Below are 72089 nucleotides of genomic sequence, written 5' to 3'. Positions count from 1 at the left end.
ATGGCATAAGGGGACAACAAGCGGATAAGAGGCAATCTGTCATTTTGATTAAGACATTAATGAGCGAGCTAGGATGGACATAGTCAATATAACTATTTGTTTAGCACTTTTGAAATGTACAGCGACATCATTCTGAACATGGGCCATTCTTACAATATTCTCCCTGTGCACCAAGTCAGAACCGTAGGATAAATAAAGGGGGCTTATAAGTGTAGTATCTGGGATCTACATCTGTTTATATTAGTTACTGTGCTGTTACTAAGCAGTAATGCATTACGGCAGTGTTACGTTACTACACCTAATTGGAAATGTACATGCGCACTGGGGTGCCGGGAACTGTAGAGCACGAGGGGTTTTGACTAAACGAAAACTAACTGTACTCCCGTCTCCTGCCTGGTAATTTCTCCACAACACAAATATTACAATAAGCAGACAATGAAAGCTCTTACAATATTCAATGATTACATTTCTCTAAAACAAGTTATAGGCTACATGTACACACAGTCAGAACAGTAGGCAAAATTAAAATGGGTAAATAGACCAAATTATTAGAGTGAGGCACATGGGCTACGAAGATCTTACTACACAACATACACTAAGTATTGCTTTCTTATCTACAGTATACATATCTCCCTGGCATACACAATTTATGCAGCATTTATGCAGAAGCAAACAATACATTATTGAACAAGAAGGTCTTTCATGAGCAAATTTTGTCGTCAAAGTCTGGCATTCTCAGGATTTATGGTGCAAAACAACTGGGAACTTGGAAAAAACAAGGTTGAATCATGATGACGTCATTGATATTCAGGTTGTCGCTCTAGAAAAAGGCCGGATTTACAATTCCGAGTTGGATGACCGTTCAAAATGTATTTTGCCAGTCAGAGCTTGTTTATTCCCAACTTCCCAGTCTTGAACTCACCGAAGTCAAGTTTTCGCAGTTACGAGTTAAGTTGTTTTCAACATTGACAGCATGGCCAATGTTGAATGTCTATAATTTTAGACCTGGAAAAGAGCCCTTTAATCCCAGATTTGGGACCACACAGCCACTCCACTGAATAGCATGCTAGTGATTGCTTCGCAATGATAGCAGTTAGCCACTGTCAGTGATTCATTCCAAACCACTCTTTGTTGAATTTGATTTAATGTAATGTTTAGGTCCAATGGCCAATGAGCACCAATATGTTTTATCTAGAATTTCGCTTCATTATTTCTCTTCATATGACAAGGATTCAAAAGTATTTGCCAGTAGATTGTCAACTTGATTCATGATGATGACTGCTAGCTACTGTACATATAACGTGATTTGCCGTCATTTTATCTGTGCCCAATGACCTTGAGCCTTTTTGGATGGGCACTTCTAATGTAACTCTATGGCAGCACCCAAGGGGCTAGAATTTTCTAGCTCTACCCTTGGACTTGGCGATGACGTAATGTCCGCATGAGTGACAGATCATTGAGCCAATCACGGCGCAACGCTCCATTTTTTCTGCTGGCTTGCCCCACCACCACAGAAAGCACTGAGCTAGGCTGAAACACCTGCATTTTGGAGCTGCCTTACACAAGAAAACAAGAAAGAGACCATGTTTGTATGCAGCTTTATTAACTCAATGATATATATATATATATATATATATATATATATATATATATATATTTTTTTTTTTTACGATGTTTGTAAACTGATATGTGACATGTATTAATGCCAAAATAACATGCAAAACAGGCTCTGCCCCACCTGCCCTGAATGACGGGTTGTCACTGTATTGGAGGCATGGCTTGTTGGGGGTGTGGCTTTCAATATGTTATTTTTGGCACCCTGTGAATGGAAGTGTTGTACCAGTTTAAGTGATATACTTACATACGGGCATGTGGCAATAAAGACTTTTATTGTATTGTCCTTAACCCAACACTGAGTGAGTGACCTTGTCAAGAGATATGTACCTTTTGGTGTCATGGTTAAAAATAATATATGAAGTGTTATTGCATAACACCATTGGTGTTAACTACAGTGCCTTGCGAAAGTATTCGGCCCCCTTGAACTTTGCGACCTTTTGCCACATTTCAGGCTTCAAACATAAAGATATAAAACTGTATTTTTTTGTGAAGAATCAACAACAAGTGGGACACAATCATGAAGTGGAACGACATTTATTGGATATTTCAAACTTTTTTAACAAATCAAAAACTGAAAAATTGGGCGTGCAAAATTATTCAGCCCCCTTAAGTTAATACTTTGTAGCGCCACCTTTTGCTGCGATTACAGTTGTAAGTCGCTTGGGGTATGTCTCTATCAGTTTTGCACATATTTGTACTAATTTCTCAAAGTTGGGTTTTATTCGGAATTGCAGAAAAGGTCTGTCCCAGGATGCCTGACCCTAACTGAGCTCTGATTTAGTTAACTCCAATTCCCTTTTTGAGTTTTCCTTCATTAAACAGTCCAAACTCACATTGTAAAATTGTGTTAACAGTAACATACTCACTCATTCATCTTATACAACAATTAGATGTAAACCTCATATCTGAGGCTATTATATAAACAGCGTTATCGTAATGTGGCCACACCGTCTCCCATGAGCTTCCCCAAGTCGTAACAAACGGACCAGTTCGTAGCTGGATTCTTCACCGATCTTTTATACTTTCTCTGGAACATAAAATGTGTTCGTACCTCAAGTTCTGTGAGGTGGAAGAAATTCCTTTGTTCTCTAGGAAAATGTACTCTGTCTCTTATACTGTGTGGCCATGCGGCAGGGTCTTCTCCTCGGGAATTTACGACCTCTCTCTGACCACAGCAGCCTAGTTGAAGGAGGCGAGGGGGAGGCAGGGAGAGGGAGATGGGGCTTGCTATACCCAAAGAGGGCAACATCATGACAAGGTGTTATTCATAAAACTGAAAGTGTTAGTTCTGTAACTGACTAAGTGTAACTGTGTCTGCACTAAGCACAGTGTTCATTTAACACTCAAAAGTGTGGACCCATATGGACACTGGAGAATTTGCTCTGTGTTGTCTTGCCAACTCCTACTGTATATGGTCATCGATGGTCGTTGGGACCAGGCTACCTCTGCTCCACTCACAGGCACTCCACTCCCCCACTGTTCATCTGGATGGAGCTGAACCCCAGGGCAGCCCTTTTCTTTATTATAATAGTGCCTGAATACAGTCCCATACACTACAGGCATTTGCATATGAGACCCTGCATGGGTTGGGTAGTGGCTATTAATTTGGTTGTCTTGAATGAGGCGTTTTCCTCATTTACACATAGATTTCCACAGAGACCTTTGTCTCGGCTCAGGCTGATGCTTTGCTGGCAAACCAGCCTGGTGGGAATGGAGATTGTCTATGAGTATATCAGATCTATACAATAGGACTATATTTCCCCTGGGTAGCAAGACTTTAATGGTGGTGTAGGCTTTACAGACTGCTGCTAAAGAGCAGTATGGTGTCGTTGCTCTAACACCAATTAAGGTGGGGACAGTCATTCTCAGTGGAGACAGAGCAGCGAGCCAGTAATCCACAGTCCAATCCCACCCTCAGCATGTGTAGCCTCTCTGGGACACATCATTTCTGCCAAGGATCCTGAATCCACTGGGGGAAACCTTACAGTTGGAGGACCATGCCTTTGACCTAGCACAAGAAGGACTGTCCCAATGTTCAATGTCTCAGGCTGTACATTGACTACTAACCTTATAGTAAGTAGTCAATAACTTGGTACACAAGGTCTCAGGCTTACAGTCTTATCGTTGACTATATATGCTGACTACTGTAATAAAGAACATCTTGCTAAAAAAAAGAATGTCCTTCCAGGAATCTAAACATTCACAGCTGTCTCTTGTAATAAGGGAGTAGTAGTCTGAAAAATAGTGTGAATAATAAAAATCCATATGCAGGCATCGTTTTGTGTCTGCACTTTCCATTGACATTGAGGATTTGAATTAAAACCAATATCAATGGCTGGTCTTGGATTTGTATATAGTGGAATACTTTTCTGTGGATAATTCTACCTCTTATAGACAATGTTGTATTACAGAGAGTATAGCAGGTTTGTTGACTCGCGACTGCTAGATGGTTTAGTCATTGTCACTCTATCATACTTGAGACAAAGTAGAGAAATGTGTTTCTCTCATCACTATAATTTTTCTCAGAGCTTGTCCTAAGATGAGCATCCCAAACAGCAACCTATGCACTACTTTTGACCAGAGCCCATAGCATTGTAAACACACTAAGAAAAGAAGGTTCCTTTAAGGGTTGTTTTGGAAGGGTGATTTTTCTATGTGGAACCATAATGATTCAAAGAACACTGAACCCTTCAATGTTTTTTTGCAGTTCAAAAAAACTTTCTTTCCTCTATTAGAATATTTAGGTGTTTTTTTTCGCACAGCTCATTTTGTGCAACCATGAGTGAGTGTTGTTCCAGTTTATCTAATCTGTTGTGTTATGCCATTACATGTTACAGTGGGGCAAAAAAGTATTTAGTCAGCCACCAATTGTGCAAGTTCTCCCACTTAAAAAGATGAGAGAGGCCTGTAATTTTCATCGTAGGTACACTTCAACTATGACAGACAAAATGAGAATTTTTTTTTCAGAAATTAACATTGTAGGATTTTTAATGAATTTATTTGCAAATTATGGTGGAAAATAAGTATTTGGTCAATAACAAAAGTTTATCTCAATACTTTGTTATATACCCTTTGTTGGCAATAACAGAGGTCAAACGATTTCTGTAAGTCTTCACAAGGTTTTCACACACTGTTGCTGGTATTTTGGCCCATTCCTCCATGCAGATCTCCTCTAGAGCAGTGATGTTTTGGGGCTGTTGCTGGGCAACACGGACTTTCAACTCCCTCCAAAGATTTTCTATGGGGTTGAGATCTGGAGACTGGCTAGGCCACTCCAGGACATTGAAATGCTTCTTACGAAGCCACTCCTTCGTTGCCCGGGCGGTGTGTTTGGGATCATTGTCATGCTGAAAGACCCAGCCACATTTCACCTTCAATGCCCTTGCTGATGGAAGGAGGTTTTCATTCAAAATATCATGATACATGGCCCCATTCATTCTTTCCTTTACACGGATCAGTCGTCCTGGTCCCTTTGCAGAAAAACAGCCCCAAAGCATGATGTTTCCACCCCCATGCTTCACAGTAGGTATGGTGTTCTTTGGATGCAACTCAGCATTCTTTGTTCTCCAAACACGACGAGTTGAGTTTTTACCAAAAAGTTATATTTTGGTTTCATCTGACCATATGACATTCTCCCAATCTTCTTCTGGATCATCCAAATGCTCTCTAGCAAACTTCAGACGGGCCTGGACATGTACTGGCTTAAGCAGGGGGACACGTCTGGCACTGCAGGATTTGAGTCCCTGGCGGCGTAGTGTGTTACTGATGGTAGGCTTTGTTACTTTGGTCCCAGCTCTCTGCAGGTCATTCACTAGGTCCTGCCGTGTGGTTCTGGGATTTTTGCTCACCGTTCTTGTGATCTTGCGTGGAGCCCCAGATCGAGGGAGATTATCAGTGGTCTTGTATGTCTTCCATTTCCTAATAATTGCTCCCACAGTTGATTTCTTCAAACCAAGCTGCTTACCTATTGCAGATTCAGTCTTCCCAGCCTGGTGCAGGTCTACAATTTTGTTTCTGGTGTCCTTTGACAGCTCTTTGGTCTTGGCCATAGTGGAGTTTGGAGTGTGACTGTTTGAGGTTGTGGACAGGTGTCTTTTATACTGATAACAAGTTCAAACAGGTGCCATTAATACAGATAATGAGTGGAGGACAGAGGAGCCTCTTAAATAAGAAGTTACAGGTCTGTGAGAGCCAGAAATCTTGTTTGTTTGTAGGTGACCAAATACTTATTTTCCACCATAATTTGCAAATAAATTCATAAAAAATCCTACAATGTGATTTTCTGGATTTCTTTTTCTCATTTTGTCTGTCATAGTTGAAGTGTACTGAGTGATGAAAATTACAGGCCTCTCTCATCTTTTTAAGTGGGAGAACTTGCACAATTGGTGGCTGACTAAATACTTTTTTGCCCCACTGTATATATATATATATATATATATATATATTAACTGCATTGTTGGTTAGGGGCTCGTAAGTAAGCATTTCACAGTGCCGAATACCTGTTGTTTTCGGCACATGTGACTTATCAAATTGTATTTTATTTTATTTGATTCACCTGGTCAGTCAATGGCTGCATTCCAAACACTTAACCGACACACCCTCTCTTCTCTCAGCCCTCAAATTCAGTGAGCACTTCTGATGACGTATCATGACATCTGATGAGTTTATATATATGTATATGCAGTACCAGTAAAAAGTTTGGAAACACCTACTCATTCAAGGGTTTTTCTTAATTTTTTACTATTTTCTACATTGGAGAATGATAGTGAAGACATCAACACTATTATTCTACAATGAAGAAAAACCCTTGAATGAGTAGGTGTGTCCAAACCTTTGACTGGTACTGTATACTGAGTGTGATCTTCACGGATGAATCCCGTTTTCAACTGTAGATGGCAGGCAGTGTGTATGGTGTCATGTGGGCGAGCGGTTTGCTGATGTCAACGTTGTGAACAGATGAATCCCCATGGTGGGATTATAGTATGGCAGTCATAAACTACAGACAACAACCACAAATCAATTTTATTGATGGCAATTGAAAATGCATAGAGATACCATGACGAGATCCTGAGGCCTATTGTCTTGAGGCCATTCATCCGCGCCATCACCTCATATTCACCTCATATTTCAGCATTATAATGCACAGCCCCATGTCACTAGGATCTGTACACAATTCCTGGAAGCTGAAAATGTCCCAGTTCTTCCATGGCCTGCATACTCACCATACATGTCACCACCCATTGAGCATGTTTGGAATACGCTAGATCAACGTGTACGACAGAGTTTTGCAGTTCCCGCCAATATCCAGCAACTTTGCAGATGCATATCTGTATTCCCAGTCATGTGAAATCCATAGATTATTGCCTAATGAATTCATTTCAGTTGATTGATTTCCTTATATGTAACTCAGTAAAATTGTAGAAATTGTTGCATGTTGCATTTATATTTTTGTTCAGTGTCATTTTATAGTTATTTTATAGTTATAGTTTTATGGTTATTTTATAGTTATAGTTACAGTGCCTTGCGAAAGTATTCGGCCCCCTTGAACTTTGCGACCTTTTGCCACATTTCAGGCTTCAAACATAAAGATATAAAACTGTATTTTTGTGAAGAATCAACAACAAGTGGGACACAATCATGAAGTGGAACGACATTTATTGGATATTTCAAACTTTTTTAACAAATCAAAAACTGAAAAATTGGGCGTGCAAAATTATTCAGCCCCTTTACTTTCAGTGCAGCAAACTCTCTCAAGAAGTTCAGTGAGGATCTCTGAATGATCCAATGTTGACCTAAATGACTAATGATGATAAATACAATCCACCTGTGTGTAATCAAGTCTCCGTATAAATGCACCTGCACTGTGATAGTCTCAGAGGTCCGTTAAAAGCGCAGAGAGCATCAGAGAACACGGAACACACCAGGCAGGTCCGAGATACTGTTGTGAAGAAGTTTAAAGCCAGATTTGGATACAAAAAGATTTCCCAAGCTTTAAACATCCCAAGGAGCACTGTGCAAGCGATAATATTGAAATGGAAGGAGTATCAGACCACTGCAAATCTACCAAGACCTGGCCGTCCCTCTAAACTTTCAGCTCATACAAGGAGAAGACTGATCAGAGATGCAGCCAAGAGGCCCATGATCACTCTGGATGAACTGCAGAGATCTACAGCTGAGGTGGGAGACTCTGTCCATAGGACAACAATCAGTCGTATATTGCACAAATCTGGCCTTTATGGAAGAGTGGCAAGAAGAAAGCCATTTCTTAAAGATATCCATAAAAAGTGTCGTTTAAAGTTTGCCACAAGCCACCTGGGAGACACACCAAACATGTGGAAGAAGGTGCTCTGGTCAGATGAAACCAAAATTGAACTTTTTGGCAACAATGCAAAACGTTATGTTTGGCGTAAAAGCAACACAGCTGAACACACCATCCCCACTGTCAAACATGGTGGTGGCAGCATCATGGTTTGGGCCTGCTTTCCTTCAGCAGGGACAGGGAAGATGGTTAAAATTGATGGGAAGATGGATGGAGCCAAATACAGGACCATTCTGGAAGAAAACCTGATGGAGTCTGCAAAAGACCTGAGACTGGGACGGAGATTTGTCTTCCAACAAGACAATGATCCAAAACATAAAGCAAAATCTACAATGGAATGGTTCAAAAATAAACATATCCAGGTGTTAGAATGGCCAAGTCAAAGTCCAGACCTGAATCCAATCGAGAATCTGTGGAAAGAACTGAAAACTGCTGTTCACAAATGCTCTCCATCCAACCTCACTGAGCTCGAGCTGTTTTGCAAGGAGGAATGGGAAAAAATGTCAGTCTCTCGATGTGCAAAACTGATAGAGACATACCCCAAGCGACTTACAGCTGTAATCGCAGCAAAAGGTGGCGCTACAAAGTATTAACTTAAGGGGGCTGAATAATTTTGCACGCCCAATTTTTCAGTTTTTGATTTGTTAAACAAGTTTGAAATATCCAATAAATGTCGTTCCACTTCATGATTGTGTCCCACTTGTTGTTGATTCTTCACAAAAAAATACAGTTTTATATCTTTATGTTTGAAGCTTGAAATGTGGCAAAAGGTCGCAAAGTTCAAGGGGGCCGAATACTTTCGGAAGGCACTGTATATCTCCCTCCCTCCCTCCCTCCCTCCATCTCTTTGTCTCTCCATCTCCCTTCCTCCCTCTCCTCCCATTTCCCACCCTCCCTTCAAATCTTTCCCTCTCTCTTCCAGGAGAACGACCAAGGTCATGTTTGATTGGCCCAACATAACAGTGCCCAGCTCTTCAGAGCAGGGCCTGAAACCAGGAGACGGGGATCTGCAGAGGTCTACATGTGTCCTGGGCTTCTTCCCTGTCATCTATTATAGCTCCCTCCTCTGTGTGGGAGTACCAGGTACATGCACGCATACAGTACACACACACACATGCAGTCTCCAAAATGAACACTCCAACGTTCCTGAGCAACAAGACAAAATAACAGTCACATTAATGGATTGTGTTCAGTTCAAGTAAACTGTGTTGTCATTGTCAGTGTTGTTGTGGGGCTACAACATTGGCAGACTGTGATGTGCTATTGATTCAACATAGGCAGAGATGGTTGTAGGGAGGGAGGGGAAGCAGGAGACTAGAGGGCTCATCTGAGATCAGCCGCCTGCATTCCCTCACTCTGAATCCTCCAGCTGACCTTTTGGCACAGTGAACTAATTACTCCCAGTGGGGATTGAGAGGTCTGTGGGTTGGAGCGGAGGGCTGAAGACAGATGTGCACCAATTGTTTTTAGTGGGAATATTGTGCTATTGACAAGTCGCCGAAAAGAAACCCAGACAATGATAGCTGATTACATATAAATACAGCTGAAATCTATGCAGCTACTGTATGTCACACTACTGGAAAAACACACACATACACATACACAGACACAGACATATATACACAGACACTGCAGCCAGGCTATAAAAAAAGGGACTCTTGGAAATACTATCTGCTTCCTGAGAACAAATATCTCCCTCCTCCATAGAAAATCTTCCGGTAATACCTCATGAGCCAAGTAGACTATATGTATAAATGTATGTGGACACCCCTTGAAATTTGTAGATTCAGCTATTTCAGCCACACCCATTGCTGACAGGTGTATAATATCGAGCACACGGCCATGCAATCTCCATAGACAAACATTGGCAGTAAAATGACCTTACTGAAGAGCTCAGTGACTTTCAACGTGGCACCGTCATAGGATGCCACCTTTCCAACAAATCTGTTCGTCAAATTTCTGACCTGCTAGAGCTGCCCCGGTCAACCTCAAGTGCTGTTATTTTTAAGTGGAAATGGCTAGGAGCAGCACTAGCTCAGCCGCGAAGTGACAGACCACATAAGCTCACAGAACTGGACCGTCGAGTGTTGAAGCACATTGTGCGTAAAAATCGTTTGTCCTTGGTTGCAGCAGTCACTACCGAGTTCCAAACTGCCTCTGGAAGCAACATCAGCACAATAACTGTTTGTAGGGAGCTCCATGAAATGGGTTTCCAAGGTCAAGCAGCCGCATACAACACTAAGATCACCATGTGAAATGCGAGTTGGCTGGAGTGGTGTAAAGCTTGCCGCCATTGGACAGGGGCTGTTTTTCATGTTTCGGTGTAGGCCTCTTAGTTTCAGTCAAGGGAAATCTTAATGCTTCAGCATTCAATAAGACGATTCTGTGCTTCCAACTTTGTGGCAACAGTTTGGAGGCCCTTTCCTGTTTCAGCATGACAATGTGGTCATGCACAAAGCGCGGCCCACGCAGGAATGGTTTGTCGAAATCAGTGTGGAAGAACTTGAGTGGCCTGCACAGAGCCCTGACCTCAAACTTCGGGATTAATTATATTAATGCCCATGATTTTGGAAGGAGATGTTTGATAAGCAGGTGTCCACATACTTTTGGTCATGTAGTGTATAATGGACTTCAAATGGTGTTTAAATAAATGTTCTCTCTCTATCACTCTCTTACTCACTCTCCCTCCCCTCTCTCCCTCTTCCCCCTCTCCTTCTCCACTCTGCCCTCTCTCTATCCCCCAACCTCTCTCTGCCTCCCGTCTCTCCCTCCTCCCTCTCTCTGCCTCCCCACTCCCTCCCTGCCTCTCTCCACTCCCTCCCCCTTCAATCTATTAGTAAACATACTGACTGCAGTGGCTCTATCCCGGCTGGCAGCCCGTACTAAGAAGGCTATGCATGTGTACCTGCTGGCTCTGACAGGCTCTGACATCCTCTCCCAACTCTTCATTATCTTCGTGGGCTTTCTGCTAGAAACAGCTGTGTTCCACCGTGAAGTAGGTACAGTAGTCCAGTGGTTAAGGAGGTGGACGTATAGCTAAAGGATTGCCAGCTCAAAACCCTGACAGTGCACTGAAAAAAAGTGGGCACAATTAGGTTGAGAAATGAGCAAAGGACAACATTTTATTGTTTGTTGTAATGAATGGACGATAAAGGTGTAGTGATCTGTTTTGGGAGAAAGTTTGAATTCTAATCGACCTGCCTACATGTTGTTTAAAGTACAGTAGATCAACGTTATCGTTTTGCTGTTATTGTGAATTTCCTTTCTCTTTGTCCTGACTTCTCACATAAAATTACATTTTTGTGTTTAATTGTATTCTAGGTCCCTACCCTCCTCCTGCGCTCGGTTAGCATGGCAGAGTTTGCTGCCAACCACGCCTCTATCTGGGCCACCGTACCCCTAACCGTGGACCGCTACGTGGCACTGTGCCATCCGCTCCTCCACCGCCAGATCAGCTACCCAGCACGAGCACGGCGGATTATCACCGTCGTCTTTTTCCTGGCGCTGTTGTCGGGCATACCATTCTTCTGGTGGTCTGACATGTGGCGCGTCGCCCGCCCGCCCACCTCACTGGACTCTGCCCTCATATGGACACACGTGATGATAATCTACTTCCTGCCGTGTAGCATCTTCCTGGTTCTGAACTTGCTGATCATTCACCGGCTGCAGGCGCGGCAGAGACAGGTCCCGTGCCAGGAGGAGCGTGGTGGTAGCGGGGCCCGGTTGGCCCCACAGCGGCGCCTGGGTAAGAGCACCGCCATGCTGCTCGCCATTACCTCCGCGTTCGCCATCCTTTGGGCCCCCAGGACTATAGTGGTCATCTATCATCTATACGTGTCCTCGGTCCACAAGGACTGGCGGGTCCACCTTGCCTATGACCTGTCTAACATGCTGGCCATGCTCAACACTGCAGTCAACTTCTTCCTCTACTGTTTCGTCAGTAAGCCATTCAGAGCATCTGTGAGGGATGTTCTGTTGCTCAGGGGGGGGTCCGTTGTACCACCGAAGGATAATCCACAACCAGCAGGCCCAAGACAAAGCCTCTACGTCCTTGCTGTCTAGCGGGACAAATGCTCACACCGAGACTACCAACCGCACCCCCCTAACACCCTGCAGGGCTAACGAGACCATGTGACCCTGACCTTGATCCTTAATCCTGAGATGAGACCCCTCTAATTGAGACCAACCCCCTCGTCCACCCCATCTCTCCATCCCCTCTATTATGCCATTCCTCCAGCCCATGAACAGTATGACTTTGACCTTAACTATGGGTCCTCCCTAATTCAGACAAACCCTGTACCCTCTTCCCTCATTCTCCTATTCCATGCCTCTATCCGTCCCCTCCATCCCCCCATTCCACTGTCCCCCCAACACCCCATCCCACAGACCAAGTGACCTTGAAGTTTAGACACCCCCTTAATTGAGACCAAACCCTCCACTCACCCCATCCCCTCATCCCACGAACCATGTGACCTTCACCCTGAGACCCCAGATCAACCCCCTTTACCCATCCTCTTATTGCCCCATCTCTCTATCCCTCCATCCCACCATCCATCCCCCTATCCCACGGTTGCCCTAGGCACTTATGACCTCTGAACCACAGAGAACCACAGAGTGCATTCCAGCCATGTTCCGTGGACAGCTGCCAATCACCCTTTGAGGTGAACATTCTCAAAGGGCCTTTTCCTGAACTGTTGTTGGACTCAAAACAAGCAGAATGTTTTCTGATTCAACATGTTATTTATTATGTCCAGCGGGAATCAGTTTAAAATTGCACAAAGTATTTATTTTTAGTTAGGGGGAAGATTTGGCTTGTGACATTACGAGTGCTTGGCTTGACTTTATGTTACTTTCCATATATGGAAGCTTGTTGTAATTATGTAACATGCTATTGTTTATATTGGTAAAAAAATAATGCCATATGGACATTATTTGGTCTTGTTGGCTGCAGATGAACATGGTGCTTTAGTTAACACATAGAGAGAAGAGACGCTGTCAAAAGAGATGATGCTTTCATCATGTGCATGCTACTTAAAGTGAATGGCTCATCTATCTATTTACACATTGAGCATAGCCTCACCATTTCCTCTCAGTTGTCTACAGGGGGACAGTTTAGTTCTATGTGAATCACTTTACAATAGAAGGAAATGCAAAATGCTCTTCCTTTACAGAACATAAGTTAAGGAATAGTAAGAGTGTATTTTCATATAGTGCATTATTCTTTACTATGGAGAGACCACTCCACATGCCTATTTGCCCAAATGACAGTGTGACAGGCTTGCTGAGCAGCACAACTGAACCAATCAAGCAAACAAATAGCATTAAGTACTTAATTTCAACAGTGAGAGCGAGGAGCAAACCACAGCTGTGGTTATTTTTCATGAAAACGCAAGTGGGTGGAGGTTAAAATGAATGCTTGCTGTAAGTGCCTAAAAGCCGCAGCAGGGGAAGAAGACCCTGTTCTACAAACACACTCCCCCTGTGGGCTTCAGCTCAGCTAGCTAAACAAATCTCACATCAGACTGACGGACGACACACAGAAAGTACATTTTCCATCTGCTCCTGTGCAAGCCCCTAGAAACATCAATAAGGTGATAAGGACACATTTAAATGACAATTTTTAATATGAGATATTTCATCAATAAGGCATGAGAAGAGGTGTCCTCTTGAAACATCCACACTTACTGACAAATTTGCATTATCATGTGTAAATGGCATCAACAAGCACTTTGTGACATCAGTATTTATTTGGAGCTGAGTGTTCTCTTCTCTATATATGCATCTAATTAATGACTGATTTAACAGTTGGCAAGTGCAATCTGTTGGTGTATTACTTTTTAATGCAATTAATTAATTTAGCCCCAAGAGTTGATGAACAATGTTTAGACTTTGATCTTGAAATAACCATTTAATCACGCACCTCTGGCTCATCGATAAGTCCTCAGTGAAAGGCTTTTAAATAAGGACATACTTTTCTGTCCTCCTCATAGCCATTGTATAACTGGTTTGAGAAGACGTGTCAACTACATAAGATAGTTCATTTGTTTGCACTAATAGGAACAGGCAGTAAGAGAGAAGGACACATTTTGTTGATTACATCTCCTGTGTTCCTCTGTAGCTCAGTTGGTAGAGCATAGTGCTTGTAATGTCAGAGTAGTGGGTTCAATTTCTGCAACCACCCATACGTGAAATGTATGCACTTGCAAGTTATTTTGGATAAAACTGACTGCTAAATGGCATATATTTTGTCTCAGTTGAATAGAGAGTAAGCTAATTGCCTACTTTATACACTTTTTTTGTGACATCCAATTGCGACCTTGTCTCATCGCTGCAACTCCCCAACGGGCTTGGGAGAGGCAAGGTCAAGTCAAGAAAAATATGACCCACCAAACTGCGCTCCTTAAAACCTGCCCGCTTAATCCAAAAGCAAACTGCACCAATATCAGAGGAAATGCCATTCAACTGACAAGTGAGGTCAGCCTGCAGTTGCCCAGCCCACCACAAGGAGTTGCTAGAGTGCAAAGAGCCAAGTAAAGCCCCCCTGGCCAAGCCCTTTTCTAACCCAGATGACCCTGGGCCAATTGTGTTCCACCCTATGGGACTCTCTGTCACAGCAGGTTATGACCCAGCCTGGGATTTAACCCAGGTCTATAGGGACACTTCAAGCACTGTGATGCAGTGCCTTAGACAGCTGCACCACTCAGGAGTGTATAAAATACATTTTAAACACAGGAGGTTGGTGGCACCTCAATTGGGGAAGACGGGCTTGTGAAATGGTATCAAATGCATCAAACAGATGGTTTCCATGTGTTTGATGCCATTCCATTCGCTCCGTTGCGGACATTAATATGAGCCCTCCTCCCCTCAGCAGCCTTCACTAATTTTAAATCATGAACATGTGAAAGCACACTAAAATGACTACCTGCCATGACGATTGTTACAACCTTAAGACTTTCAGATGGCAGCCTAAATGCTCATTGTTCCCACTACAACTGGATCATTCCTTGCGGTTTAGTGTTTGTAAATAGCTAATGTGTGTTTTATTTTATTTTACCTTTATTTAACCAGGTAAGCTAGTTGAGAACAAGTTCTCATTTGCAACTGCGACCTGGCCAAAACAAAGCAGTTCGACACATACAACAACACAGAGTTACACATGGAATAAACAAACATACAATCAATAATGCAGTAGAAAAAGTCTATATACAGCATGTGCAAATGAGGTAGGATAAGAGAGGTAAGGCAATAAATAGGCCATGGTGGCAAAGTAATTACAATATAGCAATTAAACACTGGAATGGTAGAATGTGCAGAAGATGTATGTGCAAATAGAGATACAGGGGTGCAAAGGAGCAAGATTAATAAATAAATACAGTATGGGGATGAGGTAGATTGGATGGGCTAATTTACAGATGAGCTATGTACAGGTGGAGAGATCTGTGAGCTGCTCTGACAGCTGATGCTTAAAGCTAGTGAGGGAGGTAAGAGTCTCCAGCTTTAGTGATTTTTGCAGTTTGTTCCAATCATTGGCAGCAGAGAACTGGAAGGAGAGGCGGCCAAAGGAAGAATTGGCTTTGGGAGTGACCAGTGAGATATACCTGCTGGAGCGCATGCTACGGGTGGGTGCTGCTATGGTGACCAGTGAGCTGAGATAAGGCAGGGCTTTACCTAGCAGAGACTTGTAGATGATCTGGAGCCAGTGAGTTTGGCGACGAGTATGAAGCGAGGGCCAGCCAACGAGAGCGTACAGGTCGCAGTGGTGGGTAGTATATGGGGCTTTGGTGACAAAACGGATGGCACAGTGATAGACTGCATCCAATTTGTTGAGTAGAGTGTTGGAGGCTGTTTTGTAAATGACATTGCCGAAGCTGAGGATCGGTAGGATGGTCAGTTTTACGAGGGTATGTTTGGCAGCATGAGTGAAGGATGCTTTGTTGCGAAATAGGAAGCCGATTCTAGATTTAATTTTGGATTGGAGATGTTTAATGTGAGTCTGGAAGGAGAGTTTACAGTCTAACCAGAACCTGGGTATTTGTAGTTGTCCACATATTCTAAGTGTGTGACCAGTTGGATGAGTAATCAAAATACTATTATGTTTGATTTTTTATCATGCATGTTATAATCATCATATTACCATACCAGTGCTCATGTATTATCATACATGAGCACAAGACCAGCCAAACTAATACCAATCTCTGTGAATCTCTTTGAGCAGTACAGTCATATAATGTGATTGTACAGTGGTTGTTTAATACGCTATAGTATAGGGTTAAGCAAGTCAGTCATATAATGTGGTTGTACAGTATTGATTTTAAAAAAGTCCCAAGGGGGTGTGGTATATGGCTAATATACCCTGGCTAAGGGCTGTTCTTATGCATGACACAACGCGGTGTGCCTGGATTCAGCCCTTAGCCATATACCTCAAACTACGAGGTACCTTATTGCTATTATAAACTGGTTAGAAATGTAATTACAACAGTAAAAATAAAAGTTGTCTCATACCCGTGGTTTACGGTCTCATATACCACAGCTTTCATCCAATCAGCATTCAGGGCTCGAACCACCCAGTTTATAGTACGGTATACTACAGGGCTAAGCACAGTCATATAATGGGATTGTACAGTAGTTGTTTAATACAGTATACTATAGGCTTAAGCAGTACAGTCATATAATGTGATTGTAGTTTTTTGATACGTACAGTATGAAGTTCAATACCAACATTAGAGAAGCATAGAAATTAAGTTATTCTGTTTCATGTCTCCAAATGCCACCAGCTCATCGTGTACCCCTCCATTGACAAGTCTCTCTCTAATAGACAGTAACGCACTGTCCGTATTATTGGCCAATGTGCAATAGTCGGAAAACAAACTGGACGATCTACGATTAAGACTATCCTACCCACGGGACATTAAAAACTGTAATAGCTTATGTTTCACCAAGACGTGGCTGAAGGACAGCATAGATAAAATAGAGCTGGCTGGCTTCTCAGTGCATCGGCAGGACAGAGAAGCTACGTCTGGTAAAACGAGGGGTGGGGGTGTCAATTTGTCAATAATATTGCTCAAGGTATTGCTCACCTGAGGTAGAATACCTCATGATAAGCTGTAGACCACACTATCTACCAAGAGAGTTGTCATCTATACTATTTGTAGTCGTCTATTTACCACCACAAACCAATGCTGGCACTAAGACTGCACTCAACCAACTCTATAAGGCCATAAGCAAACAAGAAAATGCTCATCCAGAAGCGGCGCTCCTAGTAGCTGGGGACTTTAATGCAGGCAAACTTAAATCCGTTTAAACTCATTTCTACCAGCATGTTAAATGTGCAACCAGAGGGAAAAGAATCTAGACCTCCTTTACTCCACACATAGAGATGCATACAAAGCTTTCCCTCACCCTCCAAATCTGAATATAATTCTATCCTCCTGATTCCTGCTTGCAAGCAACAACTAAAGCAGAAAGTACCAGTGACTCGCTCAATAAGGAAGTGGTCAGATGATGCGGATGCTGTGCTACAGGACTGTTTTGCTAGCACAGATATGTTCCTGGATTCATCCAATGGCATTGAGGAGTATACCACCTTAGTCACCGGCTTCATCAATAAGTGCATCGACGATGTCATCCCCACAGTGACTGTAAGTACATATCCCAACCAGAAGCCATGGATAACAGGCAACATCTTCACTGACATTTTTAATCTCTCCCTGGCCGAGTCTGTAATACCTACATGTTTCAAACAGACCACCATAGTCACTGTGTCCAAGATAGCAAAGGTAACCTGCCTAAATGATTCCCGCCCTGTAGCACTCACGTCGGTAGCCATGAAGTGCTTTGAAAGGCTGGTCATGGCTCACATCAATCCCATCATTCCGGGAACCCTAGACCCACTCCAATTTGCATATCACCCCAACAGATCCACAGATGATGCAATCTCAATCACACTCCACACTGCCCTTAACCACCTGGACAAAATGAACACCTATGTGAGAATGCTGTTCATTGTTCATTGTAGCCAAGCATGACTCCAACACCATCATTAAGTTTGCTGATGACACAACAGTGCCTGATCACCTACAACAATGAGACAGCCTATAGAGGGCAGGTCAGAGACTTGACAGTGTGGAGCCAGGACAACAACCTCTCCCTCAATGCGCGCAAGACAAAGGAGCTGTTCGTGGACTATAGGAAAAGGAGGGCCAAACATGCCCCAGGTAACATCGACGGGGTTGAAGTGGAGCGGGTCGAGAGATTCAAGTTCCTTGGCGTCCACATCACCAAGGAACTATCATGGTCCAAACACCAAGACAGTTGTGAAGAGGGCACGACAATAACTTTTCTGAAAAGATTTGGCATGGGTCCCAAAATCCTCAAAAAGTTAAACAGCTGCACCATCTAGAGCATCCTGACCGGTTGCATCACCGCCTGGTATGCAACTGCTTGGTATCTGACCGTAAGACGCTACATAGGATAGTGTGTACAGCCCAGTACATCAGTGGGGCCAAGCTTCCTGACATCCAGGACCTATATACTAAGTGGTATCAGAGGAAGCCCTCCCCCCTCTTTGTTTTTACAATGCTGCTACTCGCTGTTTATCATCTATGCATAGTCAGTTTTCAAATTACCTCAACCTACCTGTACGTCATTGTTATGTAATTTTCTTGTTACTTTTTGATTTGATTTGATTTTTTTTACTTTAGTTTGTTTTGTAAATATTTTTTAACTCTATTTCTTGAACTGCATTGTTGGTTAAGGGCTTGTAAGTAAGAATTTCACGATAATGTCTAAACCTGTTGTAATCGGCGCATGTGACAAATAAAATGTGATTTGATTTTGATTTGCTTAGAGCTGTCCCCTCTGTGTGCAGCTGTGTGTGTCCATCCATCCATACTGTTCTAAGAGTCTCTCTATGTATTCATCCTGTTAGCTCAGAGGGTGCCCGGCCTCAGGCACAGCCACAGATGTTACCTCATGCAGCTGTGTGTTCATGTCGTCCTGCCAGTGACCATAGCATACTGACTTCTGAGAGTCACTCTATGTGTCCATTCTTCACCCAGCTAAGAGAGGGAGAGTGTGACAGCACTCGGAGGTGTCCACTCTGCTCTGTGTACAGCTGTTCATCTAACAATGCCCCCCATGTCTCCAGTGACCATAGCCTAATAGGTTCTGTTGGTCTCTCTATCCTATGACCAGTTAAGACAGGGGCTTGGCCTCGGGGTACAGACGCAGATTTTACCGAACGTTTCTTTGAAGATGTCCCCCCTCCGAGCGAGGGGGATGAGAGAGGGTGTAACTGTGGCGACCCCGGGGGGACACACACAGTGGGGACGTCGGCGGTATAACGAGGGATCATGGGAGAAAACAGCTTAGAGTTTAAATGTTAACACGGTGGTGATATATCAGGGCAGGCTCTGATTAGTATCTTAATGGAGGCTCCGACACAGCTTTAGTGATGATGATTACGTTTGTGTCCCAAATGGAACGCACTAGGTAGTGCTCTTTATAGGGAGCAGGGTGCCATTTGGGATACAAGCAATGCTCCTTTATGGAGGAGGGGAGAGAAGAGGAGGAGGGGAGCGGAGACGAGGGAGGGAGGGAGGGAGGGAGGGAGGGAGGGAGGGAGGGAGGGAGGGAGGGAGGGAGGGACATGGAAGAGGAAGGTTTTCCCCTCTTGCCACACATCCCCAGCTCGTCTGTCTACCTGCTTATCATATGTTGTGTGCCTGCTCAGACACCTGTCTAGGCCAACTGCTATACACTCCACCCCCATCAGTGTGACCTGCTCTGCTCTCTACCAGCTGTTTATATCTCACAATGAGAACCACGGCATAGAAAACATGTTGGTTGTTGATTACAACTCTATAGGAACGTTTCATCTCAATGTGCTCCCCATGCTCAGAAAGGGGGAATGTTAGGCTACTTTATTGTTCCCTGGGGTACAACAAGTTCAAACTACACATAAAGTACCTTTAGATGTACGCATATAATCTCATATGGTACAGTTCGCTAACTTTTAGGGTACATGGGCGGATAATCTAGTATATGGTATATTTTCTGTACCCAATCATTTAGATATAAAGGTACAATCATCACACTATCACTTTCAAAAAAAGGGGTACGGGGAAGGTACATTTCTGTTTCCCCGGGGTACAAGCATATTCTGTGTACCTCAAGGGTGCACTGATGATTCTTGACGGTTCTGATCTGTACCTTTGCTTAGCACAAAAGCTCCAAATTGAGAATGTATTGAAGAAAGGTACATACTGCATGGGCCCAACGATAAAGTACAATTATGAACCTTTGCTACTTTAATGGAACTAACGGCTTTGTCACCGTGGTGCTACCCTAAAAAGGTAATTTGTACCATAAGGTTCAGAGCAAATTGGCCAGTGTTACCTAGTGTGGATTTTTCAGTGTAACATTTCTAGTGTTGTTTTAAATGATTACTCAGTGGTGTAAAATAACCCCAGTGTTGGTGTTAATAACTAGAGTTGAGTGTGAGAGTGTGATGAAGTACGTTTTACTCTGTGGAGGGTAAAACAGTCCCATTAAAACCACTCCCATCATTATCATATTTCCCAGCATGATCTACTGCAGTTAGATTTTTTTTTAAGGATTGTTTTTAATATCTGTGTTTTTACATGTTTATTTTTTATTTAACCTTTATTTAACCAGGTAGGCAAGTTGAGAACAAGTTCTCATTTACAATTGCGACCTGGCAATGTACTTTAATTGATTGACTAATCTTATGCTACACAAAGATAAATACTATATATTTTTTCATAACTAATCCAATCAGTTAGTTAGATTTATTGTACCTGATACTGAAATGGTTGTTCCAGTTTAAATGGTTTAGGTGGTCTCCTTTTTCAATGTTTCTAACCCTGACAGTCTTTCTGAATGTAGTATGTGGGTGAATAAAACAATTCCACATGTTGAATGTTCTAACTCTGACTGGAATCCAATGGGAATTAAACATCACTTTGCAAACCAGCATAATGTGATTTGCAGGTCTGATGTGGCCACTAAACCATGACCATGTAAACCTGACCTCTTGGTGTAATGGGTGTTTGTTTGACATTCATTCACTGGACCCAGATTCGAGTCCTAGTCAGGGCTACCCCTGGAATTTGCTGCATTGGTGTCAGGGATGTAGCGATGGGAAGTTCAGCTCTTTTTACTGACTCAGATCTTTTCAAACTCATTCAGTCAAAGAACAAGTCTTTGAACTTGTTTCAGTAATGCCCAGAGCATGCAAGACCCCCTACCAGCGAACGATGAAGTGAAAACTCGAAAGAGTCATGATTCTACAAGCCTCTCGTTCACATGTCATTCACCATAAGGGGCTAATTGGAGCTGTCATTTGTTATGGGACTTATGAAAGTGTGCTTCAAACAATGTACATTTGTGATTGCTACACATACAAAAAAATATTGTTTATTAATATCTTTGTAACAAGGTGTAGTTGTGGCAGCAACCGGATTAGAATGACTCTTGGCGGAATGACACTGCTTGACTGCAGCAAGGGAGATTAGCACTAAATCTTTTGCGTACTGACGCAGACCCCCAAATGATTCGTTCTCGAGTTTGAGTGTTGAGCAGAGACAGCCTGTGTATGTTTTGGTTCTACAAAATTGTGTCCATCGATGACACTGAATAATCAATTAATAGCATTCATTCTTTCACCATGTGGTCAATCTTCAGTTCAAAACAATTACTTTCTTGTCTAGGTCGGCCTGCAGCCTGATCTATTTTCCCTCGCACACATGATAAACAATTTCTGGTTGGAGCACGTGTCCAGAGCAGCTGAGCCGGAGGAGTGCATATTAACCTTGCTGTAGAATTCCTTGAAACGACACACTCTGAAAAACTATTCATCACTCTCGAGTCAGTAAAAAAAGTCATTCAAAAATAACAAATAATTTGTGAACTGCACATCACTAGAGGTGTGTGTACATGTGAGGGACTTGGTATAGAGAAGCGGGTCATTATTGCCACTTAAAAGGAGCAAACGGCTTTGTCACTGTGGTGGTACCCTGAAAAGGCAAAATTGTACCTTTTCTAACATATATACCTGTGGAATATATGTAAGAAAGGTACAAACTGGGGTGCAATTATATACCTTTAACGAATGGTATTAAGGATGTAACTTAAAGGGTACTAACACAGCGACAAGCGATTGTAACCCTTTAAGTACAATTCGGGGGAGAGTGCAAGCTGAAAAATATGCACTTATCTGTCAACCAACATTGCTCTTACTATAAAACTGTAATTTTCCCCTTTTACAATGCAGTGTGTCCAACACACTAACCTGATGGCGCACTCAGATGATCCCTTTGATATTTACTTAATTGCTATGAAAGTGAAGCTAAGAATGATGTTTTCGTGCTGCCTGCCCAACGTGTTTCTTTAAATGAATGTTATGGAGAATTGAAAACCTAAAGAAAATACCTTTCTATCGGCATCTTGCATGTTGCCTCACTGTTGTCCAGTGGCTTCATGATCAATGTTTACTTTGTGGTTTTGGGTTATGAACGCTTTCCTTCACCTGTTCCCAGATCTCTTTGTGCTGTTTTTGCCAAGCGATATGGTCAGTTGGAATTGATAAGACAGCACAAACAGATCTGGGACCAGGCTATCTTTTCCCCACCACAGCACAATAATGTAATGCACATAATTATCTTGTCCTGTCATCAAGCACTGATACTAGAGTTGTACTTTTGTATGTAAAGAAAATAAATGTTTAATGGTATTCATTATTTTGTTTACTACTTCTACTGGTGTTGAAGATAACTAATGCATCCGCATGCTTGCCATCTGAAACAATCTGGGGAATGGGGGGCTCAGGGAGAGAGTGAGGGTGAAGCTCTAGAAATAACCAAAGCTGAGCTGAGCTGACAGTGCTGAGAGACATGGTGTGGTGGAGCAGAGAGTGGAGCTGAGGAACATAGAGAACAGACTGAGGAACAGCGAGGACATGGTGTACAAAATAGAAATCAATATGGTCCTCAATACAAGAACTGTAGAAGAATTAGAGACCGAGCTGACAACCGCGCAGGCCAAAGTGACAGCCAGTGAGGCAGAGCTGAAGAGAAAGAATGCTGCCATTGAGTCCAGACTGACAGCTAGTGAGGGAGAGTTGGTAGAGCTGAAGAAAGATATATATATATATTTTTTATGTAACTAGGCAAGTCAGTTAAGAACAAATTCTTATTTACAATGACAGCCAACACCAGGCAATCACAACGGTGGGCCAATTGTGCACTGCCCTATGAGACTCCCAATCACGGCCGGATGTGATTTAGCCTGGAATCAAACCAGAGTTTCTGTAGTGACGCCTCAAGCACTGAGATGCAGTGACTTAGACCGCAGCGCCACTCAGGAGCCCCAATGCCACCCAAGCAGCACAACTATCAGCCTTGGAGGCCAGAGTGGCAGCCAGTGAAAGGAAGGTGGGGGAAGTGAAGACAGAGAATGCCACCCTTTAGTCCAGCCTGAGTGCCAGTGAAAGGAAGGTGGGGGAAGTGAAGACAGAGAATGCCGCCCTTTAGTCCAGCCTGAGTGCCAGTGAAAGGAAGGTGGGGGAAGTGAAGACAGAGAATGCCGCCCTTTAGTCCAGCCTGAGTGCCAGTGAAAGGAAGGTGGGGGAAGTGAAGACAGAGAATGCCGCCCTTTAGTCCAGCCTGAGTGCCAGTGAAAGGAAGGTGGGGGAAGTGAAGACAGAGAATGCCGCCCTTTAGTCCAGCCTGAGTGCCAGTGAAAGGAAGGTGGGGGAAGTGAAGACAGAGAATGCCGCCCTTTAGTCCAGCCTGAGTGCCAGTGAAAGCCATGTGGCGGAGCTGAAGAAAGAGAATGTCGACAAAGCAGCAAAATAAAATTGTAGTATAAGGCACTGGTTTTTCACAACATTAGCCCATAGATGAAAAAGCTTAACTGTGAATTACTGTCAGAATTATTGTGTTATTTCAAGTCTGTAGCTAAACTGACGCTGGGTTAGCCTATTACTTTTATTTTGATTTGACCTTTATTTCACCTGGCAGGCCAGTTAAGAATACATTCTTGTTTACAATGATGGCTAGAAGCAAAAGTCCTCGTGTGGCAGGGGGCGAGGATTAAAAGAAAGTGTAAGACAAGATGGACAACACAGACAGAACACACTTGGCGACAGCACAGATACATCAGCAGACGAGAGACGAGAGAGACACCACCTATGACAACACAACATGGTACAAGTATTAATAAGGCAGACAAAACAACATGATACAGGCATTAAAGTTTTTGACAATTGCTTACACATGATTTATGAAATGAAATAAAATAAAATGTATTTATAAAGCTGTGGAAAGAGGAGGAAGGGAAGTGCTACTAAGGTACACAATAGTACATTTTGGTAGATAGAAGGTGCTCTTTGGTGAAAGGGGTAAATTGTTCATCAAAAAGAAAGGAGGACCAAGGCACTCTTCATATAATTGATTAAAATGCCTTTATTAGTATGGCATGTTCAATAGAAACAAAGTTTTTAAAAACCGACGCGTTTCGGCTGCATGGCCTTCGTCAGGGAGAACATCGTCAGTTCTCCCTGACGAAGGAAGATCATGTCAGTGACCGAACCCACTCAAGTGACGCACCCCTCCTAGGGACGGCATGGAAGAGCACCAGTAAGCCAGTGACTCAGCCCCTATAATAGGGTTAGAGGCAGAGAATCCCAGTGGAGAGAGAGCCAGGGCGGTTCGTTGCTCCAGTGCCTTTCAGTTCACCTTCACACTCCTGGGCCAGACTACACTCAATCATTGGAAGTACTGAAGAGATGATTCTTCAATAAAGATTTAAAGATCAAGACCAAGTCTGCGTCTCTCACATGGGTAGGCAGACCATTCAATAAAAATGGAGCTCTATAGGAGAAAGCCCTGCCTCCAGCTGTTTGCTTAGAAATTCTAGGGACAGTAAGGAGGCCTGTATCTTGTGACCGTAGCGCAGGACCAAATAGGAAAGATAGGTAGGAGCAAGCCCATGTAATGCTTTGTAGGTTAGCAGTAAAACCTTGAAATCAGCCCTTAACAGGAAGCCAGTGTAGAGAGGCTAGCACTGGAGAAATATGATACATTTTTGGGGTTCTAGTCAAGATTCTAGCAGTGGTGTTTAGCAATAACTGATGTGTCTTTAGTGCTTTATCCGGGTAGCTGGAAAGTAGAGCATTGCAGTAGTCTAACCTAGAAGTGACAAAAGCATGGATACAATTTTCAGCATTATTTTTGGACAGAAAGTTTCTCATTTTTGCAAAGTTAAGTAGATTGAAAAAAGCTGTCCTTGAAGCAGTCTTGATATGTTCGTCAAAAGAGAGATCAAGGTCCAGAGTAATGCCAAGGTCCTTCACAGTTTTATTTGAGACGACTGTACAACCATCAACTTTAATTGTCAGATTCAACAGAAGATCTCTTTGTTTCTTGGGACCTAGAACTGGCATCTATGTTTTGTCCGGGTTTAAAAGTAGAACATTTGCCGCCATCCACTTCCTTATGTCTGAAACACAGGCTTCCAGCGAGGGCAATTTTGGGGCTTCACCATGTTTCATCGAAATGTACAGCTGTGTGTCGTCCGCATAGCAGTGAAAGTTAAGATTATGTTTCCGAATGACATCACCAAGATGTAAAATATATAGTGAAAACAATAGTGGTCCTAAAACGGAGCCTTGAGGAACACCAAAATGTACAGTTGATTTGTCAGAGGACAAACCATCTACAGAGACAAACTGATATATTTTCGACAGATAAGATCTAAACCAGGCCAGAACTTGTCAGTGTAGACCAATTTGGGTTTCCAATCTCTCCAAAAGAATGTGATGATCGATGGTATCAAAGCAGCACTAAGGTCTAGGAGCATGAGGACAGATGCAGAGCCTCGGTCTGACACCATTAAAAGGTAATTTACCACTTTCACAAGTGCAGTCTCAGTGCTATGATGGGGTCTAAAACCAAACTGAAGCGTTTCGTATACATTGTTTGTCTTCAGGAAGGCAGTGAGATGCTGCACAACAGCTTTTTCCCAAAATTCTGAGAGGAATAGAAGATTCAATATAGACCGATAGTGTTTTATATTTTCTGGGTCAAGGTTTGGCTTTTTCAAGAGAGGCTTTATTACTGCCACTTTTAGTGAGTTTGGTACACATCCGGTTGATAGAGTGTCGTTTATTATGTTCAACATAGGAGGGCCAAGCACTGGAAGCAGCTCTTTCAGTAGTTTAGTTGGAATAGGGTCCAGTATGCAGCTTGAAGATTTACAGGCCATGATTATTTTCATCAATGTGTCAAGAGATATAGTATTAAAAAACTTTAAACTATGGCTCCTTTTCTCTAGACTGTACACACAAAACGCCAAAACACACACAACAGGCAAAATGTCACACATCTCTTGCAAAAACAAACACTTAATTCAAAACTATTTTAACTTCTCAATGTGTGTTTTTTGCATCAAAACCCTACACAAAAACCATCAAATGATTAGCTCTTATACACGTCCACTAAACACACAGATGTGACAAATGAAAAACACTACTATCTTGTGTTTTTTGCATGTTCAGTGTGCAGTGGAGTCCACAGCAGTTTGTCATAGCACTCACACGTGCATGTACTGTATGTGCACAGATATATACAGTATGTATGCATATTCAGTATATATTTACTGGCTGTAACAGACAGAACAAATACAATAGAAGATAAACAAACAGGCTTTTCACTATAAAGAAAAAAACAATTAGGCAGCATCCTGTCTCATATTTGGGTCTGGCCACAGCACCTCATCAACAAGCGATGTTCTCTCTAGCTAAACAGCGGGGGAAGTAGCATCTGGAGTGGCGTATCCAGCCCTGTCATGCCCCCTCGTCTATGTCACCACAGGCCTCCTCCATCGCCTGAAGAAGGGATATGCAGTGGTGGGTTGGTGATCATCTACCATCTAACGCCACGCTGAAAATAACTCTTCGAAATGAGTTTAGAAATGGAGAATATGGTGGTAGGTTGAGCATCAAAACTTGCGGATGGTCAATGAACCAATTGCACACTAGAGCATCCCGGTGGAAACTTACGTTGTCCCAGATGACAACAAACCTGGACTGCTCTGGCCCATTCCTCTGGCATTGGGAATGAGGATATTATGCAGGATGTCATGGAAGGTGATAATGTGGGCAGTATTGTAAGGACCAAGAGTGGCATGATGATGAAGGACACCGTTCTGACTAATGGCTGCACACATTGTGATGTTGCCACGCTGTCATTGACGATGGCGTGGTGTCCTATGAGGTTTCTTCCCCTGCGTCTTGTTTTGGCTAGGTTAAAGTCGACCTCATCAACATAGACGAAATCATGATGTTCTGCAGAAGCATCTAGTTCCATAACTATCTGAAACAGACAAGACAAAACATTATTGTATGACAGTACGTATAGACATCGAGCAGTCATTACGTAGCACAATACACTGGAATACAGTACCAATGACAGGATAGTATAGCTTACTTGTACGTATTCATAGCGCAGTTGTTTCACTCTGTCAGAATTTTGCTCAAATGGTATTCTGTAGAGCTGCTTCATACGAATATGATGGCGTTTCAGGAGACGGTCAAGTCTGGATAAACTCACCCTATTTATGTTACTAAATGTTGTGTAGTCAGTGATGACGTGGTGATGCAGTTGTCGTAAACGTATGCTGTTGTTTGAAATGACCTTATTCACTATGTGTTGTTCCTGCTCTGCTGTGAACAGATGGTTTCTTCCTCCATTGAAGGGTCGTCTAGCAATTCTGCAAAAACATGATGTGAATGGTTATGGTGCAAGATTTCTTTCATTATGAAATTAAATGTTACTGGAGTCAACACCTATGTGGGACGCTGGGCTGAAGAGAGTTGTAGTTGTCATTAAGCACATATTCAATCTAGTTTCAATCAGCACAGAAACTTAGAAATTAACTACAATAATCCGTGGCGCCTGTTCTTTCTAGCTTGGACACATTTTACTCCTGCTACAGACCGCATAGACCACATGAGAGAGGAAAGTACACAACACAATGACCAGAGGGATAAAGACAGCTTGTGAAAGTCTGCCTTATCTACTCTGAAGAACTAGCACAATTATTTTGTCAGAAATCTCTACAGCATACGTCAACAGGCTAGCCTAGCTAAATAGGATGACTAAAGACAGTACAGTATGGAGAGCACAGAGACAGCATCAGATGATCTGGCTGTCTGGCTGTGACTGCCTGAGCAGAGATGAGATGATGACTTCAAGGAATGAAAAATAATAAATTCATTAAATAGTAATATACACAAATGAAATATGTTATTATTTTGTAGTCATTTTCTGTTACTCTATTGATGTCTAACCAGTGTAGACCTGACAGAGACAATTAAATATTTTCAATGTTTTGGTAATTTAATGTTCATTATTTTGGGCTTGAAATTTCCATTAAAAAGCTGTAAAATCATTTGAATTTCATTATTTCATAATGCATTTAATGTTTACAAATGTTTTTCGAAACCGAAATTGAAAATCGTGATAATTTCTTCAATAATCGAACTGAAACCGAACTGACCTCAAAAAGCACTAATCACAGGGCCTCCCGGGTAGCGCAGTGGTCTAGGGCACTCTGTCACAGCTGCAACCGGGAGGTCCGTGGGGCGATGCACAATTGGCCTAGCGTTTTCCGGGTTAGGGAGGGTTTGGCCGGTAGGGATATCCTTGTCTCATCGCGCACCAGCGACTACTGTGGCGGGCCGGGCGCAGTGCACGCTAACCAAGGTCGCCAGGTGCACGGTGTTTCCTCCGACACATTTGTGCGGCTGAGATCCGGGTTGGATGCGCGCTGTGTTAAGAAGCAGTGCGACTTGGTTGGGTTGTGTTTCGGAGAACGCATGGCTTTCGACCTTCGTCTCCCTGAGCCCGTGAGACAAGATAGTAATTACTAACAATTGGATACCACGAAAAGGTGGTAAAATACAATTTTAAAAAGCACTAATCGCAGAGGACTATTCACTCAATACAAACCATGAATCCTTCAGATAGCCATGGGCTTCCTCATTTGAAATATCTTTGCGTGTTACTTTGTGCATTTATTGCAGTAAGGCCAAATTCAACATTTGCATCAAATAATTTATACATCTTTGTTTCTGATCCCCCCCAAGTATCTTAAAATAGAGAATTAAATAGCTTGATTATGCATGTTATTACTATTTAAAGGTCAATTTTTATGTATAAGTATTACATTTCTGGCTAACAATTAAATAACTTACTTAACAAAGAAACAAAAATAGATTCTTAGCAGAGGGCAATTTCTCAAGCAACAATTTAGCTAGGACTGTGGGAGTGGGGAAGGAAAAATCCAAATTTCTTGTTTTTGGCAGATGGGTTTGGAACTGTCTTTCTTATTGGTCTATTAACTCATTTATCGCATGAGGACATCACCAAGGAAGGCCAAAAACTCCATCCCACCTAAACAAGCAGACATTTCAGGTGTTTTTTTTCAAACAGCCCTTACACTTAAAGGGGGTTATCATAACTTTAACAATGGCACAGTATTTTGGAAATGTATATAATACACTGGAAAATCATGTTTGTGATTGCACTGGCTCTTTAAAATAGTTATATGTGTTAGGGCAATCATTTTTTACCCAAACGGTCCCCAGAGAAAGAAAGCCATGACATGCCGGTCCCTGGCACAAAAATGTCTAAAAGATACCATAAATTAGATCTAAGGAGAGAGATACCAGTTATGGGCCTAAACTCAGCCCACTGGGCAGATACTGGTTGCATCTATGTTGTTTCCACGTCATTTCAACAACAAAAAATGCAATTTGATGACGTTGAATCAATGTGGAAAACTGATGCAAGAAGTCATCAATGTAAGGGAATTTTATATTTTTTCACCAAATGTTTAACTTAAATCCAACGACATGGCGGTATTTTTTATTGATTTCACATTGAATTCACATTAGTTGCTCTTTAACTTCTTGCCCTTTGTGTTGTCGTCTGTGCCCAATAAAGTTTGTACCATGTTTTGTACTGCTCCCATGTTGTGTTGCTACCATGTTGTTGTCATGTTATGTTGCTACCATGCTGTGTTGTCATGTGTTGCTGCCTTGCTATGTTGTTGTCTTAGGTCTCTCTTTATGTTGTGTTGACTCTCTTGTCGGGGTGTGTGTTTGTTCTATATTTACATATATACACTACCGTTCATGTCACGGTATTCGTTGGAAGCACACTCGGACCAACGTGCAGCGTGATATGGTTTCCACATATTATTTAATTGAAACGCACAAAACAACAAAGAATGAACGAAACAAAAAACGACCCGTGACTACAGCGGTGCAACATTCACGACTCAAATCAATATCCCACAAAACAACAGGTGGAAAAAAAGGCTTCCTAAATATGATCCACAATTAGAGACAACGATAACCAGCTGCCTCTAATTGGGAACCATATCAAGCACACCAACGTAGAAATATGAAAACTAGAATACCCCCCTAGTCACGCTCTGACCTTAACACCATAGAGAACCAAGGGCTCTCTATGGTCAGGGCATGACAGTTCAAAAGTTTGGGGTCAAAAGTTTGGGGTTTTTGCCCATTAAAATAACATAAAATTGTTCAGAAATACAGTGTAGACATTGGTAATGTTGTAAATGACTATTGTAGCTGGAAACGGCAGAATTTTTATGGAATATAAAAATGGAAATATGGAAATAGGCGTACAGAGGCCCATTATCAGCAACCATCACTCCTGTGTTCGCTAATCCACGTTTATCATTTTAAAACCCTTTTGCAATTATGTTAGCACAGCATGTCAATATTTGAAATGGTACAGGTGTCTTCTTCAATTTGAGCTAATAACCATATGTGTGAGGTGCAGTGGTAAAATACTACTTGAGTAAAAGTCTTAATGTATTTGGTGTTAAACTTAAGTATCAAAAGTAAATGTAATTGCAAAAATATACTTAAGTATCAAAAGTAAAAGCAAACCAGATGGCACCATTTTCATGTTTTTGTTTTACTTTACAGACAGCCAGGGGCACACTCCAACACTCAGACATCAAACACTTTTCAACCCGTATGATCTAATACATAAAAAAAAAAAACATACACATATTATGATATCGTAGTGAATTCATGACGTGAATGAACAAGCCTTTTCGTACTTCATAATTTTCGCTCTTATATAGTTACAGTCAGTTTTAAAAACATCTAACCAAAATATTTCAACTTCTTTATTACTTTACCGAAAACAGTTGGATTCATGAGTTTTTATGACAAAAGTCAAAATGGTTTGTTCGCAAGGAAATTAATATCCAAATAGTCAGTGACAAGTGTATGGAGTTTGTGACAGGTATGTGAACTTACTACAGTATTATAGACACTATGTCCTGGAATTTCCTATGATCTTCTATGTAGAAGAACCCATAACATTCTATCGACGGTTGTGAGCATCATCGAGCAAAACGTGTATGTTCATGAGAGTCTCAGCTTTTCATAGATAGATTTTAATAGTTTGCAGCTCAAACCATTTTGACTCTACAGACGTTTTTGTAAGCTCAGCTACTAGCGTAGTCCCCATTAATTGTAAAAAGACCCAGCTACTAGCGTAGCCCCCGTTAATCACACAGACTAACGGTAATAGACAAATCCATTGGTACTACCCTGAAGTCTGTAGCTCAAACACACAATGTTTGAAAGGGGTTAGAAGTTCAAAATGCAGGTGTTACGCTGAGATTTGTTGGGTCAAGTTAAATTACACAAGTTGTATGTTCAGCTAGCTAGGTAGCTACAATGTATTCGGAAAGTATTCAGACCTGTTGACTTTTTCTACATTTTGTTACGTTACAGCCATATTCTAAAACTGATTCAATTGTTTTTTCCCCTCATCAATCTACTCACAATACCCCATAATGAAAAAGCAAAAAAACATTTTTTTGAAATTTTAATTTTTTAGAAACTGAAATTTCACATTTAAGTAGTCAGACCCTTTACTCAGTACTATATTGAAACACCTTTGGCAGCGATTACAGCCTCAAGTCTTTTTGGGTATGACGCTACAAGCTTGTCACACCTGTACTGTGTTTGGGGAGTTTCTCCCATTCTTAATCTCTGTCAGGTTGGATGGGAGCGTCGCTGCACAATTTTTTCAGGACTCTCCAAAAATGTTTTATAGGGTTCAAGTCCGGGCTCTGGCTGGGCCACTCAAGGACATCCAGAGATTTGTCCCGAAGTCACTCCTGCGCTGTCTTGGCTGTGTGTTTAAGTTCCTTGTCCTGTTGAAAGGTAAACCTTCACCCCAGTCTGAGGTCCTGCGTGCTCTGGAGCAGATTTTCATCAAAGATCTCTTAGTACTTTCTTCCGTTCATCTGTCCTTTGAGCCCGACTAGTCTCCCAGTCACTGCCACTGAAAAACATCCGCACAGCATGATGCTGCCACCACCATGCTTCACCGTAGGTATGGTGCCTGGTTTCCTCCAGACGTGACGCTTAGCATTCAGGCCAACGAGTTAAATCTTGGTTTTATCATACCAGAGAACCTTGTTTCTCATGGTCTAAGAGTCCTTTAGGTGGCTTTGGAAAACTCCAAGCAGGCTGTCATGTGCCTTTACTGAGGAGGGGCTTCCGTCTGACCACTCTAGCATAAAGGCCTGATTGGTGGAGTGCTGCAGAGATGGTTGTCCTTTGCATAGAGTAATCAGAAGAATCTAACTGCTCTTCAAGAGGTGATCGTATTACAAAAAAATAGTTGTAAAATGTATTTGACATTCCCTTGAAAACGGCTGTCAATGGCAGAGCTGGGAGTCTCCCTGCCCCCTAGGTGAATTGAACGTTCTGCACCTTACTGTGACGCTTATTGATAACAACCTATAAACCTCCAGAGATTCTATGTTCACACAGTGAGGATTCTGTGGAGAGAGAGATACATCTGGAGAAAATAGCCTACAGCAGGGCCAGCCCTAGGCATAAACGACATAAGCGGTCGCTTAGGGGCCGATCAATGGATGCCTTAGCTTGAGTATTAGAATAATAGAATACACAAGGTGTAATTCGAAATGTAGGTATCGCTTGTTTAATCAGTCCCTGACAGTCACTCAACCCATGTCAGCTAACATTTTTTTAGCTTGGTAAGTTAGTCTAGCCAGCTATCTAAACTTAATAGTAATCATGGTTGAATTGTCCATGGGCTCTGACACATGAAATGTGTTATAAAATAGTTTATTTTACTGGGCAAGTCAGTTAAGAACAAATTCTTATTTTCAATGACGGCCTAGGAACAGTGGGTTAACTTCCTTGTTCAGGGGCAGAACGAAACATTTGCTCCTTGTCAGCTTGGGTATGTGAACTTGCAACCTTTTGGTTTCTAGCCCAACACTCTATCCTGCCGCCACAAGTTGAAACTTCTCTCCGCCCCATAGCAAAAATAAATATAATTCCAGCAAACTTGCTTTAAAACTGCAAATAAAACTGCAAATTGCAACTGCAATTTTAGGAAATGAATTCAGGCCACTTAAATGTTTGCCCGCAAGGTGGGGGGCCCAAAAGGCAAGGGCCGGCCCTGGCCCACTGTGTGGATTAAATGGGGATGTCATTTTAAAGAAGGCTGTTCTTTAAAGGCTATTCCCAGGCACAGAAGTAAAACACAATTGTGTCTCTGTCCATATGTCACATTCATTTAGCTGTGTCTGTACCACAACATACATCATGGATAGCCGCTATGGATTGGCCTATTCCAATAGTGTCTCTGTCCATATGTTACATTCATATAGCTGTGTCTGTACCACAACACACATCATGGATAGCCAGGTGATGTATTTTTGGATGAGGTTACCTTGTCACATGGGCAACAACAGCAACAACCACCGGAGGAAAGAAACCAGCTATTCTTCTATTTGTCCTTTTAGAGGCCATGTTGATTGTGTCATTGTGGTGTGGCGGGAATTGGTGGGCAGCTTACAGAGACCAGAGAGAAGGTATCAACCAGGCAACAACACTGTCTAACAAACATGCTTTATTTTACACAAGAGGGTGGAAGAAGTGTTTTTCTCACAATCTAATGGCAATAATAAAGTTGACAACTGACTGTTTAGAAGGAAGATGAAAACAATGGTATTATCACAATCAAAAGCAAAGGGACTGCATTTCAAATAGCCATTTGTGACATATTCTAGTTCATGGAGTGGGCCGCCACCTTGTGGCTTGGATGTCAAAATAATCAACAGTTGGACTAGGCCTACTAGTCTAGTAACCACTGCCCAGTAACCACTGCCCAGTAACCACTGTCCTGTAACCACTGCCCAGTAACCACTGCCCAGTAACCACTGCCCTGTAACCACTGCCCTGTAACCACTGCCCAGTAACCACTGCCCTGTAAACACTGCCCTGTAAACACTGCCCAGTAACCACTGCCCTGTAAACACTGCCCTGTAAACACTGCCCTGTAAACACTGCCCAGTAACCACTGCCCTGTAACCACTGCCCTGTAACCACTGCCCAGTAACCACTGCCCAGTAACCACTGCCCTGTAACCACTGCCCAGTAACCACTGCCCTGTAACCACTGCCCTGTAACCACTGCCCAGTAACCACTGCCCAGTAACCACTGCCCTGTAACCACTGCCCTGTAACCACTGCCCAGTAACCACTGCCCTGTAAACACTGCCCTGTAAACACTGCCCAGTAACCACTGCCCTGTAACCACTGCCCTGTAAACACTGCCCTGTAAACACTGCCCTGTGACCACTGCCCTGTGACCACTGCCCTGTGACCACTGCCCAGTAACCACTGCCCAGTAACCACTGCCCAGTAACCACTGCCCTGTAAACACTGCCCAGTAACCACTGCCCAGTAAACACTGCCCAGTAACCACTGCCCTGTAACCACTGCCCAGTAACCACTGCCCAGTAACCACTGCCCAGTAACCACTGCCCTGTAACCACTGCCCAGTAACCACTGCCCAGTAACCACTGCCCAGTAACCACTGCCCTGTAACCACTGCCCAGTAACCACTGCCCTACCACCAGGTGTCTCCTCATACCTATTTTTTTAGATCTTATTAAGAAAGATAATCTGTGTGTGCAGATGCAATACTAGGCTATTGACACATTGGGAGTCTCTATTTCATCATAGGCTATAAATGTTCTGTGGAGAGGCGCGAATAGATAATTTATTTACAATGGTCTACTTCTAGTCTTGATGACCCAATTGCATATAAATGTTCAATCCATGGAGCGGGGAAAAGAAACTTTGAATACCTTCGAGGTCACCACGGTCAAATGCAGCAACTTCGACATGGAACGCACGACTGGCGCAAAGACCTTGAAAATAGACTTTGCAAATACTTTTCCTGGCAATGCAGTAATTTATGTGCAAGCTTGACTTGTTCGAATCAGACATCTTTGTAAAGTGTCAATTAGAAAGTGGTGCACACATCCCCCTTCCCTTAGAAGTAATACATTGTATTTGTTATCTTTGTAGAGTTAACAAGACAAAAAGATCCTTGTATTATTCTATTTACAGTGACACTCAACCCTGTTGGTATTAATCAAAATGGTGTTTGTGTGTTTGAGAGAGAGAGAGAGAGAGAGAGAGAGAAAGAGAGAGAGAGAGAGAGAGAGAGAGAGAGAGAGAGAGAGAGAGGGTAGGCAGTCACTATCCAGGGACTAATCGCTCTGCATGAACAGCTCTAGAAGCCTAGTATTGTGAGATTCAACCCCGACTTAAATATTTCAGAATTGACCAAAAGCAGAGATTGCAGGGTAATTCAAAACCACTAGAAACGGAATATAGGCAACATTTTCAAAGAGCTATCAACTTTTATCCCACTGGATGTAGGCTACCTGGGGACAATGTAGAGCGCGTTTTTTTTGTCAGTGTGGGTTGGAACAGGTGAATTGCAAGTAGCGACAATATCAAGGACCACCAAGAACAACAAAAATTTACAACAGTCCGACATCTGAAGGTAAGGTCCTCAACATATTAATTTAATTTGTGAAGAGATGAAGGTACAGTTAAGTGTTTAGTAACACAATCAATACGCACGGTCTAATAGCGACACTCAAAAGCCAGTAGGGACTATACAACTTTCGTGGGTTTTTGTAAATTGTTCCAAAAAATATTTAACAGTTAGTTAAAAGCCTATAGTTGAGCTTCATGTATCTGTTGTGAAGAGATTTTGCGATTCAAATGTTGGTGAAGCAAACATGACGTACGTCATGTTATATAAAGGTTAAATTCATTTTTTGTGTCCAAAATATGACATATTAACACTATATAGCCCAGTGTTTCTTAATCCTGAGGGTATCCATTTTTACAAAACAACTACCACACCTGATTCAAATCATTAAAGCCCGATGACGAGTTTATCCTTGAAATCAAATCAAATAAAATGTGAATTGATCACATGCGGAATACACCAGGTGTAGACTTTACAGTGAAATGCTTACTTACGAGCACATTCCCAGCGGTGCAGTTAAAATGTAAGACAAATATTTCCTCAATTAAATTAAAGGAAATCGTAAGACAATAAAAACAATAGTGAGGCTATATACAAGAAGTACCAGTACTGAGTCAACGTGCAGGTGTGCTAGGTAATTGAGGTAATAGAGTATGTACATGTGGGTAGAAACAAAAATATGCACCCCTTTGGTTCCCCAGGAACCACTGCCCATATACACTTACATATTACAGTTTTTTACAATCACTTTGGCACTAATTTCAGGAACCTTGATGTCATTTTTCAAAACTCTAGTCACAAAACTCACAACCAATGATCAAAATGCTAATTTGATGCCATCAGCTCTACAGACCTGATTTTGCTCATCAAAGAAAGTTACATTCGAACAGCGAATCATGTGGCTGCCTGCAACTCAATATATAGAGTATATAGAGTAGAGAGCTTTAGATGTTGTTCGACCAAACATTAAAACGGGCAAGATGAGTAATCTAAGCCAGTTTGACCGTGGTACGATTGTTGATGCCACACATGGTGATTCCAGCATCTCAGAAACAGCTGCCCTCCTGGGATTTTTACGCACTACAGTCTCTAGAGTTTACAGAGAATGGTGCGATAAACAAAACACATTCAGTGAGCAGCATTTCTATGGGCAAAAACACAGAGGAGAATGTCCAGACTCATTCAAGCTAACAGAAAGGCCACAAATGCTCAAATAACAGCTGTTTAAAACAGTGGTGTGCAGAAGGGCATCTCTTAACGTACAACACCATGAATAATTCAGGCTGTTGTGGAGGCAAAAGGGGGTCCTACCCAGTACTAGATAGGTGTACCTAATAAAATGGCTAGTGAGTGTACAATAATGTCAAATCTGGAAAAGTGGTACAGGGGACCATAGAAACAGTGTCTGACAAAGAATGAGGATGAAATATTACATCCCCATAGATAATATAGTCCAATTGGTTAATGTTCCATGGTAATTGGTGTCAATGGATCTCGTTATCCTGAAACTTTCATGATCTAAACATGGAATATTGTTTGTCAGTTTCCATAAAACTATGCATTAAGAGTAATACAACAGTACCTTATCATTTTGAGCAGTTGTATCAATTGATAGTTAGATCATTGTAATGAAATTAATAGACAGTCATCTCAGATGTAATGTGTGAATTGCATTTTGAAATGGTAATACTTTGATGTGTCATTTTGAACAGATGATTTTAGTTCAATGAACAAATTATATTAGCTTTATGTATATTGTATCCAAGCAGTTGGAAAAAGTGTTAGAGTTTTGAAAAATTACATCAAGGTTCCAAAATTAGTGCCAAAGTGATTGTAAAAAACTGTAAATAGATTTGCATTTTAATGAGGGAAATAAGTATTTGACCCCCTCTCAATCAGAAAGATTTCTGGCTCCCAGGTGGCTTTTATACTGGTAACGAGCTGAGATTAGGAGCACACTCTTAAACGGAGTGCTCCTAATCTCAGTTTGTTACCTGTATAAAAGACACCTGTCCACAAAAGCAATCAATCAATCAGATTCCAAACTCTCCACCATGGCCAAGACCAAAGAGCTCTCCAAGGATGTCAGGGACAAGATTGTAGACCTACACAAGGCTGGAATTGGCTACAAGACCATCGCCAAGCAGCTTGGTGAGAAGGTGACAACAGTTGGTGCGATTATTTGCAAATGGAAGAAACACAAAAGAACTGTCAATCTCCCTCGGCCTGGGGCTCCATGCAAGATCTCACCTCGTGCCTCCCGGGTGGCGCAGTGGTTAAGGGCGCTGTACTGCAGCGCCAGCTGTGCCATCAGAGTCCCTGGGTTCGCGCCCAGGCTCTGTCGTAACCGGCCGCGCCCGGTAGGTCCGTGGGGCGACGCACAATTGGCCTAGCGTCGTCCGGGTTAGGGAGGGCTTGGTCGGTAGGGATGTCCTTGTCTCATCGCGCACCAGCGACTCCTGTGGCGGGCCGGGCGCAGTGCGCGCTAACCAAGGTTGCCAGGTGCACGGTGTATCCTCCGACACATTGGTGCGGCTGGCTTCCGGGTTGGATGCGTGCTGTGTTAAGAAGCTGGTTGGGTTGTTTTAGGAGGACGCATGACTTTCAACCTTCGTCTCTCCCGAGCCCGTACGGGAGTTAGTAGCTACTACAACAATTGGATACCACGAAATTGGGGAGAAAAAGGGGTAAAATAAAAAAAATAAAAAAAGATCTCACCTCGTGGAGTTGCAATGATCATAAGAACGGTCAGCCCAGAACTACACGGGAGGATCTTGTCAATGATCTCAAGGCAGCTGGGACCATAGTCACCAAGAAAACAATTGGTAACACACTACGCCGTGAAGGACTGAAATCCTGCAGCGCCCACAAGGTCCCCCTGCTCAAGAAAGCACATATACATGCCCGTCTGAAGTTTGCCAATGAACATCTGAATGATTCAGAGGACAACTGGGTGAAAGTGTTGTGGTCAGATGAGACCAAAATGGAGCTCTTTGGCATCAACTCAACTCGCCGTGTTTGGAGGAGGAGGAATACTGCCTATGACCCCGAGAACACCATCCCCACCATCAAACATTGAGGTGGAAACATTATGCTTTGGGGGTGTTTTTCTGCTAAGGGGACAGGACAACTTCACCGCATCAAGGGATGATGGACGGGGCCATGTACCATCAAATCTTGGGTGAGAACCTCCTTCCCTCAGCCAGGGCATTGAAAATGGGTCGTGGATGGGTATTCCAGCATGACAATGACCCAAAACACACGGCCAAGGCAACAAAGAAGTGGCTCAAGAAGAAGCACATTAAGGTCCTGGAGTGGCCTAGCCAGTCTCCAGACCTTAATCCCATAGAAAATCTGTGAAGGGAGCTGAAGGTTCGAGATGCCAAACGTCAGCCTCAACCTTAATGACTTGGAGAAGATCTGCAAAGAGGAGTGGGACAAAATCCCTCCTGAGATGTCTGCAAACCTGGTGGCCAACTACAAGAAACGTCTGACCTCTGTGATTGCCAACAAGGGTTTTGCCACCAAGTACTAAAATGCAAATTAATTTATAACATTTTTGACATGTGTTTTTCTTGATTTTGTTGTTGTTATTCTGTCTCTCGCTGTTCAAATGAACCTAACCTTAAATTATAGACAGATAATTTCTTTGTCAGTGGGCAAACGTACAAAATCAGCAGGGGATCAAATACTTTTTTCCCTCACTGTATGTCATTGTGTGGGATAATGTCAGGTTCCACCATGCTCAAATGGTGCAAGCATGGTTTCAGGCCCAACCACAATTTACCACCCTGTACTTACCCCCATACACTCCTTTCCTTAAACCGATTGAGGATTTTTTCTCCACATGTAGGTGGACGGTATATGATATAGGCGCCCTCATGAACAAGCCACCCTTCTCCAGGCCATGGATGACGCATGCAATGACATCACAGCAGACCAGTGTCAGGCCTGGATTCGCCATGCCCGAAGATTCTTCCCAAGATGTTTGGCTAATGAAAACATCCATTGTGATGTGGATGAGAACCTGTGGCCAAATCCACAAGACAGGGTTGATGGAAATATAGAAGTACAGTAATCAATCTTTTGTTTTGCTTTTTACCATAAGCCAGGTGAGGAACACTGCAGTTATGTTTTACAGTAAGCCAGGTGAGGAACACTGCAGTGATGTTTTACAGTAAGCCAGGTGAGGAACACTGCAGTGATGTTTTACAGTAAGCCAGGTGAGGAACACTGCAGTGATGTTTTACAGTAAGCCAGGTGAGGAACACTGCAGTGACGTTTTACAGTAAGCCAGGTGAGGAACACTGCAGTGATGTTTTACAGTAAGCCAGGTGAGGAACACTGCAGTGATGTTTTACAGTAAGCCAGGTGAGGAACATTGCAGTGATGTTTTACAGTAAGCCAGGTGAGGAACACTGCAGTGATGTTTTACAGTAAGCCAGGTGAGGAACACTGCAGTGATGTTTTACAGTAAGCCAGGTGAGGAACACTGCAGTGATGTTTTACAGTAAGCCAGGTGAGGAACACTGCAGTTGACCTTTAACTGTTTTTTCTTTTTTTGTAGCTAATTATTTTTGCTTTGATTCAAAGAAACCTATGTTGTGATTTTATTGTATTTCATCAATAAATTTCATGTTTTGTTCAATGATTCCACTGTCTGTAGTATTCTCTCTACTAGTCCTTTTACAGTGATGCATTTTCGTGTAATAGCATAATGAAACATGTATCACATATTTTGTACTACAATATTTAATGATTGTACGGACAACTACACAGTGAAACTATCGGTATCTTGTGTGTGGGTGATCTAAATGAATGTTCCTATGGTATTTCATGATAAATGAGTTATTTGAAACAATGATTCTGCAAGTGCAAGGTTTCTTTAAAGATATGAATGCACAATGCAATGTTTTGAACATTGGACTGACTGTGTTACAAGTGATGACTGTTTTGAGTTTTGTGTCTAGAGTTTTGAAAAATGACCACAAGGTTCTGAAATTAGTGCCAAAGTGATTGTTAAAAACTGGAATCAATACATTTTCAGATGAACACAGCATTGACTGTTGCTTTTGTTGCACGCACAGTACACACCTGAGCAGGTGAGCCCTTTTTTCTGCAACATTATATTTCTGCCTTCTCTGTAATTTCATTGGTTTGAAAGAGTGATATTCTGGAGTGATTTGACAGAGCTACTGCCTGTCAAGTCTTCAGCGAGGTTTTGAGATTCGTATTGTCGATGGATTGAGAATAATACCTGTAAAAGGAAAAACAATATTTAAAATCAAATTGCATTGGTCACATGCGCCGAATACAACTGGTGTTGACTTTACCGTGAAATGTTTGCTGAGGAGCCCTTCCCAACGAGGCAGAGTTTAATAATACAAATAAAATGAAAGAATGGAGCTATATAGAGGGAGTACCAGTACCAACCAATGTGGAGCTAAATACAGGGAGTACCAGTACCAGATCAATGTGGAGCTAAATACAGGGAGTACCAGTACCAGATCAATGTGGAGCTATATAGAGGGAGTACCAGTACCAGATCAATGTGGAGCTAAATAGAGGGAGTACCAAAAAAAAAAGTAAAAAAATTATACAAATTAAACATTCTTCATGGTATTCAGTTTAAGGTTGAATGACCTCAGTTGGTGATTGAAAGAGTTAATGACAGAAGCAGAATGGTTAACATATCCATGCTTTTTCTTGGTTTTAAGGTTGGGAACAGAGACCAGGTTTGTGTGTGTGTGTGAGTGAGAGTGAAACAGAGGGAGAGTGCGAGTTTGTGTAAGTGAGAGTATGAGTGAGACAGTGAGAGTGCATGTGAGTGTGAACGTGAGTTTGTGTGAGCGTGAGTGTGTGTGAGAGTGTGAGTAAGAGTGTGTGTGAGTTGTGAGTGTGTATGTGTGTGAGAGAGAGTGAGTGTGTGAGAGTGCGTGTGTGAGTGTGTGTGGCACTAGCCTGTGCACGTGTTTGTATGTGTGAGATCAAGAGGTTCAAAACAATTGTCTTTCACTTCCCTCCACAAACAATTGACGGATGTTGTGCTACTTACTCCCTAGTCCCCAACATTAGCTTTGTTACATTATTGGCAGAATTGCGGCCAGAAAAGGTTATTAAATGAGGGTTATTGAATTAATGCACCTGGAAAGTATTTATCTTTATCCTAAACAGCATCCGCCACCACAACAACTCCATCTATTTGGTTATAAGATGGCTGTCGTCAACTCAGTATTACGTAATCTGACAGAGACAAACAGCATGGCACAGCACTAAAAGACGTCTGGGACTACTGTAGGGATGCTTAATAAAACCATTTGGCAGTTGTTTAGATGGGTTTGACAAACTCTTCACGAGGAGAAGTCTTGGTATAAAAATAGAAAACCTCGAAAGGCTCATGACACCTCATCTCAAGTTCAACTTATAGTACGAGCAGCACATACAATATGTGAGTGTGTTTCCTGTACTATGCTATCCAATGAGTGTGACTCAACAAGAGTGTCTCAACTGACATTCCTAAGTGTTATCACTGGGGCGGCAGGTAGCCCTAGTGGTTAAGAGTGTTGGGCCATTAAGCAAAAGTTCACTGGTTTCTCCTAGGTGAAAAATATGTTTATGTGTACCTTGAGCAAGGCACTTAACCCTAATTTATCCTGTAAGTCACTCAATGATTCTTAGAAGGGATCAATGCCAGCTTCAGCAATACCTCCACTTGTGTTTTCGTGTTGCTGGCTTATTCTTACCTCCTGAGGATTTCTCAGAAGACACTGAAATCTAGCCATTTTGAACAGAAACAGAATCTCTCCATCAGTTGCTTGTGTGATGTGGGTAAACACCACTACATCCTGATTACAGTATGTTTTATTTGTTTGCTCCTGACTTAGCTGGTTGGGTGTATCGAGAGTGACTCTTTTGAAGAGATGACAAAGTCACTAGTTTCTCACTTCTCATCCTCTTAAAAAATGTTCTCCCTCTTCTCTTTCTGTGTGAACAGGTTCTGCTGAATTCCATGGATCGGACACTCAAGAGGCTTCATCTACTTCTGCTCCCGACCGCTGTCACTTTCTGGTCTCTCCCCTTCTCTATGGCCACCAGCGTGGCCCCAGGGGGATGTGGCTCCAATGTAGGCTCCCTGTACTATAGCCTGTGTGACCTCAGTGCCGTATGGGGCATTGTACTGGAGTCATTCGCGGCGGCTGGCGTGGTGGGTTCCATCATCATCCTCATCGTCCTCCTGGCCAGCCTACCCTTCATCACAGACAAGAACAAGAGGAGCTCCGTGGGGCTCCATGCCTGCTTCCTGATCTGTACCCTGGGCCTCTTCTGCCTCACTTTCTCCTTCATCGTAGGGAAGGACTTCGCCACATGTGCCTCGCGGCGCTTCCTCTTCGGGGTGCTGTTCGCTGGGTGCTTCACGTGTCTTCTCATGCAGTGTGTGAGGCTGAACCTCCTGGCCCGCAGGGGGGATCAGGGGCCCCGGGCCTGGGTTCTGTGTCTGGGAGCCCTGGGGCTCTGGCTGGTGGAGGTGGTCATCAACACAGAGTGGCTGATCATTACCATTGTTCGCTACCCACTGTCACCGCTCAACGTTACTGGGACAGCACTAGGCACGGCCGCCGACGTGCCATGTAACATCGCCAACCAGGACTTTGTAATGGCGCTGATCTACGTACTGAATCTTCTCCTAGCTGTCGTAGTGGCATCCTTACCCTCCCTGTGTGGGAAACACAAGCAGAGACGCCAGGAGGGAGCAATACTCCTCGTCACGGGTCTCCTCTCTGTGTTCATCTGGGTGGCCTGGATCACCATGTACGTCTGGGGGAACCTGAGGACCGGTGGACCCAGCTGGGATGACCCTACCCTGGCCATCGCCCTGGTCAGCAACGCCTGGGTGTTCCTGGTCCTCTACACCATCCCAGAGATCTGCTCTCTGACTCAGGAGGACGGGGGGGCGCCGGGGTTCAGAGAGGACCTGTACCCCAGTAGAGGGGTGGGCTACGAGACCATCCTGAAGGATCAAGGAGCCAAGAATATGTTTATGGAGAACAAGGCTTTCTCTATGGATGAAAACTTAGGTATGTAGACATACAGTCATGCATGCACACACAGGTGAGCGCAAACACACACATTCACAAACACACACTGACACTTGTTGACCCACTAATTACCTGGCTTCACTAATTAGTACACCTCACTAGACGACAGGATGTTTTGTCCTCTTGCTGGCAAATCACATACAGTGGATGATTCTAACACACCTAGCAAACATTAAAGGGGGAAGTTCATTAAGAGGGCCACTGAAGCTTGCATCAGTACAGTCCGACACATGAATAAGGGAACGTTGTTGTCTGCATGGAGTGATCTTCACACACTGTGTAAATGGCCTCGAAACGGTAATGAATTTCACACCCAGTTTACGTTCTCCAAACTCTTCAGAATTTGATATGCTGATGGTTTTAATCCTGTTGGTGACCCGTATCTGATCTAGTAGGATGCAGCCGGGCCAGACAGGACACTGTGTCCCTCCTCCTCCCACTCTATCTCTTTGATGCTGCTCTAACTGCCCTCAACATGCCCTAGCCTCATCTCATCACCACAAGGTTTGCGTTCCAAATGGCACCCTGTTTCCTATGTAGTGCATGCACTTCTTTTGACCAGGGCACATAGGTCTAAGGTCAAACGTAGTGCACTATATAGGGAATAGGGTGCCCTTTGGGACGCATACTATGGCTTAGGTTAAAGTGGGAGGGATAATAGCACATGGTAATGTGGATGGCGGATGGCGCCTTTTGAGTTAGCAGCTCTGTCCTGACAGAGATTAGCTTACTGTATGTCCTGGTCTGCTGAGAGATCAGCTGGCACCACGCCCTATCAAGACAATATTAGAAGATAGAGGGACACCATTTTTACCGACTGGAATATCATGTTTGAATAAATTAAACTAAATAACATTTGGCCTAGCTCATCAAACTAATAATGAGAAGAGAACGGAGAATGTTGGGAGAAAAATAAGCCTTCCATATTTGGCGATTATATTAAATAGTAAAAGGGAATGTTTGTTTTAAAAGAAATGAACATTTTCTGGTAGAGACTGAGAATGAAGGATGATGAGAGAGAGCTATGAAAACATTAAATAGTCAGTCACTGTCTATGTTTAGCCAGAAGACTTATTTAAAAGTTAAGCTACCGAGTCACCTCTCCCACACACACGTTCCATTACCACCGATCTACCAGGTGATTCAATGGGAGTTTGTAATTACTAAAACGTTAGTACATGTCTAGAATAGAACAGTGACCTAACCAGTGTCCCATGCGTACATAAATGTTGACACAACACACTCCTCAGCTCTGATTCAGTCCCAATATCAATAATTGTGTTTGCGTTACTGTGCCGTCTCCATAGATACCTAGTCAGTTGCACAACAGAATGAATTCAACTGAAATGTGTCTTCCGCATTTAACCCAACCCCTCTGAATCAGAACATCTGAACGTTCTGTACATTTTCATTCTCTTGAACAGGCCCCAGGTGTAGATAATCAAGTCAAACCAATCAAACAATGATATTGTGTACAGATAAGTATAAATAAGTTGTGACACTGTACTGCACAGCAAATTCTCCAGTGTTACTTAAAAAATATATCATTTTTAAGGCTTTACACTAAGCAGTGTTAAATCAAGTGGATCCATATAGACACCGGAACAGTGTTAAATTAACACACTGCTTAGTGTAAAGCCTTATTCAAATATTGCCCTGAGTGCCTTGTATTTGTTAAGGACAGAGAAATGGTTGTTGCATTCATCCATTTTCTGTCCGATGGACTTCACCAACTCAGATCCTAAGCTATCATAAAATTGTTTTGTTTCAAATGTTAACGAAAAACCATGCTTATTTCATAAGGCCTTATTTGTTTTAGCCTAATACAGGGGCTTGAAACTCATACACATCACTTTGAACCAAAACCACGCCCATCGTTATCAAATTTCCTAGCTATGTTGCTGGTTTATTTTTTAGAATTGTTTGTTTCAATATCTATGTTTGTGCATGTACATATATTAATTAATTAATGTATCTGATGCTACTCATATAAATTGCAAACAGTTTCTGAACTAATGCAATTTGTTACTTGGACTTATTGTACCCATTTACTGAAATGGTTGTTCCAGTTTAGATGCTTTAGGTAGTCTCATAGTTTAGTCTTCCCAACTCTGGCAGTCATTCTGAATACAGGTTGGAGGTATTAAAAAATCCAATAGGTGGATGTCCCCACACTGGCTGGATTACAATAGGAATTACACATCACTTTATGGCCTGTTAACCATGACTTCCAGGCTGTTGTATTGCTCTCTAATATTTATATATATTTTAGATTTGTTCTTAAAGGGGTACAAACACTACCCAGTAAAGTTATCCTTTGTACCTTTAGTTATGAGTGCATAATTGGCATGTGAGAAGGCTCACAAAATCATGTTTGAAGGAGTTGTGGAATTCTAACTGCAAGTCATACAGTATTATACTGGAATCCAGCAGGAGTTAAACTACCCAACAGTTAGAATTGTTATTCACCTACAGCCTGCGTTCAGAATGAGCACCATGATTAGAAACATTGGGTCTTGACTACCTAAGCCAACTCAACTGGAACAAACACTTCAGTAAGGGTTACAGAAAATCAAACTGAATGGATTTGTTTAGATGTATGTTATGTATCTCTGTGTAGCATAAGATTAATCAATGTGAATACAAAAACATAGCTATTGAAACAAACAATTCTAAAAATCAACCTGCAATAGAGCATGCTGGAAAATATAATATAATGATGGGCAAAGTTATGTGTATGAGTTTCAGACCCCTTTATTACGGTGAAAGTAGGCTCTCAAAAGGCCTGATGAAATACGTATGGTATTGGGTTCAATAAAGTTTTTTTAATGATAACATACTCACTTAGGGTCTCACATTGTGAAGTCTATAGGACTGAAACTGTACTGTATGAGTAAAACAACCATGTCTCTGTCACTAACAAATCAGTCATGGATGGCATTTTCTCAAAAGGCACTATTACTTTTCCGGTGTCTATATGGGTCAACAAACTCCACACTTTCAGTGTTTACTCAACCCGGTCAGTGTTTATTATTATTATTAATTACATTTTTTAACACAAAGATGTGTCTTATAAGTCCATGTCCCAGGTAATTTGTTGTGTAGATCCATGTATATTCCTCAATGCTAAATGGAAAGATAAGTGCTATGTAATTCCCTGGTTCATTCTGTGCTTATCTTTTCCATTCATTTGTGAATGAGGGATGTACCTGAACCTACATACTGTAACTGATGGCATTGGACAGAATAAGGAAATTATGTTTGTTTCAGCATCACTGGAAGAACGTTCAGACCTGACTGTTGCTCAACAAAACATTTGATACGCTGATGTTCATCAAATGCAATCACCATCTTAAATGATTAGCCAAGATCTAAAATGACTGTTAAAGAACCATAGGCTATGACAATGATGTAAAAATTAATGTAATTCACGATGTAAAGAAATCCTGAAAAATAAATGTTAACCAATAAAACAAAATCAGTTTATTACTTTCCATTATTTATTTCCATTATTTTGATTGATAAATACCATGTGTTAATGATAATATATTTAGACTAGTTAAACTACCTGTTCTAGTTTTTGGTTCTTCATCAAATATATAGCAGCCAATGAGTCATTGTTGGTTGTTTTCAAATAACTTGCATATATTCAAATATCTTCAAGTATTATTTGGTTTTCTGAGACCTGTATTTGAATATCAAAGGAAATAGTTGCCTTTAGTTGATTCTCTATGTTCGACTACCTCGAGTATTTCGAAAGTTGGAATTTTCAAATAAGCTACAGAATACAACTATTTCCTGCACAGGTCTGATTTGCACTACCATTGTTTATAGAGGAGGCACAGTTGAATGGACAATTGAGATAATATAGTTATGGGCCAATTCAGACTTAGGAAATCATTACATTTTTTACGTGTTTTGATTTAAGCACTTCACAGTATTTGGTATTCAGACTTACCTTATGCAAGTGCGTAACGAGCTCTTTGTGTGTGGCTCCCTTATGCGCACTGAATAAATTTAGTTAAACCGCCAAAAATCCTCCCACTTGTTGGCCAACAGATTTTGTCATGGAATTTTCAGTACATTTATCTAAAGCTATCCCTTTAAATACGGTGTACCTTTTAATTGTAATTTTCTCGACAGACTCACTAGAATATATTCAGAGAACAGGGATCAATAAAGAAAGCCATCAAAATATGCATATTAATCTCCTTTTAGTTGATCAAAAATATTCTGATATCAGAAAAGTATTGCGACCCCACCATGTAAAAAAAAGGTACTGTAATCAATAGTCAGTGTTTATTTTTTGATTTGTGGCTATGACAATTACAGTATAACAACATACAAGGAGCGTAGCGACACGAACAGTTACGTCTTACAGATTGAGTTTGATAGCTCAGCTGCATCTGAGTCCAAATATAAACCTAATGACCGTGACAGCTTTAGTTTCCCACTGAAAACCAAACTGCAGCCTTAGTATTTGTTTCATTGTCAATATTACAGATATACAAGGAGGATAGCGATACTGACGTCTTATAAATTGAGCTTGATAGCTTAGTCTGAGTCTGAGTATAAACCTGTTTCTCCAGTGACCCCATTCTCAAATAAGGCGACCCCTCCCATGTTGGGGAAACGCTGATTTAGAGTTAGGAGAGTATTTATGAATCTACCTACTTCATAAAAATAACAGATCATCCTGAAAGTTGCCATATTAAGTTCAATCCATGAAATATTGGAAGGGGAGAAAAATGTACAATGGAACTGTGATAACAACGGTCCAGTCGTCATGAACCGTGCTCCAGGCTTCAGGTTTAAACGGTCATATTTTGTCTACATTACATAATGATTCAAATAGGCTACATGTCCCTTGTAACTTGTAATTCAATATTATTCATTATTGCTAGCGACCCTCAGCAACAACCACATGGACGTGACAGCGTTTACAGAGGAAACAAATAAAAATGGTCTAAATCAAACAATGTAATGAAATGTAGGGTAAGCCTACCAACTGAAAGGAACTAACACTAAATTGGCAGTTAAATATGTGTGCTTGTTACTTACGGTCGCTACCGATATTGGCTTATAACATTGAACATAATAGGAAATTGTAGGAAACAGGAAAAGTCGGGGAATATAATTAAATATTCTAGAGTGCACAAAGGTTAAATTTGGCACAACTGTCATTCTGCTCGGATATGCCTCGCATCTCGCATCTACTTGGAACTGAAAAGTTAGCTAGACCTTATTCATGGTTTCCTCGTGCGTAAGGGTGGTTGAAATATGAGGGAATTAAGTCAAGGTCTAATTATGGTGCATCTGTAGTCACACATCTGCCACTCCTCCATTTATGTGATCTCCAACCTAAACGAATACATGGCTGGCACATGAATTTCCCCATGCTTACATTGTCAGAATAGGCACAGAGAGAAAATTGCATAAAACGGGAATTAAGTTCCATTGAAGCTTACATAACTTGGGTCTGAATTCCACCCTTATAGCCTAAATCAGTGGTTTATGATCTTGTCATGGTGGTTAAAACCATGACTGGTTGCTTGGGAACACTGAATGCCTAGAGCCCTCAAACTCAACTCTGGACTTCAAAGCTAGTTCCACTGAGTTTTTCATTGTGCTCCTCTACGGATCAGGTTGGCACAATTAATTATCACGTAGAACAAAAAAACAGCAGCCAACAGCCCTTGTAGGTTAAGAGTTGAATACCTCTGACCTAGAGAAGGACAACATTTCAGAGCTGAATATCTGACTAAGTTGGATTGATTGCGATTAGAAGTTGAATATGTATTTATATAAAGAAAGTATCCATTGTCCCTACGTATATTATTCAGATGTTGTCTGTTTTCTTGTTGTACCTTTCAGGTCCGAAGGTTGTGTCCCCATACAGTGGCTACAGTGGTCAGCTCCGCAGTTCTGTCTACCAGCCCACAGAGCTAGCTATCATTAGCAAGGGAATGGGGAATGTGAGTACTGGCCATCAGTTGTTTGTCCATATGCGCTCGCGTGCGCACACACACACACACACACACACACACACACACACACACACACACACATCCTCAGATTGTTGTTTTTTGTTTTTCAATTATCTCTTAAAAAGAAAGAGGACCCATATTAATATCCATTTGTTTAAATATTATTCCCTTCTCTTTTGTCTGGATGCTGATGTGCATGTTGTGGCCCATGTGTATCGCTGACTGCAGCAGGAAATGTCCTATGAGTCTCGCATCCCCCGAGCCTCCATCAACAACAGCTCCCCGGCCCACAGCGGGGGCAGTACCCTGTCAGTATGCACCGACGAGGCCGCAGACACACAGACACAACAGGGCCACAGTGTAGGTGGAGATAGACAGCCCATGTCCTCTTGTGTGCGTCCCAAATGGCACAGTATTAATTTTATGTTACACTACTTTTGACCAGAGCCCGGTCAAAAGTAGTGCACTAAATAGGGAATAGGGTCCGATTTGAGACGAACACCTGCTGTACTCGGACACATTCTCCTCACCTTTCTCTAGCCTCTGTCTGCACACAGCACAAGCAATCCTCTCAACTCTGTCGTATACCTGTATCCATAGCAACTTGTTCTACCTACGGGTTCCTCCTGATGAATTCTCTCTTTGTCTATGTTTCACCTTGACGAGCATGTGTATTCTCTTCCTGCTCTTGTACACGCTTATTGGATGGTGTTTAGTTCTACATTCCTATCGGATGGTTTTTAGTTCTACATTCCTATCGGATGGTTTTTAGTTCTACATTCCCATTGGATGGTTTTTAGTTCTACATTCCCAGGGAATATATCGTTTTTGTCTTTTTCTCTTATTTAGATGTTCCTGTTTTGGACCTGTCTTATCTTTCACTTCATTTGTCCTGTGGGTTTCTTACTTCTTTCTGGTGTTATGGACAGTCCTCTTATCAATTCAATCTTTTTTCACACGCACATTGCATTAGGACTATCATTACACTACGCATATTTATGACATTAGCCTCATGTGCAATTCCACGATAACAGAATTACGGTGAGACTCCGATTTTACACTTCCTTGTTGAAGTTAGACCTTCTGCATGGAGTTGTATGGTTTGTTAAGCTTTTGAAATCAATGGTTTAAGTTTGGCATACATTTTAAATTGACAAATCTGAGTCCCAGCGTAATTCCGTTACCATGGAATTGCCCCAAAACAGTTTTTAACAATATCATCTCTCTTTTTTTCAGGGTAATGGACTGCACAAGAAATCCCAGTGGTGAACACAGACTTTACGTTACACCTCTCTCCTCAAGACATTTTTGTTCATCCATTTTATTCAAATCTGTTGACTCTATTTTGCTGTTTTCCATTGGATTCTCAATATGAGCTGGTATGAGCTGGCTCTAAAGCGACCAGCCTATCAGACCCCAGAGGTGACATTTGGGTGATCGATACAAACAATTTGCCTATCTATAAATGGACAGTCCTGCACAGCAAAATCAATGGTGTAAATTCAACTCTGAAAGTGTTAAATGTATACTATTTTCAGTGAACATATGAGTCCCACTGAACTGGTGTTAATATAACACTTTTTAAACTGTTAAAGATTGAACTCTGTTGCAGTGTTCCCCATTCAACTCTTAAACTGTTCATAGGAACTTGATTGTGGTGTTTGCATAGCTCTACTGTAGAGTATTATGCAACACCTACAGAGTAAAACGTAACACTAGACAAATTTGCTTATTTCCCAGAGTGCCTTTTCTTTTCAAGTGAATTGTAAAGTTAACACCCATGACTGTATTTGTTAACGATAGAGACATGCTTACTGAATTTAATTTAAAAGGCCTGTAGCTTTTACCTACTGAGTATCTAAAACTATGACTCTATGATAGTACATGTATCATGACCTAGTTTCATCCTAACACAGAGGTGTTAAGAAAGTCATGGTTTGCACACCAAATCAGGCCTGCAAATTACATTATGCTGGCTCTCGAAGTGATGTGTAATTCCTATTGAAATCCAGCCAGAGTTGGGATATACTATAGTTAAAATTGTTATTCACTTGCAACCTGCATTCAGAATGATTGTCAGTCAGGGTTCTTCTTCTTTTGACTACCTAAACCATTTAAACTGAAACAACAATTTTAGTAACGGGTGCAATAAATGTAACTAAGTGATTGGATTAGTTTAGAAAAATGTATGTTAACTTATCTTTGTGTAGTTTTAAGATTAATCAATCAATGTACATGTAAAAACATAGACATTAAAAGCAATCCTAAAAAATCAACCTGCAGTAGAGCATGCTGGGAAATATGATAATGATAGGCATGCTTTTGATGGGACTGTTTAACTCTCCACAGTGTAAAACAATAACTATGCTTATTAACACTAACACTTGGGGATATTTTACCCAACTGAGTGTTACTTTCACTCTTACAGAGTGAATTTATCTCCTGAATAAACACAAGAAAAGTTACACTGAAAAATCAACACTGGCCAATTTGCTGTGTGTGTTTGACATAACCCTATAGATCAAAGCAACCTGCAGTCAAAGCAACCCACAGAGCAGACGGTATACCCATGGCTTAGGGAGAAAACAATATATTTTGTTAAGGTTACCATTCCTCTCACTGTGAACTGAGCTAAGCTCTCCACTGGACGTACTGTGACAGATGAACTGTGAGCATGCTGGAATGGTGGGAAATTATAGTCAGACTTTCTCTCTGCATGGGGGGTATTTTGGCAACAAAGGTGGCTATAGTAAACATACACACACACACACACACACATACACACACACTCAGATGGAAGTGCAGCCAACGACAAGATCAGTCAAGCGAGCGGCCAACAGGTGTGACGGTGTCATGGGATTTACCTGCCATCCCTGGGTTCCCAGAGGAGGACTCATTAAGAGTGGAAAATTCCATATCTGGAACATCTCTATGGTTCCATGGAATCTTGGGAAAGGACTCTTCTGTCTCTGGGATACCAACTAATATGAATACACTTAGTTATAGGTTAAGCATTCAAATAGTGTGCACTTGCTTGCTTTAAATGAAGTAAGGGCCAATATTATTAAATCAAAATCCAATCAAATCTAATTTTATTTGTCATGAGCGCCGAATACAACAGGTGTAGACCTTACAGTGAAATGCTTACTTATGAGCCCATTCCCAACAGTGCAGTTTTAAGAAAATACCTAAAAAGTGTCAATGTTTAGTGCTTAGCTTGTGGATATCACTTTCATAAAGTTCACATAGCTATTTCAGTTGTAGCTAAAGGGTGTTGAATGAACTCATGTAAATACCATGCCAATGAATGTCTCCTCACTACATACTGTATGTATGGAAGCACTTGTATGAACTGTTGTATGAATTTGAAATATATTTTTAACATAGCTATTTACAGTACTTACTTTTTTATCAAATCAGATTTGAGCTTACACTTGTAATTGCAATCCTGAAATGTAAATCTAATATGAAGTTTAAAAACCATAATTAATTATTTGATTGCACATTCTGTATCAACAACCATTAATGTCCCAAATAATAAAGATTCACTGGTGAAATACATAGTCCGAAGAGAATCTGTCATAAATAAAACTCTAATTTCGGTAATATCTTATACTGTTAATTACCCTTATACTAAAATAAATGCCCATATGTTTTATTTTATTTTAATTTTACCTTTATCTAGGCAAGTCAGTTAAGAACCAATTCTTATTTTCAATGACGGCCTAGGAACAGTGGGTTAACTGCCTGTTCAGGGGCAGAACGACAGATTTGTACCTTGTCAGCTCGGGGATTTGAACTTGCAACCTTCAGAGACTACATAATATACTATACACTGAGTGGCCCGTTTATTAGGTACACCACCCTGTTCACAAAAATGGTTCGCTCCTACAGACAGTGAGTCATGTGGCTGTGGCTTTCTATATAAAACAGGCAGACAGGCATTCTGCTACTGTTCGACTGAACGTTCGAATGGGCAAAATGAGTGACCTAAGTGAGTTTGAGCATAGTAGCATCGTTCCCGTATCTCAGAATCGGCTATCCTCCTGGGCTTTTCACACAGGCAGTGTCTAGGGTTTACCGGGAATGGTGCGACAAACAAAAACATCCATTCAACGGTAGTCCTGTGAGCAAAAACAAATCAAATCCAAATCAAATTCTATTTGTCACATACACATGGTTAGCAGATGTTAATGCGAGCGTAGCAAAATGCTTGTGCTTCTAGTTCCGACAATGCCATAATACCGAACGAGTAATCTAACCTAACAATTCAGCTTGTCGGTGAGAGGTCAAAGGAGAAAGGCAAAAATCATGCAAGCTAACAGCTAGCCACAAACAGGCAAATAACGTTGGTCCAACGGTTTGTGTTAAATGCGGAAGACACATTTCATTTGAATGCATTCAGTTGTACAACTGACTAGGCTTCCCCTTTCCCTTGTCACAGAGGGGCTATTGCAGAAGATGATCACACCGGGTTCCACTCCTATCAGCTAAAAACAAGAAGAAGCCGCTTCAGTGGGCATTTTATCACAAACACTGGACAATTGAGGAGTGGAAAAACATTGCCTGGTCCAACGAATCCCAGTTCCTGTTGCATCACACTGATTGCAGAGTCAGGATTTGGTGTAAGTAGCATGAGTCCATGGCTCCATCCTGCCTGGTGTCAACGGTACAGGCTGGTGGCGGTGGTTTAACAGTGTGGAGAATGTTTTCCTGGCACACATTAGGTCCCTTGATACAAATTGAGCAATGTTTCCATGCCCTGAATAAGTCATGCTGTTCTGGAGGCAAAGAGGGGTCTGACCTGGTACTATATGAGTGTATCTAATAAACTGGCCACTCAGTGTATATTGTATTATAGTTCAATTATAGTTGTCAACATTGCTATTACAATGTCTGGCATGCAAATTCATGTGATGGGGAAATAGCACAGCAAAGCTGTAACCCAGTGTTGTCAGGTCACTGGTCTGTTGCCGCTGTGTGAAGAGACTGTAGACATCAATAGAATAAGGAATTAGTAAATTAATAGGATCTCTCTGGAAAAAGGCTAGTTTCCCTCGGCAGACGGGTTGCCTCCCACATTAACAATGTTCCAACATACTGTTGCCCTAGGTATGGGATTTCCCAGACTAGATAGATGCCATCTCAAAGGACACAGTTGATTGGTGGCGGAAAAGTACTTAATTCTCTGCTCTCTCGCTCCCTGTTGCATGGGTTATTTCCATAGCCACCTTGATAAGAGCCTCTGTGGAACTCCCCTCAGGGTCTCTATGTGTCACACTGAGTGTTCATTCAAAATGGCACCCTTTATCCTATAGTGCCCATAGGGTTCTGGTCAAAAGTAGTTCACCCTGTAGGGCATAGGTTGCCATTTGGGGCGCACAGGGTGATATAAGAGTACAACAACAGGTTAGTTAAGGCCAGGGTTACAAGTTGGATAACAACACAGTTTTTAAGTACTATTTTTATTTGAGTGGTATAAGGAGATAGCTAAAAGAATGTAGAGTGGTGGGTTGCATTCACAGCCAAGAATGTGCTATTGTTTCATGAGTGAGACGTGTGTGTTGACTTTCACACCCCTCATTTGTTTTGCCTATCAGTTTACTAATCACAGGGTCCCGTGTGGTTCAGTTGGTAGAGCATGGTGGTTGCAATGCAAGGGTTGTGGATTCGATTCCCACGGTGGACCAGTATGGGAAAAAGTACAAAAATGTATATACTCACTACTGTAAGTCACTCTGGATAAGAGCGTGTACTAAACCACAAAGGCCCGTTGTGTGTTAGAGAAGATAAGTCAGGTGTTATAGAGTAGCTGGCCACTGCATGGGCAATTTGGTTTTGTTAGGTTGTTGTGGAAAAGGACAAAATAAACTGTTCACATAATGAAAAATGATCGAATAATTATTTGGGCTAAATAATTTGCTATGCCATTATTTGATAGGTGTCTGATGACACATATACAATACTTCTAATACTCAGACATTCTGATACACCAGTGGACAAAGAATTGGGAGACACCCAAAAAACGTTCTGCTTATTTTCATAATAGCATGTCATTAGATCATGTGTGTGGTCATAGTAATATTGTATCCAGTTACACTGACTGACATTAGATCATGTGTGTGGTCATAGTAATATCGTATCCAGTTACACTGACTGACATTAGATCGATGGAACGATACCAGTCATCAAAGGGGATGGAAATAATTAATTTATGTTTGTTGTATAATCTATTTTGTGCTTTTGATATGAAAGATACAGTATACAGTATGTATCCATAGTTCTCTCCCTGGTTGTATTATGACAACATAAGAGAGACCTAAAGTAAGACAGTATATCTATCCAGAGTTCTCTCCCTGGTTGAATTTTGACAACATAAGAGAGCCCTAAAGTGGTCCAGAATATCCACTCGTGCCTTGTTATAGAGCTTGTACAAATCAAACATCATACTGTCTTACTATCTGGTCTAGTGAATCACCACCCAAGTTACCATTGCAGTTGCCTGTTGTTTATCTGTTATCCTGGCCAGTGTTAGTTGGAGCGATTCCACTATCTGGGATGGGCTATTCAGGTCTGTATATCTGGGATGGGTTATTCAGGTATGTTATGATGACAAATGCTGGTGCTGGCAACACCCTATACAGGGCTATAATCCTAGGGCTGTAATGGATAGGGATAGACTGAGAGGAGGGTATGCTTTGAATGTGTTGTGCATCTGTTGAAGTCTGTCAGTAAGCACGTGTGTATGAGCTGCCTACCCTCAAGCCTTGGCTCCATGCCATTGTGGCATAAACTGACTGCTGCCTCCTCAGTCTTGCAACCATGAAAAATAAAGCTAATCAACGCAAACCTTCCATTGTGATAGCACCTATTCTCTCTCTCACGCTCTCGCTCTCTCTCCTGTAAGTGGGCGTCAGGGTGGCTGAATGTGATTTATGTCTGATTCCAACTACAGAAGGTTGACCTTGATAACCTCCAAGTGCTAAATAGCTAGGGAAGGGCTCCCCCACACAAGTCTAAACTATCTCTATCAAGTGTTGTTGAATGCTGCTGGCTCAGGAGGAGGAAAAGCTATATTTTCTTTGATGGGCAGAGAAGAAGGAGAACCGGATATTTTCTAGGACAATCCTACCTCAACAATGTAGGGTCACGAAACGGTTGTAGGCTTACGAAACCCATTCTGTGATGAAAACAATGTAGGGTTATGAAACCCATTCTGTGATGTACATACAGAAATGTGGTTATAACAAAGACTTGATATATTATGTAAGGGTGGGAAGATTAAATAGGTAGATGTGGTTCTTTGTGTTAGCGCCCACACATAGGTTAAGTTCATATGACTCTGTTACACAATGGGCGCATCCCAATTGGCACGCTATTCCCTATATTGTGCACTACGTTCTCTTTCTAACGCCCAGAGGAGTGTGTGTGATGCGGAGTGTGTGATGCAGGGATAGATTTATTGGAAAGACCTAACCTTGAGATCAGAACCTAGGCTCAGAGGAAGTGAGAGGGAATATTCTGATCAATGTGAAAAACAAACCCTGTCTGTGAACACAAGGTCAGGGGAGCCACAGAGATGCAGTAGAATTCCTTTTAATTCTGTGGTCAGCGCATTAAGAAAAGCATCGCTACCCTCATCTAGTCTGTGTTCTATGTCCATTGGGGTATACATACAGTAAAGTACACACACTAAAGGGTAAGAAATTATACAGTTGAAGTCGGAAGTTTACATACACCTTAGCCAACTACATTTAAACTCAGTGTTTTAATCCTAGTCGAAATTCCCTGTCTTAGGCCAGTTAGGATCAACCACTTTATTTTAAGAATGCGAAATGTCAGAATAATAGTAGAGAGAATTATTTATTTTAGCTTGTATTTCTTTCATCACATTCCCAGTGGGTCAGAAGTTTACATATACTCAATTAGTATTTGGTAGCATTGCCTTAAATTGTTTAACTTTGGTCAAACATTTTGGGTAGCCTTCCACAAGCATCCAACAATAAGTTGGGTGAATTTTGTCCCATTCCTCCTGACAGAGCTGGTGTAACTGAGTCAGGTTTCTAGGCCTCCTTGAGCACACACGCTTTTTCAGTTCTGCCCACAAATGTTCTATAGGATTGAGGTCAGGGGTGATGGCCACTCCAATACCTTGACTTTGTTGTTCTTAAGCCATTTTGCCACAACTTGGGAAGTATGCTTGGGGTCATTGTCCATTTGGAAGACCCATTTGCGACCAAGCTTTAACTTCCTGATTGATGTGTTGAGATGTTGCGTCAATATATCCACATAATTTTGCTTCCTCATGATGATGCCATCTATTTTGTGAAGTACACCAGTCCCTCCTGCAGCAAAGCACACCCACAACATGATGCTTCCACCACCGTGCTTCACATTTGGGATGGTGTTCTTCGGCTTGCAAGCATCCCCCTTTTTCCTCCAGACATAACAATCATTATGGCCAAACAGTTCTATTTTTGTTTCATCAGACCAGAGGACATCTCCAAAAAGTACGACCTTTGTCCCCTTGTGCAGTTGCAAACCATAGTCTGGCTTTTTTATGGCGGTTTTGGAGCAGTGGCTTCTTCCTTGCTGAGCGGCCTTTCAGGTTATGTCGATATAGGACTCGTTTTACTGTGGATAAAGATACTTTTGTACCTGTTTCCTCCACCATCTTCACAAGGTCCTTGCTCCAGAGGAGAGATTTCCACCCTGCCACCATCCAGAGGGTAAATGCCAGCATCTCTTTGGGACTGCAGTCCACACCATGTACAGTATCATTCACATCATCAGCACTCATATGCTGAGTTTGGCACTTCGCCAGCTGGGCGTTTCACCCGGGTGAACTGAACTCTGGCAACACTGTTCCCAGTTCCTGCCCGAGCCCCTGCATCCAGCAACTTGAGGGAGGTCTGTCAAATGCTTAGCCTGCTCTGCTCTCACGTGGTTGGCCAGAGACCTTGGCAAAGTTTCAACTTTCTCATCAAATAGCTGCAGATGACCTGTTAGCGCTTATAGGAATGAGCTAAACACCCCATTTGACTTTAAATCTCGTAGGGGGCTTGGCCTATGATTAAAAAAAAACGTTTACACAACTGTAACTTGGGTAGAGGACTCTTGTCCTGACATTCTGGTCACTGAAACATGGTTAAATGGTTCTGTCTCTGATAAAAAAAAACATTGAAGTGAATGATTATAATGTATTTAGATGTGACAGATTACAGAAAGGTAGAGATATATACAGTACCAGTCAAAAGTTTGGGAACACCTACTCATTCAAGAGTTTTTCTTTATTTTTTACTATTTTCTACATTGTAAAAAACTATGAAAAAAACGATGAAATAACATATGGAATTATGTAGTAACCAAAAAAGTGTTAAACAAATCAAAATATATCTTACATTTGAGATTCTTCAAAGTAGCCACCCATTACCTTGATGACAGCTTTACACACTCTCGGCATTCTCTCAACCAGTTTTTCCAACAGTCTTGAAGGAGATCCCACATATATTGATCACTTGTTGGCTGCTTTTCCTTCACTCTATGGTCCAACACATCGCAAACTATCAATTGGGTTGAGGTCAGGGGATTGTGGAGGCCAGGTCATCTGATGCAGCACTCTATCACTCTCCTTCTCGGTGAAAAATCCCTTACACAGCCTGGAGGTGTGTTGGGTCATTGTCCTGGTGAAAAACAAATGATAGTCCCACTAAGTGCAAACCAGATGGGATGGCGTATTGCTGCAGAAAGCTGTGGTAGCCACGCTGGTTAAGTGTGCCTTGAATTCTAAATAAATCACTGACAGTGTCACCAACAAAGCAACCCACAACATCACACCTCCTCCTCCATGCTTCAGGGTGGGAACCACACATGCAGAGATCATCACCTACTCTGAGTCTCACAAAGACACGGCGGTTGGAACCAAAAATCTCAAATTTGGACTCATCAGACCAAAGGACAGATTTCCACTGGTATAATGTCCATTGCTCATGTTTCTTCGCCCAACAAGTCTCTTATTATTATTGGTGTCCTTTAGTAGCAGTTTCTTTGCAGCAATTCAACCATGAAGGTCTGATTCACGCAGTCTCCTATGAACAGTTTATGTTGAGATGTGTGTGTTACATGAACTCTTTAAACAATTTTTTGGGGGTGCAATTTCTGAGGCTGGCAACTCTAATGAATTCATCCTCTGCAGCAGAGGTGACTCTGGGTCTTCCTTTCCAGTGGCGGTCCTCATGAGAGCCAGTTTCATTACAGCGCTTGATGGTTTTTGCCACTGCACTTGAAGAAACTTTCAAAGTTCTTGAAATTTTCCGGATTGACTGACCTTCATGTCTTAAAGTAATGATGGACTGTCATTTCTCTTTCCTTATTTGACCTGTTCTTGCCATAATATGGGCTTGGTATTTTACCAAATAGGGCTATCTTCTGTATACCACCCCTACCTTGTCACAACTGATTGGCTTCAACGCATTAAGAAGGAAAATACATTCCACAAATTACCTTTTAACAAGGCACACCTGTTAATTGAAATGCATTCCAGGTGATTACCTCATGAAGCTGGTTGAGAGAATGCCAAGAGTGTGCAAAGCTGTAATAAAGGCAAATGTTGGCTACTTTGAAGAATCTCAAATATAAAATATATTTCGATTTGTTTAACACTTATTTGGTTACTGCATGATTCCATGTGTTATTTCATAGTTTTGATGTCTTCACTATTATTCTACAATGTAGAAAATAGTAAAAATAAAGCCCATTAACCTTGACTGGTACTGTATGTAAAATCACATTTCATGGCATCCCAATCTTTAAATAGGTTTTTTCCCAAGAAATCTAAGCTCCTAGTTGTAGAAGTGTCCATAAACCAGAATACACATTGCTGAGATTTACTGCACACCTGCTGCTATGGCGGATGCTATTGGTGCTATATCCGAGTGTTTAACAGCTTTCCTGTCCTCGGAATTCGTCATTTGGCTATCCTCGGCCAATTTAAGACTATGTGCATTGATTTGAATCTCTCAGTTGATCTCAAAACCAATAGGGCTAAATGTGAAGAAAAAAAAACTTTTGTAGAAATCCTCGTTGATTGATTTTATTCTTACTAGTAATCCCCAAAAATATTTGTCTAGTGGAGTATTTGCATATGATCTCAGTGATCATTATCCCATAGTATGTATTAGAGATACCAAACAGCAAAATACTAATCCTTGTTTAATTAAGAAGATGCATTTTTAAATGTTTTCTCCTCAGGGGATTTAACATGACATGTTCTACTATGATTTAGCCACCATCTCCTGTATTCCTGACTCTGACATGGCTCTAGAAAATGTGTTCTCCAATATTTATTCGTCTGGCAGATAAACAAGACACTTTTAAACAATTCAGAGGCTATTCAGGGCTATTAGCTATCTGAGCTTCAGCTATCTGAGCTCATTCCTTGCTCAGGCCTGGGCAAAAAGCAAGGAAAACTGACTCTGTATTGGACTGGCAATCTTTCAGACAATTGAGAATCAGATTTACTATCTCAAATCAAATCAAATCAAATTGTATTTGTCACATACACATGGTTAGCAGATGTTAATGCGAGTGTAGCGAAATGCTTGTGCTTCTAGTTCTGACAATGCAGTAATAACCAACAAGTAAACTAACTAACAATTCCAAAACTACTGTCTTATACACAGTGTAAGGGGATAAAGAATATGTACATAAAGATATATGGATGAGTGATGGTACAGAGCAGCATAGGCAAGATACAGTAGATGGTATCGAGTACAGTATATACATATACATATGAGATGAATAATGTAGGGTATGTAAACATTATATTAGGTAGCATTGTTTAAAGTGGCTAGTGATATATTTTACATAATTTCCCATCAATTCCCATTATTAAAGTGGCTGGAGTTGAGTCAGTGTGTTGGCAGCAGCCACTCAATGTTAGTGATGGCTGTTTAACAATCTGATGGCCTTGAGATAGAAGCTGTTTTTCAGTCTCTCGGTCCCAGCTTTGATGCACCTGTACTGACCTCGCCTTATGGATGATAGCGGGGTGAACAGGCAGTGGCTCGGGTGGACACCACACTCCGAGGGCCCTCAACTCCTCCCTGTAGACCGTCTCGTCGTTGTTGGTAATCAAGCCTACCACTGTTGTGTCGTCCGCAAACTTGATGATTGAGTTGGAGGCGTGCGTGGCCACGCAGTCGTGGGTGAACAGGGAGTACAGGAGAGGGCTCAGAACGCACCCTTGTGGGGCCCCAGTGTTGAGGATCAGCGGGGTGGAGATGTTGTTGCCTACCCTCACCACCTGGGGGCGGCCCGTCAGGAAGTCCAGTACCCAGTTGCACAGGGCGGGGTCGAGACCCAGGGTCTCGAGCTTGATGACGAGCTTGGAGGGTACTATGGTGTTGAATGCCGAGCTGTAGTCGATGAACAGCATTCTCACATAGGTATTACTCTGGTCCAGATGGGTTAGGGCAGTGTGCAGTGTGGTTGAGATTGCATCGTCTGTGGACCTATTTGGGCGGTAAGCAAATTGGAGTGGGTCTAGGGTGTCAGGTAGGGTGGAGGTGATATGGTCCTTGACTAGTCTCTCAAAGCACTTCATGATGACGGAAGTGAGTGCTACGGGGCGGTAGTCGTTTAGCTCAGTTACCTTAGCTTTCTTGGGAACAGGAACAATGGTGGCCCTGTTGAAGCATGTGGGAACAACAGACTGGTATAGGGATTGATTGAATATGTCCATAAACACACCGGCCAGCTGGTCTGCGCATGCTCTGAGGGCGCGGCTGGGGATGCAGTCTGGGCCTGCAGCCTTGCGAGGGTTAACACGTTTAAATGTTTTACTCACCTCGGCTGCAGTGAAGGAGAGTCCGCATGTTTTCGTTGCAGGCCGTGTCAGTGGCACTGTATTGTCCTCAAAGCGGGCAAAAAGGTTATTTAGTCTGCCTGGGAGCAAGACATCCTGGTCCGTGACTGGGCTGGTTTTCTTCTTGTAGTCCGTGATTGACTGTAGACCCTGCCACATACCTCTTGTGTCTGAGCCGTTGAATTGAGATTCTACTTTGTCTCTATACTGACGCTTAGCTTGTTTGATAGCCTTGCGGAGGGAATAGCTGCACTGTTTGTATTCGGTCATGTTACCAGTCACCTTGCCCTGATTAAAAGCAGTAGTTCGCGCTTTCAGTTTCACGCGAATGCTGCCATCAATCCACGGTTTCTGGTTAGGGAATGTTTTAATCGTTGCTATGGGAACGACATCTTCAACGCACGTTCTAATGAACTCGCACACCGAATCAGCGTATTTGTCAATGTTGTTATCTGACGCAATACGAAACATATCCCAGTCCACGTGATGGAAGCAGTCTTTGAGTGTGGAATCAGCTTGGTCGGACCAGCGTTGGACAGACCTCAGCGTGGGAGCTTCTTGTTTTAGTTTCTGTCTGTAGGCAGGGATCAGCAAAATGGAGTCATGGTCAGCTTTTCCAAAAGGAGGGCGGGGCAGGGCCTTATATGCGTTGCGGAAGTTAGAATAACAATGATCTAAGGTTTTTCCAGCCCTGGTTGCGCAATCGATATGCTGATACAATTTAGGGAGTCTTGTTTTCAGACTAGCATTGTTAAAATCCCCAGCTATAATGAATGCAGCCTCAGGATGTATGTATTCCAGTTTGCAAAGAGTCAAATAAAGTTTGTTCAGAGCCATCGATGTGTCTGCTTGGGGGAGAATATATACGGCTGTGATTATAATCGAAGAGAATTCTCTTGGTAGATAATGCGGTCGACATTTGATTGTGAGGAATTCTAAATCAGGTGAACAGAAGGATTTGAGTTCCTGTATGTTTCTGTGATCACACCACGTCTCGTTAGCCATAAGGCATACGCCCCCGCCCCTCTTCTTACCAGAAAGTTGTTTGTTTCTGTCGGCGCGATGCGTGGAGAAACCCGCTGGCTGCACCGCCTCCGATAGCGTCTCTCCAGTGAGCCATGTTTCCGTGAAGCAAAGAACGTTACAGTCTCTGATGTCCCTCTGGAATGCTACCCTTGCTCGGATTTCATCAACCTTGTTGTCAAGAGACTGGACATTGGCGAGAAGAATGCTAGGGAGTGGTGAATTTCAATTTAGAAAGCTAAATCAAGCTACTTTTTAAACTCTATCTCGGACTCTGCTGGTGATCCTTTTAAATATGGCATCATAACTGAGAAGAATGGGATAAGTGATGCTTTTAATCATCATTTTATCTCGGCATGCCTGGGCCAAAGCATTAGCGGTCTCTGACTTGTGGTCAGACTCACTCAGTTGGAACAAACTTAAACTTGCGCCTATTTTCAATGCTGAATAAAATGTCTTTGAGAAAACATAAAAGTGTCATCATGTATTATTTCACAAACATTCTTTATGAATTTAAATGTATTCTAATAAGTAATGATCTAGTTTTTCAAAAGTATCTGTAATCTGATTACAATAGTTTTGCTGGTAATGTAACTGATTACAGTTACAGTTGTTTTGTAATCAGATTACATGTAACTGATTACATTAAATCAGTTACTCCTCAACCCTAGTGGACAATAATATGACGTCAATGGGAAAATCAACACCATTCCTGGATAAGCTTACGTTACTAGGAATCAGAAGTGACTGTGTGTATTCTGGTCACTGAAGCCTTAGTATCTCTCACAACAATGATTTAAATAAGGATGTTGATTCAACGTACAATTGTAAGGCAACCTGCTGCAATGAGACTGCGAGTTTGCTCAACATTAGGGCATGAAACTGAACCAAGATACATTCTCAAGTTGAATTGTATGTTCACTCAAATTTTTATTTTAGATTGATTGAACATGCAATTCAACTTGAGAATTTATTCTACCTTATTTGCATATTTTCTAGTGTGCCTTGCCTTTCAAGTGAATAGGAGTTACCACCCATTACTGTATTTGTTAGCGGCAGAGACATGGTTGTTCTACTCAATGACTTTCAGTACTGTAGCCTTTCCCAAGTGTGTCCAAAGTGAAGGTTGCGTCATTAAGTTTATACTCTTTCTGACCAAACATGCAGTGTCTTCAGAAAGTATTCACACCCCATTTCCAAATGTATTGTGTTAAAAAGTCAGATTAATTGATTTAGTTGTTATTTCTTGTCAACAATCCACACAAAATACTCTGTGATGTGGAAGAAAAGTGTGATAGTTGTAAAAAAATAAAAAATGGAATAAACACATATCGCTTGATTAGATAAGTATTCAAACCCGTGAGTCAATACATGTTAGATACACGTTTGGCAGTGATTACAGCTGTGAGTCTTTCTGGGTAAGTCTCTAAGAGCTTTCCACACCTGGATTTTGCAACATTTGCCAGTTATTCTTTGGAAAATTCTTCAATCTCTGTCAAATTGGTTGTTGATCATTGCTAGGCAACAATTTTCAGTTCTTGCCATAGATTTTCATGCAGATTTAATTCAAAACTGTAACCCGGCCACTTAGGAACATTCAATGTCTTCTTAGTAAGCAACTCCAGTGTAGATTTGGCCTTGTTTTTTTAGGTTATTGTCCTGCTGAAAGGTGAATTCATCTTCCGGTGTCTGGTGGAAATCAGGTGGAAATCAGACTGAACTAAGTTTTCCTCTAGGATTTCACCTGTGCTGCTCCTTTCATTTTTATCCCGAAAAACTTTGCAGTCCTTAACGAGTACAAGCATATCCATAACATGACACAGCCACCACTATACTTGAAAAAATATGGAGAGTGGTACTCAGTAATGTGTTGTATTGGAATTGCCACAAGCATAACACATTTACTTGCCACATTGTAAAAGTGTGTTGCTTTGCTACATTTTTTGCAGTAGTAATTTAGTGCCTTTTTGCAAACAGAATGCATGTTTTGGAATATTCTTATTCTGGTCATGCTTCCTTCTTTTCACTCTGTCAAATAGGTTAGTGTTGTGGAGTAACTAAAACGTTGTTGATCGATCCTCAGTTTTCTTCTTCTCACAGCCTTCGAACTCTGTGTTTCAAAGTCACCATTGGCCTCATGGTAAAATCCCTGAGTGGTTTCCTTCCTGTCCATCAACCGAGTTAGGAAGGTTGCCTGTATCTTTGTAGCGACTGGGTGTATTGATACATCATCAAAAGTAATAACTTCACCATGCTCCAAGAGATATTCAATGCCTGCTTGTTTTTTATACCAATAGGTGCCCTTCTTTGCGAGGCATTGGAAATCCTCCCTCGTCTTTGTGGTTAAATCTGTGTTTGAAATTCACTGCTCGTCTGAGAGACCTTACAGTTAATTATATTTCTTCGGTACAGAGATGATGTAGTCATTCAAATCGAATGTTAATTAGTATTATTGCACACAGAGTACATGCAAATTATTTTGGGACTTGTTAAGCAAATATTTACTCCTGAACTTATTTAGGCTTTCCATAACAACAGGGTAGAATACCTATTGACTCAAGACATGTCAGCTTTTCATTTTTATTTCATTTGTAAAAATCTCAGAAAACATATTTCCAATTTAACATGTGGTATTGTGTGTAGGCCAGTGACAAAAAAAGTCTAAATGTAATTCATTTTAAATTCAGTCTGTAACACAACAAAATGTGGAAAAAGTCAAGGGGTGTGAATACTTTTTGAAGGCACTGTAAAGGCATTTATTTGAAGTCCTAGTTACACCCTAACACAGTGGTCTGAAACTCCTGGTTTAGAGGCCACAGCAAGCCACATTATCAAAGTGATGTGTAATTCCCATTGGAATCCAGACACAATGAGGATATCCAACAACTGTAACTTTTAATCAACTGGGCCCGGATTCACAAAACACCATTTACGTAAAAAGGTAAGAAGCTTCTTAAGGAAAAAAATAAAAAGTTCATAAGATAGTTCTTAAGTGCAATTCCTCAAAATGTTCTTATTAATTCATAGTTGTCTTAGGAACTTTGTAAATATCTTCTTATGTGGCATTGACATTAGTGATGTGCTTGAAACCAATAAATGAGCCTGTGTGACAGGGATGATAGGATTTGGTCCAATATAATAAAGTGTCAGTATTTCCATTTTATTACAGTACATTTATTTATCTGCTTTATGTCTCGAGAGTAAAACATTTTTTGTTGGCTTGCGAACCCTTTATACACACATAAAAACTTTTTTTTTAGCCATCAGACTAGCTATATCAAAAACATAATGGATAAATAAGTAAAGCGCAATAAAAACTTCAGCAAACAAGAGCTTGAAGTGATGGTGGAGGAAATAGCAGCCAGGAAAAGGTTGCTATTGGGGAGGATGGGAGAGAATGGCAAAGTCTGACTTGGACTGCGCGACCAGTAAGTTAGCTAGCACGTAACAACATTAGCTAATTAGCCAACATAGCTAACGGTAAGTTAGCCAAGTTCTTCTTTGAAAATTGACAAGTTAACTCTAGCTATTTAACACTTCTAGAATATTGTAATATATTGTCAATTACTAGCTAGCTAGATAATGCACGTTTTAATTTGTTTTCTTGCTGTATTTAAATGCCCAGTAACCAACTGTGTCTGTGGCGCAAGAAAACATTCATGGTTACAAAAGTATCCAGTTGTGCAGCTAACGTTACACTTGTTACTTCTCTCATCAGCCTACAGTTCTTGAAATGTTGTTGTCATGCTGACATGATGTGTCTGACCTTCCAGAAATAACACTAGACCTCATCCATATGCCCCTGTGCTCAGATGTGGGAGCCATGGATCATCATGATCATATGACAGAAGAGCAAGCAGAGGTAGGTGTTTGTTTGATTTCTAATTTCACAAGTTTATTATTCTTCTATAATAGGCCTACAACACATATAATTTCCATAGCGGATTCATTGTATTTTCTCAACAGATATCACTGAAGACACAGAAGAGATGCGCCTGTCTCGGATCCTTATCCATCATGATACCATAATGTACGAACCAGTGCCACCCCAGACAAGGAGGCTTGGTGGTGTGGAGGAGATGGTGGCTTTCCAGAGGATGCTCCTGGGGTAGGTCACAGTCCTGCGCAGGTTGCAGAAGGAGCTGTTAAAGGTGGAAAGCGAGAGATTAGCCCTGGAGAAGGAGAAGCTAGCCCTGGAGAAGGAGAAGCTAGCCCTGGAGAAGAAGTTTGCCATGGAGAAGCGAAGAAGACTTGAAAATTAATATCCTAAAATAAACCTGTTTCGATATCATACAAACCTTTTTGTCATGTGAATCTCCTCCTTATGAGGTAATTTCTTGTTTGTAGGCCATCACTGCATCTACTAGTGGCATTGTGGTCAGCGGCAACATCCTGATCAGGTACAGCTGGTGGAATGTCAGGTGTATTGGGATGTGGCATCCTGTTTTGTATGCAGATGTAGTGCAAGATGCATTATGAGGTTATGATCTTGCATGTTTTTTCTGGTCTGTATGACATAACGCCCCCAGAGTGGTCAATGCATCTGTATCTGGATTGTAGGAATCCGATAGATCTCTCTACTAAACTCCTCATTTTCATCTGAGCATGGTTGTAGTTCTCTTCTGCAATGTGGTTAGTGACTAGGATTGATTGGTGTCTTGAGCCACATTTTTTGTCCATAGCCACTATCTTCCTGTCCAGGTTGGTGCCCCCCCTTGGGTTCTTGCCGTGGGGGAGATCTTCGTGGGCTATATCTGGCCTTGTCTCAGGATAGTAAGTTGGTGGTTGAAGATATCCCTCTAGTGATGTGGGGGCTGTGCTTTGGCAAAGTGGGTGGGGTTATATCCTGCCTGTTTGGCCCTATCTGAGTGTATCGTCGGACGGATCCACTGTGTCTACTGACCCCTCCTGTCTCAGCCTCCAGTATTTATGCTGTAATAGTTTGTGTCGGGGGGCTAGGGTCAATCTGTTATATCTGGAGTATTTATCCTGTCTTACCCGGTGTCCTGTGTGAATTTAAGTATGCTCTCTCTAATTCTCTCTCTCTTTTTCTCTCTTTCTTTCTTTCTTTCATTCTTTCTTTCTCTCTGAGGTCCTGAGCCCAAGGACCATGCCTCAGGACTACCTGGCCTGATGACTCCTTGCTGTCCCCAGTCCACCTGGTCGTGCTGCTGCTCCAGTTTCAACTGTTCTGCCTGCGGCTATGGAACCCTGATCTGTTCGCCAGATGTGCTACCTTGTTCCAGACCTGCTGTTTTCAACTCTCTAGAGACAGCAAGAACGGTAGAGATACTCTGAATGATCGGCTATGAAAAGCCAACTGACATTTACTCCTGAGGTGCTGACCTGTTGCACCCTCTACAACCACTGTAATTATTATTGTTTGACCCTGATGGTCATCTATGAACATTTGAACATCTTGGCCATGTTCTGTTATAATCTCCACCCGGCACAACCAGAAGAGAACTGGCCACCCTCATAGCCTGGTTCCTCTCTAGGTTTCTTCCTATGTTCCGGCCTTTCTAGGAAGTTTTTCCTCGCCACCGTGCTTCTACACCTGCATTGCTTGCTGTTTGGAGTTTTAGGCTGGGTTTCTATACAGCACTGTGACATCAGCTGATGTAAGAAGGGCCTTATAAATACATTTGATTGATTGATTGGTTGATTGATTGATTGATCACCTGAAACACCAAACATACCAAGTAGTAAATTGATATCATAAGAAGCAACACTATTTTACGTGTGCTGTGGACCACAAAACAATTACACAAGTAACAGGTAAAGGAAAGAAAGCTCCCGAGTGGCGCAGCGGTCTAAGGCACTGTATCTCAGTGCTGGAGGCATTACTACAGACACCCAGGTTTGATTCCAGGCTGTATCACAACTGGCTGTGATTGGGAGTCCCAAAGGATGGCACACAATTGGCCCAGCATCATCTGGGTTTGGCCGGTGTAGGCCGTCATTGTAAATAAGAATTTGTTCTTAACTGACTTGCCTGGTTAAAAAAAAATTGAATACATAAAAATATCAGGAATGTGACGTTCCTCAAACTCCCAGGGCTGAATTTGATACAATGAAGGAGTCATGTGTGCTCCTGGGCCATTCGTCAAAAGCATTTGTGAAGGCTAGTGTGACATTGCAGACTAGTTGCACATTGATAGAGTGGAAGTTCTTTCGATTAACCTAAATTTCCTCCTCATCACGTGGACCTTATCAGGAGAAATGGTAAGACTACATCAGATACTTATAAGGCTTACTGAAATAATACATTTTGGTGGAGTGCAAACTCTACCTATGTAGACATGTTTTGACAGAAGCTTGTCATCGTCACTGACCTTGCCACATGGGTCCCATCCACTGCACCAAGGACATTGGGGAATTTAGCCACCTCAAAAAATGTTTGTTTGGTGCTTATTTGTCCAGCTGCAGTTGATAGGAACTTGATAACTCTTTGCACATGATGACACAGTGCATCATACCTGCCCTAACCACCCGACTTACAGAGGACTTTCTAACTCCCACTGTCCCTGCAAGCAAGGCTTGAAAGGATCCCAATGCTAGGAATCTCAGGGCTATCATGATTTGTAGGATGAATGGAAAAGGTCATGATTTAATGGTCTTTCTTTTTAAGTTTTAATGTAGAAGGTCAGCCAAGTACATGATAGAGTGTCGTGGTAGTCGATGTTGCCTCAGTAGAACATGCTCAGGGACATGTAGAGGATCCGTCTGATCTCTGTGGGGCCTCTGTGGGTTCTCCCTCTCTCTATCAACTACCCAAAGAACTTCCTTCCTTTAATGTACAGTAAGCTTTGAATCACAAAATATTCCTGTTTGACTATTACTGTTTTTGACTATTGGCATTTTGTTTGACTATTGTTATTTTAATAAACGTCATTTGATATGACCATTTCAACAATTATTATTATGATATTCATTATTTAATCAAATATGTAATTACAAGTCTTTCAAATTAAGGTTTACATTGATGTTTTTAGATGTGTATTTTTGAAATGCTCACCTACTGACACCAGTCTGCAGAAGACAAGGGTTTACCTGTCCTAAACTTAAGTACATTTGCAAGAAGACATTCTAAAACATGATTTTCAAAAAACCCATTTCTTCTTTGCTTTTTTCTTAGAAATAAACATAGGAAAAAAACTTGAGAACATTTCCAATAACTATGTTGAGGAATAGCAAAAACTTTAGGCCCTGAAACATACATTGAGAATTACTGCCAGGGTAATTAAGTTGGGTCATTGAGACTACCCAAATCATATAAACTGGAACAACCTTCTCAGTAATGGGTACAATATTTCCAACTACTAACACATTGGATTAGTTTAGAAAATGGTATGTTATTTATGTTTGTGTAGCATATGATTAATCAACCAATCAATGTAAATGCAACAACACAGGTATTGAAAGAAACCATTCTGAAAATCAGCCTGCAATACAGCATGCTGTGAAATATGATGATGGGTGTAGTTTTGAGCAAACATGAATTTGTAATTTTACTCAACAAGCTTGTTCAAATTCAGCTCACTTTGAGCAGAGTTTGTTGAGTAAACAAACTGGAACAAATTAGCTAAAACTCTTGTCTTTTTGAATTACCCTCAACTCACATATTAATGCTGATTAAAGGTCCAATGCAGCCGTTTTATCTCAATATCAAAGCATTTCTGTGTACAATTAAGTACCTTACTGTGATTGTTTTCAATTCAACTTTTCATAAAGAAACCAAAATAGCTTTTTAGCAAGAATTTTGCTAGGACTGTCTGGGAGTGGTCTGAGTGGGGAGGGGAAAACTGAAAACTAGCTGTTATTAGCAGAGAGGTTTGGAAAACTCTCTTTCTTATTGGTCTATTAACTCATTAACTCACCAAGCAGGCCAAAACTCCATCCCAACAAAACAGGCTGAAATTTCAGAGGGTCTTTTCAAACAGCTCTTACATTTAAAGGGCATTATCATCGTTGTCACAATTTCACAGTATTATTCCAACCTCATAGTGTGGAAATACACTGCTCAAAAAAATAAAGGGAACACTAAAATAACACGTCCTAGATCTGAATGAATGAAATATTCTTATTAAATACTTTTTTCTTTACATAGTTGAATGTGCTGACAACAAAATCACACAAAAATTATCAATGGAAATCAAATTTATCAACCCATGGAGGTCTGGATTTGGAGTCACACTCAAAATTAAAGTGG

General features: G+C 41.7%; 2 protein-coding genes across 4 annotated transcripts; both read left to right on the top strand.

Annotated features, from left to right (window-relative positions):
- The first annotated feature begins 8874 nt into the window (after nucleotides 1–8874).
- Nucleotides 8875–12071, top strand: LOC139381270 (G protein-coupled receptor 142). The gene is given in 4 exon segments (XM_071124735.1): nucleotides 8875–9019; nucleotides 10774–10931; nucleotides 11258–11929; nucleotides 11931–12071. Coding segments are annotated over 4 exon segments (1116 nt in total).
- Nucleotides 12072–35493: 23422 nt separating this feature from the next.
- Nucleotides 35494–70722, top strand: LOC139381860 (G protein-coupled receptor, class C, group 5, member C). Of its 3 annotated transcripts, none has more exons than XR_011628587.1 (6): nucleotides 35494–35912; nucleotides 42901–43981; nucleotides 49877–49977; nucleotides 51226–54614; nucleotides 67651–67739; nucleotides 67844–70722. XR_011628587.1 is itself a non-coding variant. In XM_071125687.1 (5 exons), the coding sequence occupies exons 2-5, from the start codon at nucleotides 42916–42918 to the stop codon at nucleotides 51256–51258; spliced, it is 1332 nt and encodes a 443-aa protein (XP_070981788.1). In that variant the 5' UTR covers nucleotides 35571–35912; nucleotides 42901–42915; the 3' UTR covers nucleotides 51259–54614. The 3 variants fall into 3 exon arrangements, 1 of the variants encoding a protein (XP_070981788.1); XR_011628586.1 differs by lacking the exons at nucleotides 67651–67739; nucleotides 67844–70722 and adding an exon at nucleotides 50218–50349 and having other exon boundaries at nucleotides 35571–35912; nucleotides 51226–52484; nucleotides 53126–54614; XM_071125687.1 differs by lacking the exons at nucleotides 67651–67739; nucleotides 67844–70722 and adding an exon at nucleotides 50218–50349 and having other exon boundaries at nucleotides 35571–35912.
- The last annotated feature ends 1367 nt before the right edge of the window (nucleotides 70723–72089 follow it).

Source organism: Oncorhynchus clarkii, chromosome 23, assembly GCF_045791955.1.
Source record: "Oncorhynchus clarkii lewisi isolate Uvic-CL-2024 chromosome 23, UVic_Ocla_1.0, whole genome shotgun sequence".
NCBI lineage: Eukaryota > Metazoa > Chordata > Actinopteri > Salmoniformes > Salmonidae > Oncorhynchus > Oncorhynchus clarkii.
The sequence above is the reverse complement of the archived record's forward strand: the minus strand, read 5'-3'. Positions and strand labels throughout refer to the sequence as shown.

What these genes read in the sequence shown, in the direction of transcription:
- LOC139381860 (XM_071125687.1), top strand. Translation starts at nt 42,916, where the DNA reads ATGGATCGGACACTCAAGAGGCTTCATCTACTTCTGCTCCCGACCGCT. An exon ending in CTCTATGGATGAAAACTTAG is followed by an intron (nt 43,982 to 49,876) that starts GTATGTAGACAT and finishes TGTACCTTTCAG; the next exon opens with GTCCGAAGGTTGTGTCCCCA. An exon ending in TTAGCAAGGGAATGGGGAAT is followed by an intron (nt 49,978 to 50,217) that starts GTGAGTACTGGC and finishes CGCTGACTGCAG; the next exon opens with CAGGAAATGTCCTATGAGTC.